Below are 72,089 nucleotides of genomic sequence, written 5' to 3'. Positions count from 1 at the left end.
GAACCTGTTTCAGTGCTCTGTCACCCTCACAGGAAAGAAGCTTTTCCTCATATTCAGACAGAATTTCCTGTGTTTCAGTCTGTTCCTCTTGTCCTGTCACTGGCCACCACTGAAAAGGGTCTGGCCTCATCCCCTTGACACTCTACCTTAAAATATTTGTGGACATGAATAAGACCCCCTCTCAGTCTTCTCTTCTCCAGGCTAAAGAGGCCCAGCTCTCACAGCCTTTCCTCAGAGGGCAGATGCTCCAGTCCCCTCATCATCTTTGTAGCCCTACGCTRGACTCTCTCCAGGAGCTCCATGTCTCTCTTGTACTGGGGAGCCCAGAACTGGACACAGAACTCCAGATGAGGCCTCCCCAGGGCTGAGGAGAGGGGCAGGATCACCTCCCTCGACCTGCTGGCAACACTCTTCCTAATGCACCCCAAGATACCACTGGCTTTCTTGGCCACAAGGGCACATTGCTGACTCATAGTCAGCTAGTTGTCCACCAGAACTCCTAGCTCCTTCCCCACAAAGCTACTTACCAGTCTGTGCTGGTGCACAGGGTTATTCCTCCCCAGGTGCAGGACCCTGCACTTGCCTTTGTTGAACTTCATGAGGTTCCTCTCCACTCAACTCTCCAACCTGTGATATCTCTCTTGCACTGCTCAAAAGCTGCTGGCAATACTTATAAAGAGCACAAGACAGACATTGGTGTCTGTTACTACGTGAAGGGTGCTAGAGATATCATGAATTGTGATCCCCAGGGAATGCTCTCCTTGGCGTTAATTATACAGGAATGCAGGATCACATTGCACTTGAAGAGAACAGCTAGAAATCATCTAATCCAGTCAACGTCTTTCTGCTGTGGTCCACCAGTATAGGAGCATGTCGCCTGCCCCATCAGTGTAGACCAATGCTTCAGTGGTGGTCTTACTGACTGARCACAAGACATAATCCATCAGCCTGCCTTGAGCAGTATCCAGGGCAGAATCCTTTGGGAGGAAAGACAGTACCACAGACAAATGTTGCTGATTAGCAACCATCTTCCAGCCTTACTCCTCAAGACTGCTGAAACATCCTATATCCCTAAGTAACTCCAGAGACTGATCATAGTGAGGCACAAGCAGAACATCTCTATGAAATTGTTAGCTGTCTGTTGCACATCAGACCTGGAGCTTTTAAGTATACTGTTGAACTAAATTTCCCTAAATAGYGTGATCCTTTTATCCCCATTGAATATGTTGCTTTCTAAGAAAAGTGATGTCCTGCTGCCCTTGCCCTGCTAGACAGGTGAGAAGAACTTAGTGTTGTCTGTTACATTTGTTATTTCGTGAATGATTCTGAATATACCTGGGGTGTTTTCTCCCCCTTCACTGGTCCCAGGCTTTGCAGGCTATGTTTGTAGACAGCTGTTCCCCCTCCAGCTGTGGTGTCACTACCAGTCTCACACTTCACAGGAYATTTTCTGTGCCTGTTTCATCATTTTTGAGCTGATAGAATTTATGTTGAATGGAAGAATGAGGACATACCATATAACAGCATCACGGTATTTTCTGGTTTATGGCCCAATAGGCTTTARTAGATTCTCACCCTTGACTCCTTTTTCCCTACCACTGTATGCTAAGCTGTCCAACTATCTTTACCAGTACTTCTGTCTGTTGTCATGAATCCTAGTAAAGCATCACCGGAGCTTTTCCCTGTAATACCCAATCTAGCTGAGTTACAGACTTACTCGACTTGGTTACATTGGTTACCTTCTTCTTTTGATTTGTTCTCCACTGAGAGCCAAATCAGATAACCATTAAGGGCCCAGTTTTTTTGAATTACACTATCACATGTCTATGGAGAATGGACCTGACCTGCTCCAGATGTTCTATTCCAATTAATCTAAATGATTTACTAAAACATAGACCATGCAAATGGCAAAGAAAATATGCAGAAAGAAAAATCCATGCTTCTATTGTGACTTTGTTTCCCCTTGGGTATTACATTCTGAGAGTAAATGAATTCTGAGGTAGAAATGTCCATGAAAACTAGAAATTTTTAGCAACCTTGCAGAGAGTAAGGAAAGTGAATTCWGAGCTGTGATCCAGACCCAGACCAAGTCATGCTCAGAAAGCCTGAGATCTATGTTTTTGGTAGGAATTACCTCTCTGTTCTGTGGGTAATGCCTTGCACACATAAAAGTGGACCACACTGGCTGGCTCCTTGATGCTTCTACAGTGTAAATCATGAAAGCCCAAATGCAGTATTCTAATGTCAACTGTGTTCAACTCTGATTCATGACAAAACACTCCTCTTGAGCAGAAATAATCTGCTTACTCAAGCTATACTGCACTAGAGATCTGTCTTCCATATTACTGACAGCCAACCAGAGTTCAGACACACAGGAAGTAAGGCACAGAAATATTTGCATAATCAAGTCTCAAATTAAATTCTTTAAATCACATATTCCTCATGACCTCCTTTGGCTCTGCTGCTAYGAACTGAGGGGAGGAAGGGAACAGACAGGATGAGACTTGGACCAGAACAAGGACTTTGGGCAGAATGAGGACTTGAACTAGAAACAGACATCAATGCAGCAGTGACTCCTTCCTAAGCTGGTTTAACTATCTGACAGAGCACTGGCCAGATACCAAGTCCTGAGGTCTCTCAGGACCTCTGGGACATGTAAAGGTATCAGGACTTTTTTCCTCCTTTGCCTCAGAATAATTTTTTGACACATCCTTCAGCCTGTGGTTTTCTAGCACCTCTGTCAGATTGGTTGAGTACCTGTCAAAAACCTTTAGAAGGACTAAACAAATTGCACTCCCTCCATCTCTCTAGGCCTTTCTGTAGTTTATTAGTGCTTGAAGAATTCAATCAGGCTAAATGAGCATCACTTACCTACAGATGAATTCATTTACTCCTGTCMTAGGGCTCTAGGTGCTTTTTATACACTGTAGTTAATCACTGCCTCAGTKGTTTTTAGTGATCCTCAGTGAAGGTTAGCAGATCTCTAATTCCTGAGATTGTTCTTAACGTCTTTTGAAGGAGCTGTTCAGCACCGGGCATGGTTCATCCCTGAGGACAACACAATGCTGTTTTTAATGCTACTGTCTGTATAGCAGAAACTTTAGAATTAAGGAGTCATTTCAGGGGAAGTATTTCCTTATCAGTCTGAGGTGAAAACATGCACAAAAATGTTTAGCATCTTTGAAATGTATTTTTTAAAAGACCAGACTCTCTTGTCTGAGAGCAGGAACTAAAGCTACTAAGACAGATTTAACTATAGGGTGGTCCTGATAAAATCTTGAAGACGTGTCAGCCTTTTGGTGTGTCAACACTTCCCTTGGCTATGCACTACAAATGTCACCTCCCCTTCTGTAACCATCCTCGATGAGGTCCTGCGTCTCAGTTTCYTGAGAGCAATATGTCCCCAGTTTGTTTTATTCGACCACAGCCCCTGGGAGAGACCTGACCTCTGACTGTGGCTGAGAATGATAAACCTCACTCCAGTGTGTGGAAGGCTTTACAAAGGCAGTTTTAAACTTCTGTGAGAAAGCTCCTATGATTTGTCAGTGTCTCCTTGCTCACCGTCTTTTCTCTACCCATTTTTCACTTCTGTCCCCACAGCCTTTTCTTTTTGATTTTATGGTTTCCCCTTCTTCCTGCTGGGAGAGACTTTTTTCTCTTTCTTCCTTTTTTAATCATTTATCTTCAGATGTCTCCAGATCTCTCTGAAGACTGGGAGGAAGCAATTCACRTACTATTAAAAAGCAGTGCACGGACAAAGGAGCCAAAATCATCCTCTTGTGTGTGTCAAATTGCCTGATGCCCAGTGTTAATATCATTGCTTTTTACGAGGTGCCTGCTCTGTGCTCCTTGTGTGCTCCAACAAGGATGATTACAACCTACAAAACTCAGACGATAGGGAATGGCAGACTGGAGGGGCCACAGGAGTCCTGGCCAGCTATCTTTGTCCCGAATACCAAGGGAGACAAGGRCTAACAAGTCCTTCCAGAGCTATGCAGTGCCTAGGATGCGAATTGGAAATGCAATGGCAGGCCACAGAACAATTTCTGACCRTTGTGTAGAGAGCAAGAACAATGATACTGCCAGGAAGTAAACATGTAATTTAAAGATTTACAAGGAAAAAATCATAATGATTCAATTCTGATTTTCATTCAGTTTTGGCACAGGAAAAGTATCTCCCTTTCCTAAATGAAATGTGTGCCCACTCTCCACTTTTCCTGGAATAGAATAGCTTTTTTTGCATCAGCGTAAATTTAGCTCAATTTGACTTYTGTACTCTGTGCTTTCTGGGAGTGTCAGCTTTCACATCGACCTCTCCGTAACTCCTATCATGTTCAAATTCTGTTCTATGATGTTCAAAAGGCAGAACTCTGGTGAAGCTGTCTCATCCTCTGCATATATAAAAAGTGACCATATAAGGACCTCCCTTTTTTTGCCCTGTATCTTTCTTYGCCTTATATAAGTTTTAACTTGAATATGACTTCACTGTATTAAAGGAAATTTAGAAAGGCATTGTTGTCCTGAAATAGATGTACGGTCAAAGATAGAGTCCTAACTGGTTTGTYTCACTCATACAATGAGAAGTATTTTATTAGTAGAATTGATTGCTCTCTGCTGGAATGTGCCTATACCTAAGATGGTAGAATGAATTGTCAAGAGTCAAGTAGAAAGTTACTTTCTTTTGGACAGCTGTGCATCATAAAAAGACTTATCTTTCATTATGAAAAAAAAACAATCAAATAAAAAAAACTTGAAGAGTTTCAGAATCCCCCAGGCTCTGGAGCACAGCCCRAAGCAGAGTCCTTTGCTCTGTACTGACTCTCCATCATGCTGTCATGGAGAATAGAGATGTCATCAGCAGTCACATATGGAAACTGAGTATTTCACTGTTCCAGCTGATGGAGGAATGTTCCTGCCRATTGTGCTACTGCTAATAATGATGACAATGCAAAAAAAAAGAAAGGGGGGGGGGAAATTTAGTGATATATGGGCTACAGCCCATTGTCCCAGTGAATTTTCCAGAGAGTACCTCACTTCCTTGCACAGAGCACTCTACTATTAGTGCGCCAGAAAGCATTATTGGATAGGTCTAATGTTGAAATGTCAACCAGAAACTCTATTTAGAGGAAAGACAAAAAACCCCATTCACTTTCTTTTATACATTTTTTCAGGTCTGTAGGGTTTTTATTTGCTTCTCTGGAAGAAAAACTGCAGCAGAACAACCCCCCTGGTGTTACATGACCAGACTCCACATTACATACTGTACCTTTGGCAACATGAGTAATGGGTTACTCCCTAGTGCAACACTGCTCTTGCATAGAAAGCTCCTGTTAGTTCTCTCTATTTACTTTGTCTTATCTTTCTCACCTTTTCATCACTTTCTTGTTATGTTTGCTCAGTTAAGTCATTAAAACTACTCGTTTTTTTCTCTTTCCACATTTAGCCCTAGGAAATCAGCTAAGCCTATGTAATCAATTTAGCATTTTGTTTCCCTAAAACCCTTATTTCCTAGTACATGTCTATGGTCCGAAGACAATTCCATTTCTGGGTTCATTGGCTGGTGTRAGAAGGAAATCTCCAAGCCAGCCCACAGCTAGGCAAGACAATAAGGAAGGTTTCTCCATCTACAGTGTAGATGCTCTCTGCTACTTGTAGTTGCACTGATGTCACTTGTTTCAGTGTTGCACAGGGCAGGATGGGGCAGTAAAATAGATAAGTATCTTGTATACAACTTCTGGTCTTCCAACAGTTCAGTTCTCAGCCACTGCAAACAGTATGAATAGATGGGTACTGTGTTGTTTCCATGCTACAAACTACATGAGAGGAAATAAAAAAAAAAAAATGAAAAAGAGGGAGAGAGAGAAAAAAAAGTAAGTATATCCAAGACATTTACTTTTTTAGTGTCTCATAGCCCTTTTTACCAGAGATCTCACACAGTTTCAACAAGAAGGTGCAAATGAGCACTCCAGTATTGATAGTGGACCTTCTACACATAAGATTGTCAGGCACCAAGGAACTTCYCATCTCTGCCCATCCCTTTTCCTGCAGGTTTCCACATTGCACAGTTCCTTACAGCAACCAGCTTTAAACAGGAACCAGCCTGCTTTAAAATGAAGTAGGCCCCACAATCCTAGTCTCACCTTATCACTGCYCCAAGGCTGAGAAACTGCCCTCCTATTCCATGACCAGTTTATAATCATCTGCTTGAGTCACTATAGTGCTTAAGTTTAAATGCCTTGTACACCTTCCTGATCATTTACTCCCTGACATATTCACAGAGGATTTTAGCATCTTCTCTATTAGATGAGAGAATACAAGTTTTGGGGGTCCTTTTTTAGGAGACAATTATGAGGATGTAACTTTGTGGGCTGCCTTGAAAACTGTGAGTCAGATTCTTAAATTCAGATTTCCGGTGTGACAGATGTTCCCTCAGAATCAGCTCACATGCCTTGCTCTCCTGCAGGCTYCTTCAGGGCTTCTAGGACAGCCAAGTACTTTCTTTGGGGAAGGAGATCTTCTCCCTTTGGAACATATAATCATTAAGATTTTGAGACAGGATGGCACAAGTAAAAGAAAAACACATTTCTCTCACACAGTTCTACATGACTGATGGTACTTGCACTGTACAACAGCTGCCTATGCATCTGTCTGGAAGCCTAGACTATTTGCCAGGCCCAGTTCATCCATAGCAGAGCCCATCAAAGGCCACTGGATTTATACTGGGATGGGATACAGCCCACTGAGATGACATCCTATCAGTCCAGTCCTGCAGCAGGGAGGTAGCAAGAGTCTGTGGCGCAAGTAAGCATGCTGGTGCTGAGGGATCAACAGGAGGTAGTAGCATGGACAGTAGCAGGCTGCTCATGCACTCAGAAGCGAATTTGTACCAAAGTCAGCTTTGTCTTGTACTTTTTCTTACCCAAACAAGCCAGATTAAATCAACAGCAGGTGATCTTTCCCTCATTACATCTCTGTTATGAAGTACCTCAGTGCCACAGTTAGATAAAACCTCAGGGTATGATCTTAAGCAAAATCTGGCACAGCACCTCCTGTCACCTTTACTCTGAGCAAAGCTCTGAGATCTCATGAGGCTTCAGTGGGTGAACAGAGACCTTCTCTGTCCCCCGGTGTCTTCTGTCTGTCTTTAGGCAGAGGGTCTCGAGTGAAAAGGGCTTTAAAGGGATTTTAAGTTGATAATATTTAAAATATAAAAAAAGAAATCTCAGCTGAGCTTATTACAAGTTAATGAGCTAAAAAACAAGATTTTATACAACCTGTAATTGGGTTTTAAATCACAGTTCTGAACAGCTTCTGATCTCTGGACAGTTTCAGAAAGACAGTGAAAGTCCTGCTAGCACTCCACCTGAGGAAAGGTCTATCATCGCAGAATCACAGAATGGTTGAGGTTGGAAGGGACTTCTGGAGGACCCTCTGCTCAAGCAGGGTCACCTAGAGCATGTTAGACAGGATCGTGTCCAGGTAGGTTTTGAATATCTCCAGAGAAGGAGACTCCACAGTCTCTCTGGACAACCTGTTTCAGTGCTCTGTCACCCTCACAGGGAGAAGCTTTTCCTCATATTCAGGTGGAACTTCCTGTGTTTCAGTCTGTGCTTCTTGTCCTGTCACTGGCCACCACTGAGAAGGGTCTGGCCTCATCCCCTTGACACTCTACCTTAAGATATTTGTGGACATGAATAAGACCCCCTCTATCAGGCCCAGCTCTCACAGCCTTTCCTCGGAGGGCAGATGCTCCAGTCCTCATCATCTTTGTAGCCCTACGCTAGACTCTCTCCAGGAGCTCCATGCCTCTCTTGTACTGGGGAGCCCAGAACACAGTACTCCAGATGAGGCCTCCCCAGGGCTGAGGAGAGGGGCAGGATCACCTCCCTCAACCTGTTGGCAACACTCTTCCTAATGCACCCCAAGATACCACTGGCTTTCTTGGCCACAAGGGCACATTGCTGGCTCATAGTCAGCTAGTTGTCCACCAGAACTCCTAGCTCCTTCTCCACAAAGCTACTTACCAGCAGGTCAGCCCCAGTCTGTGCTGGTGCATGGGGTTATTCCTCCCCAGGTACAGGACCCTGCACTTGCCTTTGTTGAACTTCATGAGGTTCCTCCCCACCCAACTCTCCAGCCTATCCTCATCTCTCTGAATGCCAGCACAGCCCTCAGGTGTATCAGCCACTCCTCCCAGCTTGGTATCATCAGCAAACTTTCTGAGGAAGCACTCTGTCCCTTCATCTAGGTCATTGATGAAAAAGTTGAAGAAGACTGGACCCAGTGATGACCCCTGAGGGACACTGCTAGCTACAGGCCTCCAACTAGACTCTGAGCGTTAATCAGAACCCTCTGAGCTCTGTCTTTCAGCCAGTTCTCAATTCACCTTACAATCCTCTCATCTAACCCACACTTCCTGAGCTTACCCAGGAGGATGTTATGGGACATCAGACAGTGTCGAAAGCCTTACTGAAGTCAAGGCAGACAACATCCACTGCTCTCCCCTCATCTATACAACCAGTCATTCCATCATAGAAGGCTATCAGATTGGTCAAGCAGGATTTCCCCTTGGTGAATCCCTGCTGACTTCTCCTGATCATCTTCTTTTCCCCTACATGCTTAGAGATGACATTCAGGATAAGGTGTTCCATCACTTTTCCAGGGATAGAGGTGTCACTGACTGACCTGTGGTTTCCTGAGTCTTCCTTATTGCCCTTTTTGAAGACTGGAGTGACACTGGCTTTCTTCCAGTCCTCAGGCACCTTTCCTGTTCTCCATGATCTTGCAAAGATGATAGAGATCAACCTAGTAATAACTTCTGCCAGCTCTCTCAGCACTTGTGGATGCATTCCATTGAGGCCCATGGATTTGTGGATGTCGAGTTTACCTAAGTGATCTCTAATTTGATCCTCCTCAACCAAGAAAAAGTCTTCCTTTCTCTAGACTTTCTGTCCAGGGCCTGGGACTCCTGAGGTATCCCTGTGGTAAAGTGGCCTTAGTGGTAAAGACTGAAGCAAAGAAGGCATTCAGTAATTCTGCCTTCTCTGTATCCTTTGTCACYAGGACCTCTACCCCATTCAGCAGAGGGCCCACATTTTCGCTAGAATTCCTTTGGCTACTGATATATTTGAAGAAGCCCTTTCTGCTGTCCTTGACACCCCTTGCCAGATTTAATTCCAAATGGGCCTTAGCCTTCCTTGTCACACCTCTTCATACTCTGACAGCCGTCCTACATTCCCCCCCCAAGGGGCCTGTCCCTTTTTTTTACATTCCGTATACTTCCTTCTGTTTCAGTTTTGCCAGGAGCTCCTTGCTCATTCATGCAGGTCTCCTGCCCTCTTCACTTGACTTCTTATTCATAGGGATTCACTGCTCTTGAGCTTGGAGGAAGTGATGCCTGAATACTAACCAGCTCTTTGGGGACCCCTTTTTCTTCTAGAGTCCTAACACATGGGATTCCTTCAAGCAGGTCCTTGAAGAGGTCATGTCCACTCTCCTGAAGTCCAGGGTTGCGATCCTACTTATTGTCCTGCTTTCTGCACAGAAGATCCTGAACTCCACCATCTCATGGTCACTGCAGCCAAGGCTGCCCCCAATCTTCACATCTCCAACCAGTCCCTCGTTGTTAGTACAAGGTCCAGCAGTACACTTCTCCTCATTGGCTCCTCTATCACCTGTGTCAGAAAGTTATCACTGATGCTCTGCAGGAGCCTCCTGGACTGTTTGTGCCTTGCTGTGTTGTCCTTCCAGCAGATATCAGGGTGGTTGAAGTCCCCCATGAGAACCAGAGCCTGCGATCATGAGGCTACTTCCAGCTGTTTGCAGAAGGCCTCATTGACTTCCTCTTCCTGAACAGGTAGCCTGTAGTAGACACCCACAACACTGTTCCCCATGTTAGCCTGCCCTTTGATCTTCACCCATAAGCTCTTGACTTGCTCTTCATCCACCCCTAGGCAGAGCTTAATACATTCCAGTTGCTCTCTCAAATAAAGAGCAGCTCCACTATCTTGCCTTCCTGGCCTGTCTTTCCTAAAAAGCACAAAACTATCCATGACAGTGTTCGAGTCATGTGAGCTATCCCACCATGTCCCTGTAATTGCAGTGAGACCATGGCCCTGTGACCGCACACAGATGTCCCATTACTCCTATTTGTTCCCAATGCTGTACGCATTGGTGTATCATACCATGAAAGAGAACATTTACGATGCAGATCTGAAGAAAGAATTTGCTGATTGTTTACCTCTGTTGACTAATAATGTTTTAACAAAGCCATCAAAGAGGGTTTGCTAGCTTTGATCAGAGACGACCGGACTTTAGCATGTTCCAAGTAGAGTTCTTTATCCAAGAAGACATTTGTGTAGAAAGTGCAATGGTTATTCTTAGCAATGTCAGATATGAATGGCCACATTTCTTGTTCCTGTTAAGTGTAAGTCCTGCTGCAGGTAAGAAGGTCAAAGGTTACAAGCTCAGCAAAGTTTGTCAGGAGAGATAATATCTTCAATTTGACTAACAACCATCATTAGAAAAATCAGAAAAATTTTAAGACACAGAAGCAGACCACAAGAAAGTCCTTGTGTCCAATAGCTGGTCAGTTTTATTTTCTGCCAGTTTACCACAGGAAAGATACTAAATCTGCCTAAAAGCTTTGTTTTGTTTAATTTAATTCACATCAAAAGTAGATTAAGCTAAAGAGAAACAAAGCAGTCTTGTTTCATAATGAGTAAGTCCACACAGTGAATTACTTAGTAATTTCTGAGTGAGATAGCCCTGCTTAATAAGAGTCTTCTGCTTTTATAAAAAACAAATTATTTGTGCTACAATTATTTCAGCTTTCATCTTTAAGTTTGACTGTTCTAGGGAGATATTACTGAATGATCCACTTACTGGGATATGGGTCCCTTTGAATATATAGGTGAGAAAGTCCGTCTTTAAAGACATTAGTTTGAAATAGGATTTCTAATGGTCTGAAATCCTAATTCTAACAGGAAAGGTAACATTTATAGGAGTGTTGAAATCTAGCATCTTTGGCTGAAGATCATTTTACTCCCAATTATCATCAAATAGCTGTGAGTAACAAATGGTTTCCTAGAAATTAGGATCAACTAGTGAATTTCAGTCAGTCTTCCAACAGGCTAAATACTTTGGCTACACTGTTCATAAGAAATAATAGGGCCAGATCCAGCTTCTAATAATTACAAAGGAGGATCAGACCTCTCCATTACGACACATTTAGATGGAACAGATTGTTCCTTCAAACTTTTGCTGTGTCAGCAAAACTAAAAGTTCACTGCTCTCTGCAATTCATTTACTCTCACACAAATACAGTAGATATGTTCTTCATTTTAAAACATAGCAGGCAGGTGGCTTCTACTCAAGGGTTATAGCTGTAATATAATTAAGAGCTAGATATTTTGGAGAGCAAAATAGAAGAGTAAAACATCAGTATGAACAGGTGATGTTTTGTACAGCATTTATAAGTATAAAAGCAGTTCATTAAAATAAATGAAGTTGCTAGAGGAAAATCAGATGTGTGAATTTGCACAGTGAAGTTTGTCTTTTGTTTCTCATAGCTTTCTCCAAAACTGGGATTTTAAAAACCAGAAAATACCAGTAGCCACGTATCAGCAGGTACTAAATCACTGAAAAAAATCAGTAGAGGGACTAAATTAGATTCACTGTAGGAATTCAGTATATTCAATATTCAAATTTTTAAGAGTTGTAACACCCAGCAAAGATTCTGGCCCAAGTCAGACACCCTGACAACAGGTGAGGGAGGTGGAAACACACCTGAGAGTAAGATTCAGAAACACTGTCATCCTGAATGTAGAATGACTTCTATAATACTTCAGGCATTGTAGAAAACTGGTAATAGGAATTTGCACGAATTATACCAGTCACAGTCAGAAATTTAGGTGCCTATCTCTACACAAAGTCACTGCCATCCTCCTTGAAAATCCCAGTGGTTAGGGTTTATCTTGGCTAAAGGTGAATTCAGACTTTCTCTCTGCTGAAGAGACATGGACTATGTGTCACACCTCAAGCCTCACCTGAACTCCTGGGCTAACATAGAAAAGTGTCTTTCTATTCTTTTTCTGAGGAAACTCCTCAGAAAAAACACTAAGACRTTCGCTGAGAAATAGGTTGGTATACAGTTCTCTATCCATCTACACAAATGTCCTAAAATTGGGCTGTAAATTCACATCCCAAACACAACAAACATCATTGCTTCCACACCACTGGACCACAGGTAGCCTGTTATCTCTGACACAGCCTTTTAGGCATACAAGTGAGCAGCACTTGCACATCCCCACTTCACCCACAGTGCTGGTGGGAGTGAGGAGARTGTGTGAAACGGTGCTCTGAACATGGCCCTCAGCACTGGCCTCCTCAAGCCACAGCAGCACAGCTTTCCTTTGCGCACAGGACAGGCATCGGTGGAACAGGGTGAAGTACTGCCAAATTGGACACCATACAAAACCAGCATCAGGGACGTGGCAAGGCGTTTCCCACTTAAAAAGCAAACAAGGAAGATCTCATGCCTTTACATCTATGTCAGCATGACAGGACTGCCCCCGGCTGAACAAGCTGCCAGTCCCTGACAATTATAGTGCTGGTAATCCACATCATCCAGGGAAGATGAAGCACTCAGGTAAAAATAGCAAGCAGGTCAGAGGAAGGTTATAGAAATACCAGAGGATTATTCATATTCCTTCAGGTAGCTATAAGGAACAGTTTAAACACAAGAATGACAGATTAAAGATGTCGCTGACAGAGAGAAATGACTGCTCTAAGGCCTAAGATACAGTCAACTCTCTTTCTTTGAATGTACAAGGCAAAAGGGAACTCATGTTTCTCTTTGGAGCAGAGTAGTGTCTGTTGGGGGCGGGGGGTGTGAGTGTGCACTTAAGAAATGATATCTCCCACATCCATCGCCCTCATAGAAGATAAGAGGTAGACACAGAAAATGTAGACTATATATGTAGAAATACCTGACAAAGTTTTCCACTCATTGTTTTGGCCTCAGTTTTTTAGACACTTTAATTTCATACTTAAAAAATAATCCTTTAGATGCTAAGTGTCAGAGGAAGATCTATCTGTAAAATTTACTTACTAGATTAAAGCCATTATAAGACAGATGAGGCCAGAAAACTGTTTCTCCTCTCCTAAGAATAAAAAAACCACATTTTTTAAAATAAATTTGCTTATTTGAAACCCTAAGAACACAGAAACATGAGAACAGAAGCTACTAGAGCTGCTTATTTGTAGGAGCAGTGACAGAGCCATCACTTGTCCTGAATGAGGCTGTGTATAGAGCACCTCGTCTCCCAGCGCTGCCAGTATCCCATTAACAGGGCAATCCTGGATGATTCAGTSTCAGTTCTGCTGTATACTGAAGCTTTGGGTTGCAGTGGTGGCTGGAAAGTTTGTGGCATCAAATAATCACCTCCTTGTGGTTGTTTGGAAACTCCCACGCTAGGAACAGCATCACTTGTGCATGAAGTAGCAAGGGTTGGCAGYCCCAAAGGGTCAGGGTGCTAGATGCAATAACACAGTTGTCAGGACAGGTGTCTTGCCAGCCAGGCCACAGCCCCTGAGAAGSGCAGATCCAGAGATTGTAGCTGAGGTCCACCAAGAGTCCAGATGATCAGGTAAGTCCAAGGTGATGAGGAAGGTTCAACATCAAGCTAGAATCATGAGTCAGAGTCAGGTCTGATGAGAGCAACAAGGGTCAGACACTATCCAGTGACTGCTGGAAAATCCATAGTGAGGAGTTAGATATAAGGTTGAGCCAGGAGGTCAGGTTGCACGTTCAGTTCAGTCGAGTCTATGGCATGATCATGGATATGGCTGCGGTTGTGATGGAGTCAAACATGCCTACAGTGTAGCACAGGAAGGGCCTGAAGGCCCCAGAACGAGATTAAATGGGATGCCTGGGCCCATGGGCTGAGAAGAGGGAGTGGGAGTGGGAAGCCTCAGGAGAGGCTGGTCAGGGCCATTAAGGTCTGTTAGACCCCTCAAGTCCCCCTGATATACTGRCTACCTGGACAAGACTCAAAACTGAGGCCCTGCCCACTTGGTGGTTACTAGAAACCACAATACACTTTTCACTGGGCTGTTTTATACTTGCAAAGTGCCATTCAGTCTCCCCTTAAGTTCCCCCTGTATTCACCTTACAGACTGTCTTTCTCTATTCCCTGTCATAAGCTGGTGCATGACATTTCCAACTGTGACTCATTGTAGCACTGGGGAAAGCGGTTTTCAGGGTGCTTGCTGGTTTGCTGAGRGTGGTCACTGATGACAGCTCTTGTTGGACAGTGAAGAGCTGATGAACAGCTTAGAGCTCCCAGAGGACATCAGAGGCCTTCCAGGGACAGTACCATCTGCCAGAAAGTGTTGAAAAGTAAGGGATGCTGACAGGCTAGACCAGGTCTCATTCGAATGCCRGCTAGGGGAGCATTTGGGGCATCTTTGGTAGTGAGAACTTTCAGTGCTTTTGTGTACGTGCAGCAGAAGGAAATTTATTATCTCTTTTAGTGTTGAGTAACATAAGCACAAGTGAGTAATATGTGTATGCACTAGATAAGGTTAACTTGCCAAATAGTATACCCCAGAGAGAAGACAGAAACTCCATCTTGGAGCATTTCCCCTCTATAGTAAAGAAATGACCTTTTAGGCCCTGGATGTCTCTCTAAAGGAGCTGAAATATCACAAAGACAGTAAGACAGCTGGCAAAGTAGTATCTCCTCAGTGGCAGCAGGAGAGAGGCAGTGAGCAGAAATTGCGACTTATAGGTTTGTTGGACACCAGTGGCAAAGCTGTCTGTCTATGGCACTGGAGTGGGCCTGATGCACCAGTACCCGTGTGTTGCTCCTTACCTAGTACAGAGCGGGATCACTTCATTTCTCTTCATCTGGGGCACGTAGTGTAGCCCCCAAAAATCCTGTGGATTCAGACCTCAGCTAAGGGGGAACATGATCAAGGTTCATGAAGTCATGAAGATACAGAGAAACTGAATGCTAAACCCATATCCTGAATCTACCTAAGACTGGATGGGCTGGTASGAAATTGGGCACTCGATGAAACTGGCTGGAGATATGTTTAAAAGAGATAACATTAAGCTTTAAGCTTTATTAACATTAAGCATTTCTTGAATCACTGGAGATCAAACTGCCAGAGCTTGCTGCCACACAAGGCTATGGAGGCAGCTAGTATCAGCAAGTTCAGACAGGCATAAGAGAAATTCACAGGCCGCAGTTGYGTGAACATATTTTAATGAGACTAGGGAGGGATGTCCCATCTGGTATCTCTAATAAAACAGTTGTGGGTACATGGGGAGGTAAGAGGGAATAGGCTGCAGAAAATGGCCACTTTCACATATACTCCTTAAGTAGCATCTATTAATTGATGCAGCTAGAAACAGAGCCCTGGGCTATATGAGCCACTGGTCTGACATAGAAGGATATTTCTTATGTTTAGTGAAATGAATGACATTCTCTTTTCTTCTCAGCTGAGGGAGATGTAAAATCAACTCTCTGTGATTCTGCAAAAATACGGTTCCCTGACACCCTTCATCTCCTGAGTGGGCAAATGACCTGGCAAAAGTATAAAAAACTGGCATTTGAGCAGCACCAAAACTAGATTTGAATTCAGTTTTAAGATGGCAAATTTTGTAGGATGGAAAAAAAAAAAGAAAGAAAATGAGGTATCAGAGGAAATAATTTCTGGAAAGTTAAAATATTTTGCCCAGCATTTGTCAATAAAATATTTTGATTGTTACACTTAGAATGATTTTTTTTTCTTTTCCTCACAGCTCATCTCCATTTCTCTCTGAAGGGAAAAGGCTTGTGTAACCTGAAGATAAAGGCTAGCACTCTGAACTGCACACAAGCAATTCTCGGAGATGCCTATTATTTGCACACCTCTGTCACTGGGCAGCATAAGGGGCTGAAGAAGAGTGCAGCCCCCAAAAAACTTACTCTGATGCAACTCATCAGGGGCCAGTAAAGTACACCTACTATGTAATCACTTCTTTGTCTGGAGCGGCATTTCAAATAAAAACTGTGGTTTAATTCTACGAACCATGTCAGCCTTTCCTTTCCCAAAGACTTTATTCACGTGGCAGAGTCCAGTGCAATGCAGAAAAGGGGTACCAACACTGGAAAGAGTTTAACTGTGGTCTTCCACTTCACATTGTACTCTAATTCTCCTAACCACAATGCAAAACAACGTGATCCTGAGCTCCAGGTGGCTGCAATATGTTGCTCACATTGCCTGAGTTTTCTCATTTTAATTTAGTTCAAGTGTCTCTAGCCATTCTACAGTCTGCAGAGAAGATGGACTCCAAAGGTGCCAAGATTTTAAAAGTGGGTTCATCTTGGGCTTTCCTTTCCTTGTTCCATACCAGTACAAAGCAAATCAAGCAGTACTCATATACTATGTATTTACTATGAAAATCCTTTGAACTCCATAGCAATAGAAAAGATATTAAATTACTTCCTTCATTTTTCTCATACTTATCATGTCTCAAGAGAGATTATTTATCTAGGAACCTAGTTTAAACAAAGGAGACACACTACAGTTCACCACCCAGCAGTCATACTGACTAGGGAATAGGTCTACATGCATCACCTGCAGCCATGCCTTGAAACAGGCATAGGGAGGCAAATCACAGAGAGTGCTGCTCAAAACACAAGACAGAATGATGGGAGGAGGTAACATCACCTTCTCGCAAGATAGTGGGAAATCACCAATGCTAGGTGCAGGATTCCAATGCATAGTCATCTTAAGCAGTGGAGATTAGCCACTGACTCTAGTACCAAATCCAGAACTGAGAGAGATTTCAGTGGCACCAAGGACAATGAACTGCAATGCACTTTCAAACATCCCTGGCACAAAGAACCAAAAGGTTTTCCATCTTTGGTCTTATATCTAAATGCTACCAAGATTTTAAAAATTGTATCATCTCTATATGGGTAAAAAAATCCTCTTAAGGAAGCATGGGATTATATCAATCTGAACTTGCAGAGAAAAGTGCATGGGTACTGTGTGCTGGTAGTCTCTGAGACCCAGATTAGTAGAACAGCCTTGAAATAAAGACAGCTGTGCACCTGCCACTGGGACTCCAGCAGGGGACGCTTAGAGGGAAAGTCAACAACCCAAATCTGAGCCATTATTTGGAGTTCCTTTATAAAGTGTCCTTAAGAGGTCAAAGGATTGTGTATGACAGTACGCTGCTAGAGTTGGAGTTCCAGTTGTGTTTCATGACCACTGATTGAATCTTGTGCTAAATATCCTGCCTAGCTCGCTAGCTCTTGCACCCCAGCTTGCTAAGTGATGAGGTGCCTATTAATATGAAAGCACCGTGGAAAGTACTCCCAGAACACTGCCGTATCCACTACTGAGATATTTAACCTGCTGGATGCTGCGATTCCATTTGGTTCCCAAATGAATTCCTGACCCCACCAGGAAAGGAATATATAAGAAATTCATCACTTCTCCAATATTTAGTGCCTTGCAGAGTATGCACATGATTCTTGCTGGCCCATGGAGATTTTACAGCATCAAAGGAGAGATCATTTGGGATGATCTCCAGAGGTCCCTTCCAACCTTACTCGTTCTGTGATTCTGTGAAAGTGGAGCTTTGTCCTGGTGGCACTGAACAATAGCCATTGCCATTGCTTCAGACAAGGTGTAATGGGTCTGAGCACAAGCACTAGACCCTCTTGTTGGGCTAGGAAAGAAGAACAATGTCATGCTTTTCCAGAGAAGAGAAAGGGAAGGTGGGAGACAAAGGGCACAAGCACCTTATCAGGGAGTAAGCTGGGGTGTGAACAGAAGGCACACCAGCCACTCTGTGGCAGCTGCTAATGTGCACAGTCTTATCTGGAGTGAAATTTGAGCTCAGCCCCTCCTGCTGAAGACAAAGCTGCCCTGAGGGGGTGTTCCCCATGTTTCCTCTCTTTTACCACAATGTAGGTAAAGGCACACATGGTGTACAGTTCGCCTGGGACAGACTCTCTACCTTGCCTGTGCCAGGGTATGTTGACATGCATATGCCCAACAGCTAACAGGATGTCCCTGTCATTTTGGAATATCTTCTGGGCATCTTGTCTTAAAACACAAAGCTGCTTATGTTGGAATGATGCATTTTGGGGCAACACTTAGACCTCCTCCACACTCCTCTTAGGCTCTGAAAGAGTCCCTGCAATGCAAGGGAAGCGAGGTTTCCACAATGATTTTGCATTAGGACTGCAGGTGCATGTTTTCCATCACAATTCTTCCAGAAGCTACAAAACAGAGAGGTGCCAGTAGGCACACACAACACTGCACCCTTTATCACTAGCAATGCTGGGAAATACGCAGCAAAACAGCTTGGCATGGTATGGACAAGATTGGTGTCCCAGCCAGCGATGCAGATGACAAATATATATATGCCTACGTGCCTGCCTGAGGAGGCATAGCTATTCTCTTCTGGTATGTCAGTTTGTGAAAAGTCTCTGCTCAGGACCATGGTGAATCCACACCAATGTCTGAGAGCCAATGTCTGCATTAGTGGTCTATGTGGAGAGGCATATGTGTCTGCTTGTGTGAAATGTACATGTCCATATGTATTAAACTGTGCATATAGGTGATGGATGCTTATTTGGTGAAATCTTTAAAGAACTTTTTAAAGAGTTCAATGCTTTCCTTTTTTAATTAAAATTAAGATTAAATTTAAAGATTGTTTCCTTCAATATTTTCCTTTTTTAAATTAAAATTAATTAAATAATTGATGTGTAAGTGTAATAACATACAGATGACTGTGTTTTAAGACAAGCCTAAGAAAATAAGGAATTTCATCCATAGAGGGGAAAAGCAGGAGTCTCTTCAGAAAGAAATTTTTAAGTGTTTCTAACTTTCAAATATTCTGTGGGAGTTCAGGCAGCAGATTCCAGTTCTTTACCTACTGATGGCAAATATGTATCTTTCAACAATGCTGGCTTCAGATTTCAAAATATCAATTGGCTATGCCATCTAAAATTATCTTATATTTGAATATATTGGTATTTTTAGTTACCTATTCACATGTGCTGCATCCAAAAGTGTGCTGAGGCCTCCTCAGGGCATTATCTAAAGAGCACACAGTACAGAGTTCAGTGCTGCTGGAGAATTGCATCACCCCAGTTGCTAAGTCAGGCACCTTATCACTGCTATACTAAGCAGAGACAAAGGTGGACAAAGGTAGAGCAGACCAGGAGACTTCCTCGGATCCTTGAACAATGCTGTAGAATAATCCTCTTTCGGTTACAAACTGCAAAGGGAGCACAGCACTGATCTTGCCCACTGGGATGACAGATTCTAGATCTGGTCAAAGACTCACAGTGAGATGCAAGTGGAGGAGAACATGAAGGGAGAAGTTTAGACTGGATATCAATGGGGTTAGTCCTAAATTCCAGCTCACAGCACTCCTCAGTTAACAAGAAGTGTATAAGTATCTGAAGGGAGGGCATCAAGGGGACAGGGACAAACTCTTTTCAGTTGTCCCATGTGACAGGACAAGAGGAAATGGCCAAAAACTGAATCACAGGAAGTTCCGCCTGAACGTGAGGGGGGAATTGCTTCACTGTGAGAGTGATGGAGCACTGGCACAGGTTGCCCAGAGAGGTTGTGGAGTCTCTTTCTCTGGAGATCTTCAAGGCCCGCCTGGATGCAACCCTGTCTAACATATTCTAGGTGACCCTGCTGAGCAGAGGTGTTGGACTAGGTAATCTCCAGAGGTCCCTTCCAACCTTACTGATTCTATGATTCTATGATTCTAAGAAGGGTCCTTCGAGAATATAAGAGAGTAGTCGATACATTATTCTCTTCTCAATGTCTCTTAGCATGAATCTCTTCTCTGTACACACCCAGCATTGGTTGGAGCACTGGGACAGGGTGCTTTCATAGCTCCCTCTTTATTGCTTAAGCTTTGGTTTTCCAGAACCTCTCTTTGAATGTCCTTTCCAGAGAAGCTTTAGAACAGCGAATGGAGCATGTTATAATCCAGATAGAGTTCTGACAGACAGGACTCTTGGGTCCAGATCTTGGCTTGACCAAAAGTTTACTTTATAACCTCACCTTTGAGCTCACCAAACAGAAGACTGGATCCCATCTATCTGGATTTTTGACACATCGAGATGCAGGGGTTGGTGCAATGCTAGTCATCTTGATGCTGAGATACAAAGGCTGAAGAGGAAGAGGATAAGTAGGGTGCACATGTGGTTTTAAAGCAAAGGCACTGGCACCAGCAATCCTTGATGGAGGCAGGACAGGAAAGGACCATGCTGTAGCTAGTGCTCTGTGTCCACCATTCTATTTGGAGGGGAGGCCCTAGATCCCTCATAAGAACCAGTAGCAATTGCCTGAACATAGTGCCTTTGAGTGACATGATGTACCCAGAGATCACTTCTCATGCAGTCCTCCCATAGCTCTGGATCCCTGCAGTCTGTTTTGCCATCTCCCTGCTTTCAAGGACCTGAGGAAGTCTCCCTGCCAAACCATTAGGAACCTGTTAGCCCAAGAGCAGCAGAAGGTGCCCAAGTTGCCTATGAAAGATATGTGCTTCCTGTGTGCCCCCATCTCCCACAGAAAGTTGAAAGCAAAGCTCTTTCAGACCCTCAGAGAATCACAGATGAAAGAGAAAAATGAGAACTGGCCCAGAGGCCTGGGATAGTGTACGTAGAAATCATTTGGTTTTGAACTAGGTCTTGCTTGTCTTTTTGCCTGGAGGCTCAGGAGTAGAGGCAGAATTCTAAGCAACAGACATAGCTTAAAAATAGCCTTTAAGGACTGTCTTTAAAGATGAGCCCTCCAACTTTCTATTTCCTTTAGTGGGAGAGGTGACTTGAATTATGTCTCCTGGCGCTAGGCATGTAGGTACCTGTATGTTTATAATCACAGACTTAAAGCAAAACACAGAATTATATCATTCTCTGTGTACTCACATTGTAAAGCTGCGGTTATTACCATCTCTTAACTCTATGCACCGGTCAAATGAAAATTTGAAGTAAGTTTGTGACTTCCCAGTTGACAAACTCATGTGCAATGGAAGATCTTCTCCATCACTGACATCAGACCTCCCTGCAGTTTAAAAGCATATTACTATGCTGCCCAAAGGCGCCAGGATCAGAACTGATGGATGGCATCAGCATGATTTTACTTGCTAGCAAAACAGAGTCAGCATGGTCTGGGGCATTGTCCCCTCCTTAGGACACTGCTGGACTGGTGAGGTGTTACCATGTTTCCCATAGAGGTGTCCCTCTGTGAAATGGAGGTAGGAATGAGGAGCCATATGGAACCAGGAAGGATTTTCAGCCAGCTGAAAATAAATACATCTACTTTGCTTTCACAGAGCAGTGCTCTGGTGCTGTGATTTTCATATTTTTCACATTACTCTTGGCCCTGCTGTGGTTTAACTGATTTCAGTGTAGTTACTTCTGATTTATATAGGTACATTAGAGAGTACAGGACATCAGGTCAGCCAGCCTCTCCTGCTCTCAACTTTTAGGAGGGTAAAACCCATCCAGCATCTGTAGATCTACTTTCTGTTTACATTAAATTGATTCTGGAGAAGAAGGCATGAAAGATGATTTCTCAGAGGGGGAGATATTTGTGGGCCAGGAGAGCTGATGTAAAGGAAAATAAAAGTCCATTAGTGACACAAATAGGTGTGAGGAGGGGGGGTTCTTGTTTGTACTCCTTCAACATCAGGTGCTCTGACAACCAAGCAGAAGTGAATATGTATGAGAATCACATATATGGGAACCAAAGCAGGGATGGTGTCTGAATGACTAAAAGAGATTCAGTTGTCTTGTTCTGAGATGCTCTGAAATAAGAAAAAGGAACTACCTCATCTTACTAAGAGTTTTATAGTTCTCAGGGAATCAAAACTACCTGAATTAATCATTTTCTTCAACTTCAGGCACAGAACTTGTGGCTACTGCATGAAATGTGACAGGAATGTAATGGATCTGCCTGTTTTGGTTCAGCACTGGTGAGGACAGGCAGGGGCCTCATGACCTCATAGGTGTTTTCCATCTTTCCTTTCTCTAACTCCGTGATAGAATGAGACAAGAGGTTTTAAAAAGACATCTGAGGGGAAAAAGCTTTCCCATTACATCAATAAAAAATACTAGCCCCAGCAGGAAGAGGCTGTCAAAGACGCCCAGCCTGAAAGCCTTAATAAAACCTGTCTTTCGAGCAGTTGATATTCCCCTTCCTACAGCATGTAAACCTGCAAAAATTGACAGGCAAGGCAGCAGTTGGAGACTTTGGTTTTGAAAGCAGAGGCTGCTTTGCTGTGGGCTTCAAGAGTTTCTATAGAACTTGAGATTCTTGAACTCTTCCTGTTCAAATAAAAATACTGAAAAGCTCCAGGTGAAAGGAATCTCTCTTATCTCCCCTTCTGTCTGCCAATTCTCCTCTGTCCTGCCTTAGCAAAAGGAAATGGCCCACCCAAGCCCAAACTGCTTATCAGTTGGAAGTAGCAAGCCAAACCACTTTCATGCACTGTCCTTCCTGCAACAGTCTCTAAGAATCACAGATATCACCTGACCCTTGGATATTATCTTCACATTGCAGCACAACCTCCCATTTTCTCAAATACCAGGCAGAAAAATCACTGCCCATGGAGAATAGCTGCAGTCTCAGCAATGGGAGATCAGCAAGATTGCACTTCCAGTGCCAGGCCTACAATAGTTGACACAGCTCATGGGATAACAGGATAATTCAGATTGGAAGGACACCATTACTTGTGGCAATCTATTTTATGATTAGAGGTTTCCAGATACCTAGCACAGAAGTATTTCTTTCTGGGACAAGGGAGGCATCATATTTGCATTTCCCAGCACTTCCTAACCTGGCAATTTGCTAGCCTGCTAGCCTTCACCACTGCATTCCAGGCCCTTTTTCCTCAAGTCTTATCATCTATTAGATGATTCTCCTCTTGTACTAGTCCTAGGCCAGCATTAGTTGTATCTCCCAGGCTTGTGATTGGGTCATCTGATCTCCCTTGTTCCCAGAACAAAAATTAGGTGAAGGAACTACCACAGAGATATGGACCTTTGCTGCAAGAGTCACCTCTCTTGAAGGAATCCTGGGCAAGAATCTCCTTCTTTTCCAAAACAACCTCCCCACATCTCAACACTTTATCAGTACTCCCATTTGCCTGGGACAGAGGGAATTTCAAGAGCAATAAATCTCTGCTGTTCCATGAGAGGGCAGTATAGTATGGAAGCACATCCTGCGCTGAGAAATGCAGGAGATGTCTGGGCAGAAGGAGGTGAGGGGAGATAGGGGCAATGCCCCAGAGAACTTAATAAAGATGAAGTCAGTCATACTCTCAGAAATTTGCTCTGAAAAAACCCGGGGATCATACTAGAGATAAGACTTTCTCTCTTTTTTTTTCTAAATCTGGAACAGAGCTACAAATCTCTGTGAACCTCAGTTGGATGTTTCAGGAAAGGAAAGGAGATTATTATCTACTAATTCTGTAGGATAATTTCCTATAAATCAAATTCTACTGGTGATCTTTAGAAATCCTGCCTCTTACTGAACTGCCTTTGCTTTGTCCTACAGGGGTCTAATTAGAGAGGAGACTCTGGTCTTCATGATTTTCACAAAACCTCACCTAGGTTTCTGGCATGTTGTCATGTCTCTGGAAGAGAACTCAATACAATGGTTACTAGGAGATGAAGGTGCAGAGGATCCTGGTGCAGGGACAAGCATCCTGAGAGGATTTCATTCTGGATACAACTAAGACAGAAAACAGCAGCTTAACTGGCTAATTTCTCTGTACGTGGACCCTCTTCCATGGAAGGTCATCTGGCGTTGCAGCACTTCATCTAATCTGCTCTGCAATGTCCTGTCTCCTATAAACATTTTTCACTGTATAAACAGGCCACCAATTGAGAAGTTGCTTCCGAAAGAGCATGCACCTCAAGTAGCAGTGGTCCTTCACCACAGGGCAGGCTTATCCTCAGTTAGTTTCTCTGCTTTACCTCCTCTACCAAGAAGCAGTGGGATAACATGAAGAGCATGGTTGAAGAGGTCAGAAACTGTGGCATTTTAATACCTTCCTTCAGAAATGATCCCAGACATGGGAGGAAAAGGGAGACTATTTCCACCGAGTTCATGTTCACAGTGGGATGCACAAGAAGAGGGGATTTGCCTTCATCCTGCAAGCACTCTTGCTGGAAAAGGGAGATATCCTCTTCTGTGGGAAGAAGGAAAGTTCTTCCCCCTCCTTCATCATGCCAAAGCAAAGGACAAACCATGAAAACCCTCTTTAACCACATACACCCACAACAAAACCATAAAGAGATCTCTATTACTTCAGGCTACTCTGTGGTGTAGCCTCCAACAACTGCAGCTCCTATTATCAGAGATCCATTCCTGGATACTGTCAGGTCTGCCTCATCATATAACTTAACACATATTGCTTCCTCAGGTTCACCATCTTAATGAAGAATCATTGATGCTGCCTCACATTTAAATAAAAGAATTGAGTCCTAGAGGAAAGTGGCACAGAAGGGATAAATATTACTACCATGTCTACGAGAGGACACTTTGGGCCCAAAAAGGGAGTGTTTCCCATGTAATCATCTACTAGATAAGGCTTCTGCTGACCACATGCCATCCATTGCTCAGCAGTAGCGTGCAGCACATGTTGTTGCATAACTTATTTGCCTCTCTTTTTAAAGAGGCCCTGAAGGCACCAGTACTAATGGAAAAAAACAGAACAAGCAGGAGGGCAGGGAGGGGCAGACAGACGATCATCTCTCCAGCAGTGAGGCATTTATTTGTCTAACTGTTATGAGATCATTCTAGGAAAAATAGTATCAACAAAACAAGGAATAACCTCAGGTTTTTGTAATTCTGTGAAGCTTGTTTTCAGTGACATACTCTTTACTTTTTCTTTTCCTTCTGTAAAGTTCTTTCTTTCAGTTATTATTATAGTCTACTCTACAAATTCACTTCAGGTCTTTGGAATACCTTTTGTGTAGGACCATACCTTCATGCAGTGATTTTACTGTGTATATATCCCTTGAGTTCTAGCACGAATTACATCTGCCAATGTAGATCTGTGTGCCAATGTGGAATCAGTGTGGACTGATTCTCAGGCCAGGGTGCTCACACATGAACATATCCTAGTTTTTATGATGTTATAGTGAATCAATCACCCAACAATGCTGGATGGATTCCAAGCCTATTAAGATCTTGTTTCATGGCTCTTTGAAAGTGCAACCAGCATCAGTTGCTTCAGATCAACACTGCCGGGGTAGATTTTCAAAAGTCTTTAAAAAGATTTATTTTTTTAAGTGACTATGAGGCATTTGCCAGTGACATCTTCTTCCATGTGAAGAGCTTCAGCTGCCAGCAAATTCCAGAGCTAGATCTGTTTGTGATGTTAGTTGGTGTGGGTGGTGACACATTAGAGCAGATGACTGTGTGATTCAGATTTCCAGTGGCTAGAAGTTGAAATAAAAGCTGGGAAACACTGGAAATAAGTACATTATGAACAGTAAGTGACCAACCATTGCCAGAATTCATAACTTTTAAGGACACAGTGACTGATTGCCCAATATAAAGGACCACAGACTGTCACAGGTGATTCCATCTCTCCTAGCTGAGCAAGACCATCTTGTAGAGACACCACCTAAACTTGCTTCTAACCTGTAGATTCACAGCACATTGCCCACAAGATCGTTTGCTGTTACGGATTCAAGATTGTGGGAACATACCAAATTTGTCACCACTTTCAACCCAGATTGGCAGGGAAAGCCAAGTACAGCTGGTCCCACAGCATGTTACTTGCCCAGTACTTTATCCCATGGGCCAGAGAAGACTGAGAGTCTTGCATTAAGTGATGAAAACTGGCCATATCTCTAGCTAAGGCACCTCATTAGTTAATCATTATAGTCATAACCACAAAAACAATGCTGGCAGTATGGTGGTATCATACAGCATATGAATATAGTGTAATTTCTCTTCAGTTCATGAAGAAAGGATAACATGCAGCTTAATGCCATTGCTGTGCCTTGCCGGTTATTCATGTGGACTACGAAATAATTTTTGTTTTCCAAAGTGGTTTCTAAAGAGAACCAGTACTGTGCCTAGAGTTACAGTTAAGATTATTGCTGAGCTCAGGTATTTTCCCAGACATATTGAACTCTTATATCTGTACTTTCTCTTGGCATATGAGCTTCAGTTCACCTTTCTTTCAAAATGGTAACACTCAGCTAGAGATCTGGGCTTCAGAGAGAGTGACTTTCTGTTTCTCACTCTGTTGGTTCAGATGCATTTCATTTGCAGTCATGACTCACTCCTCATGGGTATATTAATTTCTCATAAAGCTCAATGACTTAATCATACCTTCTCACTGAACTAATGCTACTGCGCCTTACCTCCTGGCTACATCAGCCAGCATACCTAGGTAATAATGCAGCTTCTAGCAACCTCCAGGCTTATGGGTGCAATTATCAAATGCAGCAAGATGCTGAACTGGGCCGCTTGGTGCTACTGTAGTAACATGCATACCTAGAGAGCCACATTCCTCTGTTCCTTGGAGGTGTCTCTGCTTGCTCTTTGGGGAAGCTGTCCCTCTCTAACAGACAGGTAGCAGGTTTGGAGATCCCAAACCCTGTCTCTAAGGAGGCATTCTTGCAGATTAGGCTCACTTCTGGACTCAGATCCCTGTGGTTCRCCAAGATTATACTTGGCTGTTCAGAGAAAGGTGCTTCAAGAAGTCAGTTTAATTCTGGAGGCTGTCCAGTCCACCTCAAACAGCAGCCGGCATGTGCCTCTTCACCTCTGAGGAAGTATCAGAATTCATCATGCTTCAGTCCACTCTCCAAGGCTGTGGCAGGAAGGCAGGCTAGCTCTGCTCTTGCTCAAAAGAACTTCTTTGAAGAACATCTCTCCAGCACAGGAGTGTGGTCTCCAAGTGGCATCAGGAAAGCTGAGCTAAAAGGCCTGGAGCTTATAACAGCTGACAAAACTACTCTCAGCAAAAACTCAAAGCAGTGTTGTTCACCAAGTGTGGCAGCCTCTTCTGAACACACTAGGATGCTTTAGAAGGGAGGTATTGAGTGGATATGAAAAACTGTCATGCTTGCCTCCACTGGCTCTACCAGTTTCAAACCCACTCTTCACCAGTCACTACTGTGCTTTTGCATATCTTCTTTTATGTCACAGTATATTTGTATTTTTAATTTACATAATGTTACAACAACAAGCACAGAGCAAATATACACATTCTTAAGCTATAAATATTGCTGGAAAATAATGACATTGCACAGACAAAAAGAATTGTTCTGATAATATATTACTGTCTTTCCTTTATTATGCACTGAAAATCTGTGGTGACTCACTGACAAGTGCATTGTTTGCCTAGAGAGCAATTAATGGACTAGGGAAGGTTTTTGCTTAAGCACCCCTCCAGCTCTCCTGCTGAGCTACTGAGCAATCAAGAATGCAAGAGTTGTGGAATGGAAAAGCCAAACACAGTGAGAAGTAGGTGCCATGTAAGAACAGGACTCTGGCATCCACAGGGRCTAAGTATCTCTGTGTCCTGCTCAGGAGAGCTTGTCTCGAATGCATTATTTGGTAGTGTAGAATGTCCAAGGATACCAGGGATAAAATGGTGCAGCTGATTTTAAATGGTTCAAAGGCCTAATTAAAGAAATATTTATCTGGTCTTTTTGACAGGGAGTTGGACATCTTATTCTGAAAGCACTAGTTTTAAAAATTTTGACTTTTTTTTCAGATGAACACATAATAATAAAGTGAGCATGAACACTGTGCATGGGGTCCAAATGCCACCTATCTTACAAGTTTCCCTTATAGATGATCCTGTAATGACAGAGAGAAACACTTGTTCTGTACTGAAAACAGATCAGTTTATTTCCCCACTGACCTCCCCGAATAGGACATCTTTGGGATTGAAAAATTTTCTTCCCGTCTTCACTCATACACACACAAATACACATAGATGCACAGTCACTTATAGTCAGACAAGAGCATTTACACACAACCATAGTTAGATAAAGAGTATAACTTCTTCCTATTTGGCAGTGAAGTTTCTTGATAGATGGGAAATCAAATGGAATGCAATTAGAAGGGTCTAAACAAAATTAAACTGATGCAGATCTACATGATAAAACTTCCCCTGCCCTTCCCAGTGAAGCAGTAAGGCCACCCAGCTCCCTGTAACGCCAACATTTGATGATGTTGTGCATGATCATACCACATGTATAACATTGTAATATGTGTCTCCAAAAATGTGTCTGCCCAGTTTCCCTAAAGAATTTGTTTTTCTCAACCTTCCCTGTCCACAGACACACACACACACACACATTCTTTTCTCTTTGATGTGTCTTTGTTAACAATACTAGATTTATTTGCACTTAGTCTGGCTTTACCTTGCACTGTATGTGCTGTCAAGTTTTCTCCTGGAATCTTCTAGATTACATATGCACAGAAGTTCATTAAAATTCACATCATCCAAGGTGTCTCTATATGCACAGTCAGTCTTCACTTCCACTCCACAGACTCTTGCTCATACTCCATGCAGGACTATTTTACCTAGGCCACGCAGTCCAGAGAGCAATTCATCTGACAAAAGTAAGAGCTAGGTTCAGGAAGAGAAGAACTGTCCTCTAGATTCCATCAACATTACTGTCTAGACCTCCATTGACTGTAATAGGAGCTTAGACGTCTGTGCACACAGGAACACCTGCTCTGTAGATATCTATCATAACAAGAGAGAAGTCTCATCACATTTACCATACTGGATCAACCTGTGCTATGCACAGAGACAAAATCTCGCCATTACTCTTTTCAGGTGCATCACTTTAGGAACAATCACATCTATTGTCCCAGCTATAACTAGCAGCCCCTCTCTCCCTAAACACCTTTGGTTGTATTAAAAATGCTTTCTTTTTGAATAGGTCCAATATATTCTCATTATGCAGTAGAAGGAATATAAGGTCTTTAGAGTTCTTTTACTGATAATGTATGTCCATGTATGGGATGAGAAATCCATTCATTAAGGTTCCAGGGAAGAAAATTGAGAACCAGACTAAAGTGAAGCTTGATGCTGCATTCAGGACAAAATTCATTTGAACGGCAGGATCTACATAAAATAAATTGCTATATGTTTTAAGAGTCTTGAAGAAACTAGAGTGTTATGTGTGATAGCAACGGCAATGTACAAAAGGAAAACTTAGAATTCTGTGAATTTGCTCATCTCTGAGTGTTTCTTATGAAAATCCCTTATAGTGTTAATTCTTCCTTTCTGTCACTGTTACTTAGTAATGCTGTAATGTATTTTATTAGACTAAAAACTGCACCTGAAAACTTTGGTATATTTTATGAAAATACAGTAATTAAAATTGGTTTGTTTTCTAGAAATTCTTTCAATCATCTAATGTCTTTTCATTCCTTTAGTTCTGAAGATGCTTTCAAAATCTGAATGTATTTCTCTTTCATCCTAAGCACTGTTACTTCACGTGATGTCTTTAGCTTCCCTTAGTAATTTTTTAAATTCTAAATCATGCAGTGGATATTTATTGCTATTTTTCCTTTATTAGTCAGTAATAAAGGTACTTTATCTCTAATTGCTTGCTTCTCTTTGCCACCAAGACGAGTTTCTCCAAAAAATATCCTCTTTCTTCATTGTGAATTTGTGAATTTGTGGCCCTTGGTGATTTTAATGAACTCTTCTTAGAGAACTTCCTAATTTCATTCTGAGCTTTCTATATCTATTTGTCTTTCTAATCAAAACACTTTCCAGTCAATTGCACCCAGTTTTGGGGAACATTTACCAAACAGCAAGGCTCAATACCAAGGAGAGGGAGAACCAGTGGTGCTTGGGAAAATTTCTCTGTGTCTTTTGTGCACAGCCTATTACCCAACCATGATTACTGACCCATTCTTTAGGGTGCCCACAAGCCTCTGTAAAGGACTGGCCCAAACTGTAGTATGTGATATGCAAAAAAAGGGGCAAAAAATCCCAGTGCCCCTGTGTGAGTTTATAGACTATTGCTAGACCCTAGACAACTGTGAAATGGTGATTAGGTTTTTTATGGCAGTCCAGGATTGCATTCCATAATCTTGGTGGCAATTTATTTTGTATTTTGTAGTGGATTATCATATATAATTTTTAAAATAATGATATTTTACTCTTTGCTACGTGAGCCCTTCATCATGATATTTTACTCTTTGCTACGTGAGCCCTTCATCATAAATCATTCCTTTGTAACCTAATCTATTCAGTGCAGCAAACGCCTCTGACATACTACACTTGAGTGGAAAAAGGTAGATCATCCAAAGAGATTGTTGGTACTAACACTACAATATTCTTGCCTATACTGATTTCTTTGATACGACCAAGGATTGTCATTAGGGCTGATGTACTGGATATAACTGTTTAACTCTGGGACAGGGAAGAACATTTCCATGCCCTTAATGTGAGATGCAATGTGATACATTGCCCATAATTCTTTAACGTTAACCATGAAATCATCAGAACTTGTGTTAATGGCTTTATCTTTCAAGTCTTAGATTGCAAAACACACACAAGTATGACAGCAAGGAGGTCTGAGCCTTTAATTTAAGAAATAATATATAAAGACCAGGTTGTTTGCTAAAAATAGAACGAGAGCAGATAATGCCTGAAGCTAAGGTCAAATTAAATAATATATCAATTAATTATCAATTAATCAATTAGATTAATAAATCTAATCCTAATATATCTGAAGGACAATAAAGTAGGGAAGGGGATAAACTATGTGTATAAAAGCAGCTCTTCCTTCCAGTTGTACCACCGTGAATGAGGAGTACCACTGAGATCAGAGCTCAAGTTTGTTTTCCACATAGTGACCTAGCCCAGCCATTTTGGAGAAAATGAATTTCAAGTGCTGAATGGATTTGATGAAAACACCCCTGAGTGTGCACGGGTGAACATGTCTGTGCATTCCTGAGATTGTCAGGATTCCATGCTTGTGCATAGTGCTGGGTGTTCATTCGCAAGCAGGTACATCAAGGACCATGCACTAACACTATAGGAGGTTTGGCCCTAGGTATTTCACAGTGTTTCCTTTTCAGGTACTTGAAATAGGCTGAAGCTGCAGATGAGATAAACTGGAACCACCTTCCTTTCCCATAGAGATGAATCTTTGTCTGTTTTAACAAATAAGCTCTCCCCTAAATCATGTGTACTCTGATCTTTACTGCATTTCTAGTTGCTGTGATATTTCCATGCACAATGGGAAACAGAAGCGGTAGTAATCTTATTAAAAAACCAGTCTGCATAAGGAATGTATTCTAATATTGTGACATGGAAAAGATCAGATAGCTCAAATCGTCTTTGAAGTATGGTGCGCACACACAGCTGACTCTGATGTATTACCAGGTTTCTCTGCCCTGGCTAACCTGCCCAGTGGAGAAGCAGATTAGCCCAATTACAGAGCTGGGTCAACGCAGACAACACTGTGTAGGTAGCTCATTCTCTGTAGGACTGCATTGTGCCATATAGATATATTGTTAAAGGGCTGGCGAAGACGGCTTGCTCTACCTCTGGCAAGGAAATTCTAACACTCCCTTCTGACATGCTTTTCTCTAGTGGATTGAGGTTAGTAAGATTTCTCTCTTCTGCATGCCGTTGTTTAAGAACCCTGGTCTACCTCTGCTCCCAAACTATGGCCCCAACAGTTGCTGGACATTCTTCACTGTTAAGCTCCGGCTTGCATAAACTGAGCTTTACATTGATCTCCAAAGGCTAGAATCCTGGCCCTCAGGCATACAGTCAATCTGGATCCACACCCAGAACTGAAATTTCCTAAAGTTTGTCTGTAGTTTGGGACCAAACCACTTCCCGTGGTCTAAAGCAGACATGCCATGATGTAGAGCACATATAGAAACTGTCGACAGCCTCAGGGGGACACAGCATGTCACAAATCCCATGTGATGCTCAGGGCACTGATGAAATCATTAATCACACTCTAGGCTGATACTTGTTTGACATAATTCTTTGTTTGAACAGATCACCATTTCTCACAGCCCTAAAAATCCAGGATCATATCTCATTCTCATCTCACTGTACCAAAATATTATCTGCAGCAGGATATAGAGTAGCAACATTTAAAGCCAGTAGTCCTACATTCTCTTCCACCTATTTGATGGGAACAAGAACTAAAGGTTAAAAGCTATTTCCTTCCAGGAAGCTTTAACAAGCAAATTGCCAAACTTTGAGAATCCACCAAGGAAATTTTCTATTTTGAACCCACCATCTACATGCTGGTAGACAAGTAATCATGGACCATTGTTATTAGCCCCTCTTGATGCAGAACAGAAAAGCCCAACACTGAGTAATGAAATTCATGTCAATGAATTGTCTTTCTTGATAGGAAAAAAAAAAAAGAAAAAAGTCTTTCTTGATAACAAATAAAAAAAAAGGAGCATCCTGATTTACAGGCTTCTGAGTATAAAGATGAAATGAAACTCCTGAACAGAAAGGAGAAAATCAGTCTTAAATCTGAATCTGTTTTCCTTCATTTTTTCTCCACACTTATTTCTTAATGCCAAAAGGCACTCTTTGAATTGTCCCATGTGTTTCAAAGAGTTCTTATTGCTCCCATCCAGGGAAATGTCTTATTCATCATGTTGGGCCTCAGAATAAATTAGATCCTTCCTTCCAGTTAACTGATTAGATTGACACAATGTGCAGAGCAGCTATTCCAGCCTTGTGAGCATTTTCAGCAGCAATGCCTCGGCCTCTTATTTTCTCCAATTTCTAATCCATCAGTTTATTAACATCAGTCAAGTGATTCTTTTTACGGTCCCAGAGAATGCTGTTCTCACTAAAGAAACTTCACTATGACTGAATACCAAGTATGTCTGCTGCAAACTACTTGTCAGTAGTTAAAGGTCACATGGGGCTTTATATTCTGCACAAAGCATGAAAACATTTTGCATTCAGAGTACTTTGTCTCAAAGGAATTTGCACAAAACCTCCTTTGTGACATGGGCCAAGCTATCTTGGAGACTCTGCTTGTGCACCACCCCAATAGCTAATATCATCAGGCAAATTTTGTCTAGCAACACCTAGAGGTTAGCTAAGACTTACACGCATGACTAGATAGTCTTGATGACTCTATTTTTGGTTGCCTGACCCSAGATTTTTCAGAGAAAACTTTGTTCCCACAGGCAGATGCACAGTGCTTCTCAGAAAGTAGGCATCTCAAGCCCCTCATGTCTGAAAAACTTGGCCATAAATGTGGGTGGCTGGAGCAGAGGATTTGCTCCAGGGGCAGCAGCTGTGGAATTCACTTCCTCTGCTGAGCTATGGAGCAGACACAAAAATCAGACAGGAATGCATTGGCTTTAAGGACACATTACAAGCCTATCTGTTTACTCAGGTTTTTGTTCGAGGTGTGGTTTGGGTGCAGTGACTGAGTTAATGATGTATTGTTGTTCAGCAGGCATGAGAAGTTTAATTTAAAGATTTCAGGAGGCTGACAGTGTGAGACTGCTGAACTATGTATAATGCCTAGCAGTGCTAACTCTAAGATCCCACAATTTGAAATGTTTGGAACTAYCATCAGGTCTCTCCTGGCCAGTGCGACTGGTTTAAAGCTGCCCATTAGTGCACATCCCATTAGTGATGAATAATGGAAAACTGTCGGCAATTGTGACCACTGGGGGGAAAAAAGGGGGCGGGGGGGATCACGGTCTGCTTCTTTACAGGAAGAACWCCCAACTACAAGAGGAAGAGACACAACTGGCTCTTGCTCCTCTCCATAGTCTCAGTTTATTCTCAGCTGCTCCAATTTGTCCTTGAAATTTGCTGGCCATGGCTTATTCACCCAGCTAAAGGTTCAGTCACTAGGAGTCACAGTGTCCTCTCACCATTAACACAGCGCTGCCTGGGGCACATTATGGTCTGTCAGACGGCCAGGCAGTCACTCAGCTCACGTGTTTGATACTTCGCGTTAGGTAGTCAATGGCTGAACAAAGCCCTTTATTTTGCCACTGCTCATCTACAAATGTAGCTGCCTATATTTAAGGCACTTTTTTGTTGGTTTTTTTTTTTTTTTTGTTTTGTTTTGTTTTGTTTTTTAAGAAGGGTAGAGTCAATATCACAGCTGTTTGAGTGACTGAGGAGCAAAATCAGTATGGCTGATGAATGGGTGAAATGGCAGAAAAGGGAACCAATATATAGTGTAGGCAAGGTGCGGAGTGTAATGATGACACAAGATATTGTCAAAGTGACACAGCAYGGCAGATGCAGATGGACTAGGCAACTTCTTGAACATTTTCCTCCAGATGAGTCACATTTTCCATGCATGAATGAGAATTTTCTCCAAAAAAAGTGAATATCAACTTAAATTCTGGTTTTAAGGAACAGTAGCTTATTTTCAATTCTACCTCTACTCTTTTGTTCTCAGAAGAATTGGACAGGTCCCTGGCACTTATGTCCGAAAGCATCCAGGCCGGCCTTATAACTGGAGAGGGTTCCTCATCTGGCCTGCACATCACATACTTACTTTATCTTTGACATGGAAACAGTGCTCAGCTGAAAGGATACCATTGTGCCTGGAACTGTATATACATACAGCAAAGAARTATCCATATAAAAGAAGGACAGAAAATAGGAAGTTTATTTTGGGGAAAAAAGACACACATACACCCCCCAACAAAGCAATAGAGTTTTGAAGGTTTGTGGGGTTTTTTTGTTTGTTTTTTGTTTTGTTTTAGTTCTGTATATTGAATATAACTGAGATCTAAACACAAGCCCTTTCCAGAATAACCTTGTGGTTAGATTCACCGGGCATGTGGGAGATCAAATTCCAGTTCCAACTGTAAATGAAGCTCAGCTGYGACTTGAACTCAACATCCCTCAGCCTTTGTAAATGCCTTGATCACTGGGATGACTAACCCCTTCCACATCCTACTAGAGACATCATCCTGGATTTAACAAACATTTTTCAACAAGCAAACACTTTTCAACAATGAGAATTTCTTCTCTGAAGAATCTCAGTTGCTTGTAGTCCACACCCAATCAACCAGACAGGCAAAGGAAATACCGCTCCCTTTGACAGACAGGACAAATAGATGTGGACAGAGCCGAGGAGGGAGTCCTGGGCTCCAGATGCTTGGCCAGTTGCTTAACCACAGGACTRCAATTCGTGTAGAATACTGGTAGGCCTCAAAGAATAAATGCTCATGCTGAACATTTATGAGATACTGAATTACCTTGTTTTTAACAATATGCAATGAGAACTTTGGCACTGGGAGAATTTTTATATTTTTCTGCCTGTATTGGCTACTCAACTCGCAGAACACTATTGCCTGTAACTCAGCCAGTCTGCCATAGTTGCAGCATGCTGGATATATTTATCTATGAGCCCCAGGGCTGATAAGATAGTACTAAAAAAAAAGATGTGGGTCGGGAACATATACAGCTCTGGCCTGCCACTCTTTTGGTCCAAAAATGCTTTGCTTACAATGCTTCTGTGCAGGGAGGTGATGTGGAGAGAACAGCATATTTCCTCTTTTGGAGCAGGAACACTCCAAAGAGTAGGATATGTCAGCTGCCAGGACTCCTGTTGCCAGTAGCAAGAGGGAAGAAAGGCTTGGTTACTGTGGGATTCGAATACAATGGTCCTCGGCACAGACGTGGCCTTTGACATAATGTGTCCTCTTTGCATTGTGTACCAGTTCCCAAGGGCTTTCTGTGCCCTTGTCAGGCTGTCAGACACTGYCAGCAAGCACCATCCCCATAGCTGCTGACCAGCTCTTCCAGACACTTATCTGATAGTGAGAGACAGATAATGAACATACTTGGCATCAACAAATTACCCAGAAGCTGTYGTCTTTGTCTGAGGTCTCACTCATCCTGGCAGGGTACATGGAGGTAACTCCTGTAAGAAAGGCACTGAATGACTCTGATCTAATTTTATTAGGAAGGTGCCACAGACAAATAAGAACTCTAGTGCTCCTGGTCACCATGTCACCACCACCACCACTCCACCTCCCAGCCAATCAGCCTGTTCTGTGGGAGAGAGGAACCAAAGAYCTGCAGACTGGAGAAAGCAAGCTCCAGCTCCTAGCTGTTGTTCTGCCACAGACACTCTTATGCYACTGGCCCAGGAGATGCTACTGGGAATTTCATGCTGTTGGATGAAGTTGCTGCAAGGTGGAAAAACCTCTGTCATTTCACCCGTGCATGCCTAGAAGCACATGGATTTAAAWCATTGATTTAAAACATGGAGATGAAAAAGTCATAGAGAGAGAGTGCAGATTAAAAGACTGGCTGCTACAGTGACTCATGAATCTTTACAGTTTGTTCCACAGGCCAGCCTGGGCCTCAGCAGGCCTATAAATAGGTGAAGAGAAATAGAGTCATCTTTGCCTACCTTTTCACTGTACTCAGAACAGCTAGTTATCCAGAYCTTAATGTCACCAAATCTCACAACGTGGCCACCAGACGCTGAACAGGTCCTACCACATCCCAAGCTAGTGTCTGTAAAGCCCTAAGCCCTAGTCTGTAGTAGGAGGGGCCTAATTTTCCTCTGGTTTTCTCAGAGACAACTCAGAAAATAAATCCATTTCCATATAGGAAACTGTAGGACCTTTTGAGCATGCTATGTACTTTATATCATGAAAATGCCTGTGAAGCACTCTCAGACAGCCTAAGAAACAATGGGAAAGCTGCAGAGGAGGGGAGAACTAGGCACTGTAAGTCCTTTCCCATTGCAGAGCAGTTGCTTCCTGAAACTTAGAGAGTTTGATACCAGATTTACTGTCACTCTTGAGGAGTTTCAGGGATGCACAAAAGAAGACCTTACCTTTATCACAGGAGGAGCAGTCAAACCCTGCAGTGATGTGAGTGTCACCATGAGCCATGGGAATGTACGCTGGTGTTAATGAGAACTTTTTTCACGTATCTACGATGTGTCTGCATATTCAGCAGTGCTCCAAGTTATGGCTGAATGCTCTGTGCAGGGAAAGAAAAGATTCTCAGGCAACCAGTTCTACTTACATTTAAATGTGCATGTTTGCATGTAAGACTGYTCCTCACACAGATGAACTATGACTGCCCAGGTAATGGCAGGAAACTGGAACAAATATCATAAATGTGGATAGAAATGAAGCTTATTTCAGGACTGAGATGGGAGGGAATGTCTCTCCCCAGTCTCTCCTACATCACTTAGAAAGAGTTTTATTTAGTACTGTGCTGCTTCTTTGCACTCTACAAGCCTCTGTTTGTAGGTGCTCAGAATTCCCACAGGCAAGGTCCTAGGGGCTGGAGAGACAGCTGCTGTCAGTCACTCAAGTGATTAAGAAAAAGTTGATACCTGCTCTTCATGGCTTCACTGCAGGGAGGAGGGGACTGGAGCCAGTTCTGCTGCCTGACTCCAGAGCTATCTRTGATTGTTTTAGGTTTGTAACACATGCAGACACTGTTTGATGGTGCCCCCGATGCCATCACATTTCAATAAACTACTATTCTAAAGTGACAAGTCCACAGGAAGACCCAAAACATATTGCAGGTTGGGAGTGATTTGAATGCAAATCTTTCTAATGGCTGCCAAGTTGTCTTTTCCCCTTATAGTTAAGAGCAAAAGTTCGGAAGGGACCTCTGGAGATCATCTAGTCCCACCTCCCAAAGATTTCCTGGTGCTGGTTCCACTGGGGCTTGATTCCAGGACACACTGGGGCTTGAACCCAGCATGTAAAGCAGATGTGATAACCACCACACTATCCCTCTACCTCAAAACTTGTGTCAGAAGTGGGATTCCAACCCACACCTCCATAGGAGACCAGAATACCCAGCCCTGCATGGGAATGCGCAGCGCACCTTGACTCTGGTACCTTAGACCACTAGACCATCCTGACACTAAGAGTTATTACATTAGATTATGTCCCAGAAGATTCACTCCCATGAATCATCATTGGCAAAGTGAGATTTGCAGGTTGAGAAGCAAAGCCCAGCCTCATCACAAAAATGCCTGTAAGGCTTTGTGTAGCAAACTCAAATCAGTCCAAACAACCTACACCCCAGATTATTACAGAAACTAGAAAACTAAGGAACAAACTTTGCAAACATCTGCTAGTRCAGAGAATAAGTTGGGGGCCCAGTGTTGTCAGAGGTTACATGAACTTCAGCAGGAGATGAAGGGCACCAGCACAACAGAGAACCAGGTTAGGCCAATGTGGAATCAGAGCTACATCTACAGCCTTCAAAACCAGGARACAAAACATGTCATTAAAAACTGGTGGATTCCCAAAGAATATATGGCTTAAGAGGAGAAGGAATAAAYAACACATCAACATCAGTTTGAAATTCAGCCTGTTTAAACAAATGAGTCAAATGATTGTACAGACAGTCAGGGAATCCCCATCCACAAGGGAATTATGTCTTCCTATCACCACAAGAAACCCATGAGCTCACTTCAAAACATAGTTTAAATGAAAAAGATTTCAGTTAGACAAAAATGTTAATTATAAAATGTCAGCTTTGACTCTATTACCTCAACATGAAAATTTTAATAAAATATCTTTTCCCAAAATGTAGAATTTTAATTGAAAAAAAATTACTGGGCATTATTAACATAACTTTTTAACTAAAGTATACTTTCRTAATTCAGATATTTTCCAGATTCTGGGTTTTTCTAGATTCTGTTTACAATTGTTCTCTAAAATAACTTTGAATTTTCCCCAAAATATTTCTCAACATTCACTTAAAGTGAGTTACCAAAGAACAGCCAGCTCTTTCCAAGAGCTAAAAGAACACTAAGACGAGCACCGAAAGGTACCAAACCACAAACATAAAAGATTCTAAATGGTAAATTATATTCAGAGAATTAAACTTCATTAATTAATGCTAGTTACTATGGGAAGAATAAGAAATTGGTGTGGGATAAAGAAATGACCCCTTCAGATCTCATCCTAGAATGACTCTCTCCTGGGAACAGTGATGATCTGTGATATTTKGGGGTTTAACCCATCTCTCTGTTTCTATCTGAGGAGCCATTCAYGGTTTCCCATGAATCCAGAAGAATCCTATGGCCTGACCTTGGAGGTAGGCAATTTTAGTTTTCTAGGACATCAACCCACTTTATTCCTTGTAACAGATGTAAAGACAGAACTCACCAGGAGCTAGCCTCCTTCAAGGAAGGCTGCATCCACATGGAGTCTGGAGTTACAGTCCATCATTGTGTGTTTGGGTTTGTCTGCATATGTGTATTTTAAACTTAATGGTGATAACTGAAGCACAGGCAGAATAGCTTAGTTAAGGGACAAGGTAACCTATGGAAAAGCAAGTGCTGTTGATTTAATGAGGCTGCCATGCCAAACACAGCTGAATATGGAGTCCAGGATCCTGAGTCCTGCTAGCCTTGATTTGACCCTTCCAAATAAAAAAAGTTTGGTGTGTGAATTAGTAGAGGCCAAATCCAAAGTGCACATACAGCGGAAATGAAACCGTGTACATGCAGATGAATCAGGCTTGACACAGGCAGGTAAACAACGGGCAAAGACACTAGCAAAGACTTACTGGGTCAGCTCTCACAAAGAATTTCTGCATGGCCACAGGAAAGTAATGAAACATTTTATCGGAGGACCAGTATGTTCTGCATGAGAGGTGGATGCAGGTAGAACTGCCCTAGGGGATAAAAGCATTAACCTATCTAGCACCCATTCTTGAGGACAGAAACCAGGAGGGCTCCTCAAGGTATTGAGGGATTAGATCTTGGTTGAAATTGGTTGAAACCTTTCAGTAAAATATTTTTTCTGTCTCCAGCCAGGAGTATTTTGCTAAAATTTTTGAAGATTTCACTCTGTTTCCTGGAAATTAAGGAAAACCCAATACCCTATATTAAAAAGGACTTGTGTTTCCCAACCCCTTATTCCAGCCCTTTCCTTCATCATACTAATTAACTAATGAGCTTTCTCATCCTTTCAGACTCTGTCCTACAGTTAATTCTCTCAAACCCTTGCTTGCCTACCAGCCTCCATTCTTCCCTCTGTATAACTATTAAGGGAGAGAATGAAATCCCACTGGAATGACTTTCTTCACTTTTGATCTTTTACTGTACTGTARGAGTCTTGTCTTCTCCCTAGTATCTTTCTAATGTTCACAGTTCTTCTGGAAGAAGAAATTCAGGATGCACTAGGACCTTGAAGCTGAGGACCCCTCAGCTGGCTGGAGCACAAGGTTAMTCTATGGAGCTTTGACACTGCTCAATGTATTGCTCAGGAACCCTTGTTAGTGAGCAACACAGCCCTCTGGTTACTGTTACAGGAGTGATGGGTTTTTCCACTTGCAGTCTGAAACATGGCATCTTAGTCCTGGTGTCATTTAATCACATTTTTATTTCTCTTACCTTCTCAAAGTCTCTTTTAAGGTATTAGTTAATTTGTATTCCATATATTACATGCTTGTTCTGAAGGCCAGGTCATGCTACGCCTGCAGTTATTTCCTATGGATAAGTGTCCTAAAGCACACTTAACAAGCCTATCGCATGCTATATAGTTAACACTTACAGCTAAGACTAATGTCTTTTWAAAACTGAAATGTAGCAGCTAGTTTATGGGACAGAAATTAGTGAAGCAACTCTGATTCACAGACATTCACTTGCTGTTTGCTGGTCAATGTTGCCACAGGTGYAAAACTGTAAGGAGATTCAGAAGTCTCTTGAAATAATCATCCTCTTTGCCATGCTTCAGCAACAATGCTGGGAATTGGCACCCATCTGGGTATGTGCTGGGCACTATCTTCTTGGATTTAGAAGAAATTTCCACAGTTTTACTGTACAGTCCCTACCTAAATGCTTTTTATGAGATTTATAACGTTTAATATTACTGATTATAAAAAACTCCAACTGACATAGACAGATGATAGACATGAAATGGGAAGCCCCTGTCATTACTGTGGGTTTTGCAAAACTGGAAAAATGTGTTTAAGATTAGCATTGTTCCAAAGTTCCCACTTTTATGTTTAATTTATTATTATTATTATTATTATTATTATTATTATTATGTGCTGGATAGGTGAAGCCATGAATGTGAGAGCTTCAGCTACAATGCAGTCTGGAAGCTTCTCTGATGAGCTCTGCCCTCACCTTGAGGCAAGCTGTCTATCTCTCTCAGCATAAACAAGACATGTTAGGCAGAGAGATTCAGCAGGAATTAAGTACTTTTGCAGCCTCAAGGAAGTGTCTGGACAAATAGCTAGACTGCTGTCCAGGTGCAGGCCTGGTGTGCTAGGACTGATTATCAACAAGGCCAACTTGGTAGAAGACGCTTCCCAAATAATTTCTGCAGACCTCAGACAGTGTTTTAGTTTTCTTTATGTTTCTGTAGGAGAAAAGCTCAGCCATTATATGCATAGAAACCAATATAAAATTGCCATTGTTCAGCAGCATGGAGGTGGTCCGTGGAAGGTTGTCATCATGCAGGTTGCAAAACCCTTTCGTGAGAATACAAAGGAACAGCRCAATTCGTCTTAGACGACATGTGATATCAGGACATCATGATAATGCTTTCAGCTATAAGCCTCACTTGCTACAGAAACTTAAACAAGCCATTCTCCCTCACCATTTACATCTTTCCCTTGTACATTCAGATTTTGTAGTCACTAGAGCGGAGATTTTCATTCACCATGCATATGTATGGTGTCTGGCTCGTTGGATCCAGATCTCAGCTARGACCTTAAAGTATTTACCAGACTATCACTCACTGTCACCGTTGCTCAACAGAAGAGATAATTGAAGTGTCAAACCACCACAAATAACCCAGAAGACAGTGACATTTTGCATGCCCAGTACAGTCATTTCTATTGTCATAGACAATGTTCCTTTGGTCTGAGCAAATTTCTCTTAGAAGCACTTCCAAAGAAAATAAATCATCATCCTGAGTTTCTGATATGTCTATAGCTGAAGAAGTCATTCCACATGGAAGAACTTCTCAGGGAACCAAGGAAGTACTCCAGAGAAAGCTACTGTGCATAGGGAATCTATAGCATTTTTTCTCCATCTTTACTGTTCAGGCTGCTAAGGAATCCAGTCTCTGAGTCCACATTGTATGAATTATACCYTGCAAGTGCATACACACATTTATGTTCCTTCCCTCATTTCTCTTGCAGAATAGTACCCTTCCTAAAAAGGAGGATGTCTATAAAAAGCAGCAGTGAGGACGGAAAAAAACTCCCTTGTAGCTTTTAGCAGCAGCACCTGCTAGTTTGTCAAATCATGAAAATGGGGCATTGCCAAGGAGTGGGAAAGGAATGAACAGAATCTGTTGATGTATCTAGGTTCTGTCCTTACATACATCCTTCGTGATCMCTCCATGTCACCATTCAGCAGAATAGCTCTTGGGCTTGGTAGAACCATCTTCTCCAATAGCACAGTAAAGCAGGAGTTCAGATTTCCTAAAGCCATTGAGACCCAACTTATGCTGCAGCCAAGCAAAGCCTCAGCATTTCCTCTACTATCTGGTGGGGAGCAACAAGGCTAGTTTTGAGCAGTCAGGCTTCAGCAACATGGGCTGCACCCACAGACTAAGTGCAACCACTGGAAGTATGTGGCTTCTTAGTTCCAGGCAGTTCCAAGCTGCTACTAAGATGTTTGAAATGATGAGACACCTCAGTTGTCCCAGTAACCTGAAATAGGCTCTTGGCAGTATTGTGGTATTCCAATTCCATGTGGTATTCCAGCTTAATCTCCCATGCCATGGCACTTCCTTCCCCTCAGACTTATAACTATACGAAAGGAGTCCTAGATCCAGGTTTCTGCTAGATATTGCTCCAAGCTTCTGCTTCTTTGGAAACAGCCTTCCTTCTTTCAACCCTGAGAAGTCTTTCATGGCTGGCAGACACCTTCAGCCAGCCCCTCTCACACTCTTCTTCCTGTCAGGGCACGTCAAGAGGAGGTTCTGATAACACCTATTGCTCTTAGAGTGTATATAAAAAAAAGGAGAGTTAAGAACCAGTTCTGCCTAGGACCTATTTGTCCGCCTCTCTCCTCCTCCTCTGCCCTACATGTAGATTTTGGGGTCATTACATCTAACACTAGTATGGAAGGCTGAAGACCTAGACGGAGGCTGGAGCACAATCTCCAACCCATGCAACCAGCCAGTCTTGGTAGGGCTTTCCTTAGAGATTGCTTCTTTCTGCAGAGGGTTGTGATTCCTTACGATCTAAGCAAGATCAGCTGAACTTTCTACCACCACAAGCAGTCTCCTTTGGTAAGCAAGTCATCTTCTTCTTCAGGAACCTCAAAGAGTCGTCCTTGCATGGACATGACCTGGACCTCATTTCTCTTTCATGCTGATGTGGACATGAAGCAGCTGCACTGATGCCCACAGAGCCAAATCAGTGTAAGTGAGCATCCCAGGGCTGCAATACACTACGCCTCACTACAGTTCAGTTTGACCAGCTCAGCAGTTGAGGAAGAAAGCCTGAGAAACAGAGTTTACCAACTGTTTTTACAATGTATCATGTCTGCCCTTGATAATACTGATGAGAAGGGATCCAGCACATTCCTACGTTTCTCTCACCTCCATAAGGACACTACAAATGCTCCCTGCTGCATGTCTGTCAACTCAGGAACATCATAAACCCAGTCAGCTAGCTGGAGGAGGGTTTGTAGAAACCCCAAGCAACCATCAGAGACTTCTTGGAAGAATGATCCAGAACCTTATGTGGAAAGTGCAGTCCATGTTAAACACATCTGCAAGCCAGGACAAAATAAGTGTATTGGTGCCAGGCAGAGGGCTGAAGTAAGAAACAGAATTGTCTGTTCACCCTTTAGGGGATGGTCAGTCTTCCTAGAGGGATAACATCTTCTGGGGTCACAGAGGCAACCTCAGTGAACGCAGAAAATGATTGCTGAGCTCCTTGAGCTGCTTTAATGCTGGGAGGTGTATATGCTGGTCTCAGTGCTGATCTAAAGGATAACGGTGTTTCTATGCTGTTGTGCAGGTGCAGCCCAGAGTGCTGGTCCCTCCTAGCTAGCATACACAGATGTCCTTTCAAAGGGAAGCAGGGTACAGAAAGAATAGTGGCGTGCACACACATACATGGACTGTAACCAAGAGCAGAGCTTTAAAGACTTATTCTGGACTCTAGGCCCCAGAGTGGCTGTGGCCTTAGCGGTAGCTGTTGTACCCTTTGGAAAGTGCCTATTCCTTAGGGAGCTCTACATTTCCCATTAATAATCATGAGAGTTTGCAATGTGCAATCCATACTGAGGTATTTCCACTGAAATACTCCTTATCTACCCTCGTGCAAATTCACCCAGCATTAGAAACATATTTTTACACCTGAGTCCTCTTTAGACCATGTTATCACAGAAAAGAGATTTGCTTTCACCGTATTGCTGTGATCATTCCACTCAGGCCAACAGTGACACTGGGAAAGGTGTCTGACCCCCTCAATCTCTTCATTCCACAGTGCTATTTTTCTCCAATAAACAAATAGAGGTACAAGGCAGAGCTACACCTACACTGTGATAGCAGCCTGAGGCATAAACTCCCCAAGTGTTCACCCCACCTACAAATTGGCTTGCTGTGGGCAGTGCCTGTGACCTTTAAGCTTTAGGCCTTAAAGTAGGGTAGGTTAAATGTAAGTTAGCTATATATAGGGCAGATGCTCATAAATGTATTAGCATTATATATGCCAATAGTGTAGGCTGCATCTTAGCTTGAATTAGACTAAGTAACGCTAACAGGAAAGAGAATAGCAAGGGAAATGTCAGATATGTTAAAAGAGAAAAATAAGTTAGACTTTCCAAAAATACAGACAGTAAATTAACTTTAACTGCAGATTACATTAGGTATTACATCTGCTTGCCATGTGCGAGATAGTTTTACACCAGTGATAAGAAAATAAAAGTGGAGCTCCTGTCAGAAACAGTGGTCTTCTTTCACTGGACTGCAAATGTTCTCATCTGCTCCAAGTCCTTATTAAAAGAATTAGTGACATAACACAGGTGAAATTTAGCCTTGGGTAGGCCAGTCTTTTCTTGGTGATAGCAATAGGAGAGCTCTTGATTCTTTCTGTCATTTGTATCTCATAAATGATATCATTTGTACTCATTAACTAATGAGTACAAATTCCTTGTTCACTTAGCGTAAACATAACCAGATTTTAACTTAAATAATTTCAATATGTTTCTGTAGAGGTGTCACTTCTGTGAAAGACTTACAGTTAGCTTGGCTCTGAGAACGTAAGCTCAGGCCAAATGCAGGTCCAAATCAAGAAAATGTCCAAGAAGACTGGGAACAATTGCAAAGTGTATTTTGGATAATTAAATTTAACCTCAAAAATTACCTGCCCTGGTATGGCACCCTGGGGCATTTTATGATCCCAAGATTCCCAATAAAATTACTTTCCTGGGTATTTAAGATAAACTGACACCATGGAGTTTATTTTGGGATCCTGCAACTCCCTCAGGAAAGAGAACATCTGGATTACAGGCTCATCTTAGTCTCAAGGTGTTTGGACCCAAAACTTCACCCAAGCAGTGATCCTACAGTAAGGTTATAGGCCAGATCATTCTTAGAAACTGATCTGTTCAACAGCTAGCCACACACCAAACACACACAGGCTAATGCCTGGTGGTCACGGGCCCAGCCAGAAAGCTTAAGCCAGCAGGAACTCTTTCCATCCCCACATGACACAGCCCAGTCCTTTTGCTGTCAAGACTCATGGGGCTGATTTCCCCATGCTAGTAGATGAATGAATGTAATGAATTGGAGCATCTCAAAATAAGTATTGACTTTGGGTATTTATTCTCATATGCTACCCTGAACACACCAAACTCTTGACCTCCACTGAGAATGAAACATGTTCTTGTGGCCTATCTTTCAATTTTCTCCTGCACCTCTATGAGTGGGTGAGCTCCAAATCCCACTGAGATGATGGAATGTCAAATCTGCAGAAATATTTTCTCACATTCTCATTTGCTTTATTTGCTACCTTTAACTGCAGCCAGTCCTGAACTGTGGAAGAGATAGCAGGGTCTTATTGTATGTAGGCTTGTATAGCTATTTCTAGACCCACATGGCATCTCGTGTATGTACTCCCATTCAGAATAAAAGTGGCCTTTTTCAAATTTAACTGAAATTAATGAAAAATGCTGAATAAATGTTGACCTCTAATGAAGGCTGAGGAAAAAGAAATCATCTCCAAGCGGGTGTTTCACTCTCACATAGTGAAGCTGTAACTTATTCATTAAAACATAGAGCTCCTATGTACTTTTCCAGATAACACCTTTTTCTGTCTCCACACAGGCCAGGAATAGTGATAAAAATACCAGAAGCTCCCACAGGAATCTCAGGGTCCATGTATGCTCTCCCAGCCGATGACAAACAGCTTTCCTGACTCACAGTAGTATCGGACACCCTTTCCACCAGACCCCAGCATTGCCAGCATTGAATGGCCCAAGGAACATAAGTGCAAACTCACTGTTACCCTTAGACTTTCCAGTAGAGCATTGCTGAGACACTGATGACTACAAGAGCCTTCTAGTAACCAAGGTTTAAGGCTCACCACACCCTCAGAAGTACAATGCTTGCTTACAGGAAAGTATATCAGCTTTATCACTAGCAAAGATTTGAAGACTGAAAAATATGTTTACTTAAAACATAGAATTACAATAATGGAGTAAAAATATAGAAATATAAAACAATAAAAAAATTATGATTGCATATAAAAGAAAGGAATTTCCCTAACAACTCTAGTATCTCAACTGGTCTATGACAGTGGCTGATGTCTGTACCACACATTGCTGTGCTGCTAAGCCCTGGAGAGCTCTTACAGCCACATATTTCCTGCTATAATTGATAAGACAGTGACAGGTGTCAGTCAGAGCAGTCACAAAAGGCAGCCTACACTACCCCAAAAGGAATAGCCTGTTTCTCGCTGTCTTCCTTTTCAATTGCCCCTCTCTCCCTGTGCCTGGGCATTGGATATCCTGCAGCACTGTATGTGCATGCAGACATTACTGTGGTGTATTTTTAACTAGCATATTCTTTCCTTCAGACTTCTTTTCCTGTGCTCTGCCTCCTTATAGCATCATAGTGCAACTTTACAAATGATATATCCTGTCATAGCCTTTTATTGCATCACATGAATATCCAAAGAATGTAGCATCCAGACCGGCAGACAAGCTCCAAAGTCAGCTTGGCTCAGTAATACTTTATGGTATTTTAAGATAGGGAGGCAGCCAAACTTTTCAGCACCTGTTAAAGAGAGAGATCTCACCAGCACTTGGCACTTCTGCAAAAGTAGATTTCAGGTGTTTTACACTCAAAAAATCTATCCATCTCTGCATAGCAGTATGTCCACTGAGGAACATTTGTCATGCTGTGCTTTATACGGACTTTTCTCTGAACTCCATGAAGTGGTAATTACTCAGCAGGCAACATAAGAAGGAAAATTCCTGAATCAACATCTGAAGTTCCTCATAGTGTTGGCTGCCTGGTCTCTCCCAGCACCAAGTCCAAACCCGATGACACATGCAAAGTAGGATTGGTCCTGGGCCCTTCTTAGTAAGTTCAGGTTCACTAGGGCACCTAGTTTGTCCATAGGAGCAGCATGGCTCCCAGCTTCAATACTTTGCAAAAGTTCATCCTGCACAGTATTTGTTCTCCATTTCTGCTCAGCCCTTTTATGCCTTGTTATCTCAAGGTGAGGCACTCCAACAGCACCCTTGTTAATGCCTATGCAAAGCAATAGTGACCTGGCAGGTAGATAAGGGTAAAGAAAAATACTTTCTCATTCCAACAAGCCTCTGTGTGCCAAGCTTATACACTTTAGGGCAGGCCAAGCAAAGTAGGGCACTCTGATGCAAGAACAAGTGCAGCCACAAAATGATCTATTGATACTAAACTATTTATTTAGTGATAATTAAAGCAAAGGACCTGATAGACCAGATGTACATGGCTAGCAAGTATCCTATAAGTGCTCCCTGTATATCTCAATCCACACAGGCCTCAGTCCTCCCTTTGCAGACAGTCTTATCAGACTGATAACTTCCACCACTTTCCCAGTCTTAGTCTCATCACAGCAGAGGCTACTCAGGTTGGCTTTGGGGAAGGTGATGTTGCAGCTCCACATTCTCCTGTGACTCTGCACAATGGGTAAAACTGCTCACATTGAGAACCTCTGAGGCCCTCTGACTTTCCTTCTTTGCAGTTTTGGTGACAAAAAAAAGAGATACAGCTTCGTGCTTCAGGAAGAAGTCCAATAGATGGTTAACTTGCTACTGAGAGGAAAGCACAGAGTATGGTTTGTCATTTTGCATCTGTATTAAAAGTCACACAAGACTTCACAGTTACGTAGAGATCTATATCAGAAAAGTTTCAATTGCTCTGAATGAAGCATAAATGAAACTGTGTCACCAGAGGAAATGCTGCAACAAGGATTAAAGGAATAGCATTTATTCATAAACAAGGGCATGATAAACAGCAATCAAATTGGTAAACACTGAGGAATGTGTCATTTGCATAAAAATCACAGCACAAATGAGTCACCATCTGAAGGCTTGCAAGGTGATAACTGAAGAATGGTAACAAGGTACAGCATGTTGCATGTGCCATTAATCTGTCTATTATCCCAACAGGAGGACAGTCTGTAGCCACAAGGTTGCAGGAAATGCAAACAGTGGGCAGAAAGCCTGCCTAAGTTTTAAGTAGGGTAAATTACACAGGTTGAGAGGCAAAAAGACTGTCTAATAATAACTACTAAATGATATAAAAGATCTGTTCAAAAGCCACTTTGTTGTCATCAGTCAAGAGGACCCAAGAGACACTGAAAACTCGACAGCAACATCCTCATTCTCTATGTCATATTCTGGTGATCCTCACCAGACCTCTTGAACACAGGTGGCTTGGTGCTGTTGAGAGTGGGAGTGAAAAAAAAATCATTTCTGTTTAAAATAAATATCATCTTCCTCTTCCCTACGGTCTTATACTGAGCTTTGTTATATGAATTTTCCGCAAGGAGAATAAAAAGTCTCCCTGAGGCAAAATGAGCATTAGCCAATCAGAAATTGGCTATGTCTGTGTTTAGTCTCTCCACTGCCCTTTCCCTCTCCCCATCAACATGATATAGCCTCCTGGAGAAGAGGGACTGGCAGCATGTTTAGCCCATCCCAAACTTTTGGAAATTAGGAATTTGCATTCATAAAAACAAAACAACAGTCTTTTGAGGGTGAGCCCTACCAAGACTCTACTCCCCAAACATGTTCTTCCAACTACACAGGGTGTCTCTGCATTTGTGTACATTTCCTTTAGATTTGTGTGCCTTTTCTATTCAGGAAGATTAACGGTATCTTATTTCTCCTGAAATTAATTCTTAACTGAATTAAAAACATGAAACATGCCTAATAAGCATGCCAATGAGAACTGGTTTGTTAATTCATTTTTTCAAAAGATGCCAATCAAGAGATACTGTCTCCTGGAGCCCTACTCTAGTAGCAGTTCAGGTTGGCCTATATTTCCGTGTAGAAGGAAGATTCAACAGCAAGCTGTATATTTCAGATATATCGGGACAGTGCAATATGTATGCAAAGGAAAAATTCAAGGCCAGGATTTCTAAAACCAGAAGTCCAATAACATCAGGGTGAAATGGAGAACACAAATCCAGTCCAAAGACAACATTTAAGCACGTATTAAGGTTGTAACATCGCTCATCTTCTCTAGGGACCACAGAAGATAAAGGTCTTCTAAGGTCAGAAGAGGTCTTTAGAATTTAGCAGCACTGCAAATTAGTCTATAGAGTTTWGTCAAGACTGTGATGTGAATCACATTTTTGTTGCTTCCTGAGAAAGGAGGAAACCAGAAAAAAAGAGACCCTGCAAGATGTAAGTCTCTCGGAAAAGAGAGTAGAGCATGAGTTTCCAGAACAACCACATCACTAGACATTTCATTACTGGCAAATTTAGATCTCTACTCCTAAGACAAAAGAAATCTCTAGCATGAGAAGGAGAAAGGGTTTAATTATGCTCATATTAAAGTACTACTCAATTTCCTCTTCCTACTCATTCCAGAACAGCTAAATCGTCATTAAGTCTGCACCAAGAGTACATCCAGGACTCAGGCTGACCTGAGTGCCTGTTTGACACCTGTGGAGGGAGATTATGTACTGTGTATCTGTGCTGTCGTCTCATGGTCAGTAAGCTCCTCCGTGTCCCCACTCCCCAGACCAGGTGTTCAGAGCAAAAGGAGAATGGGAGCAGATAGGTCTGTCCAGCCTAGGGATGGACAGAGGTGAATGCTGCTACAGAGGACAGGAACTTGAGCTGGAGTCTGTACTGTCTTCCTTAAAGTCCTTTCTCCACCTCATGTRACATCAGCCACCCAATGCGTGAACAAATAGCTTCCCAGCAGCAGTTTCTGCTGCATCTCAATAGCTGAGGATGATGTAGTTTTTTTCAGGCTCACTGAGCCTTTGAGCCCTTGGCAGCTCAGATGAGTATGGGCTATAGCTGGGGTTCATGATGAATAAGGAAAGAACTGGAATGAGGCCTCAGCAGTACCTCCAGCAGGTAAGCAGCAGTACTCAGGCTCCTGAAAATGGAGAACTCACCTACAAACTATGAGGTATAAAGATATGTGTGTGCATGCTATTTTTGTYTGCTATCTGAATCCTAAGCCATTAGCATTTCCATCCCATTGTTTTATGTTCCTGGGCAGATAGAGAAGGCTGGAAATGTCCATTTCTCCTGAACTGTGACAGCTCAGCAATGCAATGTTGCAATGTCAGCTCGGCAACTGGGGCCCTTATGAAGGACCCTGAATATCAGACAGCTTAATGCAATTGAGGACAATCAGGAAAGCTCACCACACTCCCCCACAGTTCAAGTCAGCCCAGCAACTGCTCAGTGTAGCCACATTTATTTCATCCTGCTGTATTAGTTGCAGCTACAATGTGATTTTTAGAGCTGTAGAACTTTAGTTCAAATAGAAGCAAATCATCTTTTGTCATTGATGGGACAAGTAAGAATGTGTTTTACCAGTTCTTCCTGTGCTCAGTGCTGATTGCTTACATTTGTCCTGAAGAGCATTTCCAGCATCTCCACCCMTAAGAGGGCAGGCAAAGGAAATGTTGTGATCTTTCTGAAAGAGCAGTCTCAGATCTGCTGTGCTACCTCTTTTGCCATGTCCAAATTGTTGGTCAGGACACAGACAATGAATTAATCCACATCACATTTTCAGGCACTAAGATCCTGTCTGGGCACAATCAGGACTGAGCCTGCAGGCCCATTGGGTGGTGGAATATGAATTTGTCCCTAAGAATAGCCTGCCCACAGGGCAGGGATACTGTGTCCCAGGAGACTCTTCATGATGAACCTTCTTTCCATCATTCCYTGAATGAGAAATGTCTACTGGTTTGGGAGATACAGTCATTACAAATCCCATGGATTTCTTGGGATAAGAGATTATGAACATTTCAATAGTTCAGAGAAGAGCTCAGGCATGACCCCAAAGCTCAGCAAACCCTAGACTCACTAAATTTTAACCTGTTGTGATTTTCAAGGTAGCTCCTGACTTGTACGTTCTAAAGAATGGCAGTACTAGGTTAGAGATATGACAGAGATGTTTTTCTCCCTTCATTGTATGGAGATAGCCAAGTCTTGGTCCAGTGAGGACAAGTGAAAGATGAATAGAAGGATCAGGATCTGGCTTAGGGCTGAGATCATCTAATTCCAGTGATGTGAGGGCAGATGGTTTCTTGGTATCTTCAAGGATGCARTAAGAGAGTGCTTTCTGCCTAAGTCCTGTTTTACACGTGACATCAGAACATCAGCAGGAGGGTCACTGCTCAGTAGAAGCATTTGAAAGAGGATCTGACATCCACAGCATTACTGACTGCACTCTTGAGGGTATATGATGGAAAATTCAGCTTTTTGAAGAGTTCATCCTTTAGACTAAGAATATTGGCATTCTCACTCACTTCCATCTTCCAGAGACAAAATGTCTTGTCCTCACCAGGAATCTAATCATTTTTCCAGATATGYAGAAATGACTTTACTCTTCCACATTCATCCTTTTCCAGGACTTCATTTATTACTTTCCAGACACTCGGTTTGCTATACAAAACAAATTTCATTCCTTTTCCTTCCTTACTGAGCATGAGACAAAGTGATTTATCTGTGGCTAATGCACAGGAGCATACATCCCACAGGAGGCAGACAGAATCTCCACTGCATGAAAGAATGATTTTATAGTGCCCAGGGACTGCATAAGTGTGATCAAGTTACCATGGCTTGACAAGACACAGTGCATGCACTGAGCTGTGAAAAGTGTTTGTGTGTATTCTTAGCCCACAGCAAATCTGAGGCAATGTGACTTAGCTTAACCCGCCACGAAAGAAGGTGCATTCCTTTMATTTGCCACAGACTAGGAGCATATCCATAGACAGCTACTGTCATCCACTGGCACGCTGTAAGTCATTCAGGGACTGGAACATGATCAGTCCTACTGATTCTCAGTAATCCTGGGATCCTAAGTACTGATGTCACTTCTGAAAATAGAGCTTGGGTATATAGGTGACTGGAGGAAGGTAAATTGTAATCCCCTAAATCACTAGGAAATGTTTTAAGTTGAAAAAGGTTGGAGATGACTGATCCAGGGACTTGCAGTCATGGTAATGAAGGGGAACTAGATCCAGATTTGGGACACTCCTATGGGCCAGTCCCTATTCCCCCATGGCCACTGCTTATTCCTATCACTGCTATAGCCAAATACAACTTTCCACAGAGGCAGCTGCTGTCTTTGGAGATGACACATGGAAGGGATTAAGCCGACTGTTTCTTTCCAGTGTGGAAATTTGGCTGTTACAATTCCTGTTATTAGGCAAGCAAAAAGGCCTAGCTTTTGTTGAGGGAAGAGCTCCCAACTTCCCATCATCTTGAGAGGGCCTACCCTGAAAGTACCTGTTCTTAGAATCAGATTATGTCAGGCAAATAGAGGAATTCATCTAGCTAGAGGAACAAGGCCCAGGTCTGCCTCACACCCTCCTTGCTGACCCTCTCTGAGGTGCTTAGCCAAAGTTTTAAGCCCTGTGTCTACCATAAGAGATGACCTGCAAGTCCTTGGTGGTGTTTCTAGCTTGTCTACTGGGTTGCAGAAGAGAATAAGTCCCTGTGGTGACTTAAAATAAATCTGTGTGAAACCCAGTCACTCCGTCCTTGTGAGTAAGGAGCTGTCAGAGGAACYTCTGGACTGTGTGCAGCTGCAGATACTCAGGCAGAGTTGACATATAGCAGAAGGTTAGTTTGAGACAAATAGTGAGCTTCAGGTAAAAGCAAGTAACCRGCTGCCCAGGAAGTACAGTTAATGAAAAATTAGCTGATGGAGATTGGGTTAAATGAGGGTGATGACTGAAAGACTTGYAGGGACAGAGTGCAAAAGCTATGAAGAAGCTCTATCAGTAAAAGAAGAAGAAGTTAATCTGACAGAAGCATTCACTGAATGCAAACAAAGGAAGCAATGGGAACAACTGCCTTTGCAGAATGCAGTTGTGCTTCCCAAGGATAATGAGCTTAAGAGATATAATCAGATACATCAGATCATTCTTACCTAAGGGATGTTCTTGTCAGGCAACCTTTACTCCACATTTCTCTGGTGTATCAGTGGAATGAAACTTTAATAATCTGCTTGCAGGTGACTGGGACATCATCTGCTTACATCGTGTGGGTATTTCCAAATGGAATTGTAGCATAATTTCATGGAGACTTGAGACTACACGTGTTACTGCATGAGAATCAGTAGTTATTTGCCTGAAGTCCCCACACTGTCAATGGAGAGAAAGAGAAACAGAAGCACTGAGGGCATCCTGCAGCAGAGATCTAAAATAGGTCAGATGGATGAAGGCTTGAAAGTGCCATTTTTTCTCATCTAAGTGTAATTACAGCCCATGGGGACAAATCCAGAAACAGATATCTACAGCGTATGCATCTGAAGTTATGAGTTCCAGTCTTGAAGAGCTGCTTCTCCTCTGTATAGTATACACTTGAATAATTTGTRAGGAGCAAAATAGTATGGTCATTTTTATTTGGTGTCTAATTCCCCTSAATTAGACCCCTGAAAGTAAGAATCAGGGACTGTCTTTGTACAAATGGCTGACAGATCCAAATAGAGCAACTAAAATAGCAAATGCACCTAGAAAACTTCCAGGCTCATCATTACCAGCACATAGCTTCTTTACCTTGTCTCTTCACCCCAAAGGTCGTGTAAGCACCAGGCTCTCTCCTCACATAGTCATCCTGAAAAGAGTAGGAGGGGCAACTATGACCCACCACTGCTCCTGCTACCCAGCCAAGAAACATCCAGTGATTCTCAGGTATCCTTAACTAGTCAAATGCAGTGTCACAGACCAGATTGCTTCATAACTCTCTTGAAATCTTCAACCTTAGTGGAAAGGCCTGCTATAGCCTTGTCATTGTGCCAAGTACCCATGAGATTCATTCATGGACTGTGAACATTACTTGGTGACCTCACATACAGTTTGGTATCTGCAGATACCATGAGTGTATTTGCTTCTGTAAGACATGGAAGAAACATTCAGATGGAAGAGAAAGGTTCCTGTCTTTGTAAGGATCCAGGATTTAAACAGATGGTGGCATGTAATGGATCACATCATCTTCCTAGAACACATTTTACTCTATATGCCCTCCAGCAAAGAATGCATTAAAGCTCTGCAACCTAAAAGGAGTACAGTGGCTTGTACACTTCTGCAAACTCTATAGAAAATAGATGYAACATTTTGGTGGAAATTGGCTATGATTGCATCAAGAGTCACACTGCTAGGACAGATTAATATTAAAAGCAAAAAAAAAGCACTTGGGCAAAGGTAGGAAGAGCTCTACAGAATGCTATGCGTAAACTTCTAGATCCATTCAAAATATCTAGCCAACTGTGTACTTACTGTGGTTGCTGCTGGATTTTCACCAAGGTATATTGCTAAATTTGTAAGGCACAGAAGTGGAATAGCAAAAAAGAGGGGAATAAGGCATTTGGCTCATTTTCTAGTACAGAATCTGAAGGATCCAGTTTATGTCTTGTTACTGCAAGTAGTGCTCCAGTAAAGATTCTCCATTCATAGGAAYTGCAATTTTCTCAGCTATCCCCGTATGCTGTGAATTGACTTATTTTGGCCATATAGAAGCACCAGACTCATTTCAAGCATCAGTCAAGACAGGAAATTATTTTGCTTGGGGCTGCGTCTTTAAGGTTTGCTCCTGAAGTGACGGACTAGTACCCCACAATCCCATTCAAAGAGCTACTGTACCTCTGTTGAGGGTATTCCTGCATCTCCCAGCAGCATCACACAAACTCTGCTGCTGTGAAACTGCAGTGAGGACCAAAATTATGTCCAGGATGTGCTCCAAATGATAAAAAGCAAATGTAAGCAATTCCCAGTGCCTGTTCTGTAGGTCACCCTCCTTGTGTGCCAGGAGAGTGCAATGGGGATTGCGAAGTACAGCTGACAGAGGAGAGTGRAGGCAGGCTTCTCAGAGCTGTCTATATTTAGTTTCATGCAGATTGGAACAAGAATGCAGGGGGTCTCCTTCTTGTTTCCACTTCCATGTGAGTTTGCCTGGCAGCGTTGTCTATCGTGCCTGACCTCATTTCATAGTTCCATTTAAATCTCTCCAGCCTTGCAAGGTGACAGTGCATTCTCATGAGGTATCTCAGAGGGATATCAAATATCTGCTGATGAAAGCACTGTCTATGTGCTGCTGAATCACTGAGACAAGCTGCCCATTTTGCTTCAGGTGTGGTACTTCAGCCTGCATCTTTGAGCTACAGATTGCTCATTAGTCCATCTCATCGAGCACCCTATTTTTGGCACTGGCCAGGGCCACAGCAAGATCCCACGATCTTTAATGGGCCGCTGTCAGTGGTACCAGGGAAAGAGATCTTTCTGCCCTAATCCTGCACTGATCACCTTCTCACCAGATCAAAAGGTGACATTCCCTCAGACGATCACCTATGCCATTATCTTAGCTCTCTTGCCTGTAGATATTTCAGAAGCTGCAGTTCTGTATTTACCTAGCCCTCTGAAATGAGCCCCAGTCAGTGGTTCAGTGATCTTTGGCTGAAGAAATCGATCTCACACTGCATAGAACTGAATATTCTCTCTTCCAGCTGCTCTTTAACTGCTCTCTAACAGGTATTTTTGCTAAAGATCTTACATCTCTCTCCTCCATCTCTTGTTCCTGTCAGACTAGTTTCATTAGGTTATATGACAGCAATCCCACCACTCCTCCTTACCATTGTGTCTGAGCACCCTCCATGCTATTGGTGGCTACCTCATTGCCTTTGCTGCAGTGTATGATTCATAAACCTCAGTATACAACTCTGTCTCAGTCATCTGCCACATTGGTACTCATCTCGTTAGATATTGTAGGATCTTCAGGGTAGAGGTCAACACATTAATCCATCTCTAAAGCAACAGCAGCATGAGACTAATCATATTCCATTTCTCTTCACACTTCATAATAAAACTTAATTTTCTCTCTAATTTGCCTTTCTTCTCATTTGAAACATCACTAATTTGTTCCTACTTTGTCCATCTCTGTCTTCCTCCTCTGTTTATTTCTCCCTCCATCCTATTTTTATGGCAGTGAGATAATAAAATATGAATACAGTTCTCTGAGAAATAACACTAACATTTTTGCAAATGATAACTTCAGGTGCGGTACAAAGACAGTCCCTGATTCTTACTTCAGGTATGTGGCATTASTGTCACCACTTCATCTTTTAATCATACTTCCTAGTTTTTCCCAGATTTACTTTACACATTAGGGATCACCAAGGTCATTCTTGGAGCTTATAATAAAACCTAGAAAATTCTAAATGCAGAACAAATATTGTTTGGCAGTAAAAGATCCACACTGAAAAGAGTTTCTGACCAACTACGTCTCCCTTGACCCTKATATGATAAATTCAGAAGTTCAGTACACAAGAATATCTTGTTTTTGGCTCTAGAATTGCATAGGAATGAAATCTCTCAACACTTCTTGTCCTTTGAGCTGCTCCGGATGAAGATACACTGGAATATGATCAGTCTAAGTCATAACTCTCTATTGTGGAAACTGAAGAGAAATGAAGGACATTTCATTTAAGGCTCCCCATGACCTACCATGTCCTCACTTAGCAAAGATTTGGAAAGTTTACATTGTTGCTCATTGCTCTACTTACCTGGGATATTTCTCCAGCTCTCATCCCCAGGTATATTGGAGATCCCAACCTCACAGTGCCTTATGGAGCATTAACGTATTACTGTGGCAGGAGTTCCCGGTTATTCAAGCAAATTGGAGGAACATCAAGGCTGTAAATTCAGTCAAGTAAAAAAAGTCATTGGTTTCATGACCAGCCACAGCTGAGTCCCTAGACAACAATATCATGAGAAAGCCTTTTCCATCTCATCACACACAGGTATTTTCCCCAACATACCAAGCTCAATTCTTTTAAGATAATTTTCTATTAGTCTTCTATTGCTCTTGTCTAGTTTTTTTTTTTTTTTTTTCAGGTGACAGTCCATTTTTTTGTAATCACCTTTCCAGTTCATACAGATATAGCTGGAGCAGTCTTATACACCAAACCATCAAATCAGATAGTAGGAGAGTCAAGTCACATTGTAGGAAAGTACTGCTACTTGGGATCTGAAGAACAGCCTCTCAGAGGATTCGTTAACATGCCATGTGCTCATAGCTATTGCAACACTAAGACTGTCATCTCCAGGCCAGGTCTAGGGTGCTGTGTGCTGACTGGCACATAGCTCAGTCCTTGCTCTCTCTGGGGCTTCTTCTACCTGCCTTTTTTCTTCCTTTGAGAAGAGACATAACCTCTTCCAAGAGGATGCTCTGCCTTTTCATCCCTCATGCTAGAATCTGAAGAAAAAACAGATTTCTCATTCCCTATCTGCCTGGTTCCCAGACATGAAAGCATCTCTCTATCAGTCCACTTTTCTTTTAGTATATTTTTTGTTATTGTACACAAAGTTTCTTTACTGTCTTGCGTGCAGTGAACTCAAGTCCCAGACTGATCTTCTGATTCTCCCGCCCTTAAAAGTAAACTGTTAATTATAATTACTTTTCAGAATACACCCAGCACTGTGAGTCCTGCCTCTGCCAAGGGCACCCTAATTATGCCATTTCTCTGTGGAGTGCAGTTCACTCCCCTTTGGCACGCAATATATGATTACAGCTAATTTGCTCTTTTCCAAACTGCATGAGAAATAGAACTTCCATGAAAAGAAATTCAAATTCTATTCCCAGTATCCTGAGCAAGACAAATGCTGAAAAAATGTTAATATCACAAGGAAATCCTCTGGTATCTCTTAGATCCTCTTATCCTCTGGTAACTGATCTCTTCTGCAGTAGCTTTGTCGGTGTTTTCAGCCCGTATAGCACAAGCCCTTGCTGATCCAACATATTACTTAAACTGCCTCTTCCACTTGGGATACTGAAAGCTGTGGGTGAGAACAGGTGGCACTGTGGTCACATAGGTGCATTAGCTAGGCTGCACACAGCTGAAGCTGGAGCAACATAAGCTGCAAACCTTATGCAAGTTGCCCAGATGCAGAATACATTTGCTAATGAGCAGGGCACAGATAACCTATACAGTGAAACAGTCAAACGTGCAACCTGGCCCTGGCTCCCAATGGAGTCTTGAGGCAGAATTGTCAGACAGATATAGCAACTTCTGATGGAATTCAGGATAATATTAATTTAGTACACTTCTTACATAAATGTACACACACACATATATATATATATACCAGGGATCTTTAGAGGCCATAGGCCATCACAGTCTCTTTTCATATCTGAAAGACATTGACTTACTTCTGGCTCACAAACAAACATGCCAGAACAAAGCATCTCATTCTGCAGCATTGCAGCTTCCCTTAGGGGTCTCCCAGGTAGTCCTGCCTAGCTTGTGGGAGCTGTCACACAGCTGGTTATAGCATCAAAACCTCTCCCATGCATGTCTCTGGTGTTCTCTGAAGCTTCCCTGTATGACCCTCRATCCTCCCTTGTATAGTGTAAGCTTACTCAAGCCTAGCAAGATGTGGCCCCAGTCAGTCCTCTTGCATCCACAGTGGTCTTGGCATGAAACACCTTCTGTGCTGATCTTAYACAATTGCTTTCTTTCAAATTACTGTCACCAGGTAAAGTACCACGCAGTGACAGAAGCAAGACAAAGCTCTCTCCTTCAGATGCTGTCTGGCCCTAATGTAGATCTCTGCAGACACAGTTTCCRCAGGTGGCTCAGGAACATCTATGCAACTGGCTTTCTCAGTGCATCACGTATTAGGGCAGAGAATTCCACCTATCCCTTCCTGTGAATCTCAAAACATCCCAGGTTTATGTATGTATAGAGAACACAGCATGTTGTGGGACARGAAGTAGACTATAGTTACTGGTTTTAAATATTCCTGTGTTTGTCAATTTTGGGGTGGTTCTTGCGCTGATGTAATTACCACAGTAAGGATTTGTAGGGTGATTCAATAAGCTGTCACAGCTCTCAGGGGTTACCTCAGCCTGGGTTTTCCTATCTTTTGCACAGATGCAGTAAGAGCAAAATATTTCTCAAAATAACAGAAGAAGGGAAAAGGTGACCCACAGGCAGCATGATGTAACAGATAACTGGACATTTCCTGGGTTCCATGTAGAAAAGTATTTAACCTTACCAACCAGACTGGTGAACCACACTGCACACTTCTGCCTTCTTGTAGAAAAATCTGTGAAAAAAATGGAGAAATGCTTGGAGTTCATGTTGTTTTGCAAAACTGGCCACTTTTTTGAGTTGGTTAGTGTTGTAGAAAGGAGTAAATCTTACAGGAAGAGATATAAGGGCATGGTGCAAGGTAGGCAAGGTGATAATACACCTATTTATTACATGATTCCTACACGATAAACAGCATTTATCTCCCACTTTTTTTCTGCACTTTGTACTGCAAGCCTTCTTCTCCAGGCAAAGTTTCATTCAAGGTCCCAGAGCAGCTTCACTCTGTTTTGTGTTTGTTTGTTTGTTTTGTTTTGTTTTGTTTTGTTTTTAAATCAAAGATCACGTTTCTCTCCCGCCTGAAGACATTATTTCTCAGGGTGAATGACATTTGTCTGGTAGACTGTTATTTTTCAATAGTAGAAACAGGAACCTGAAGAGGGAGTTGTGGCACTTCACTGATCATGAGTCTGTATTTCCGTTGTGAATATTACATATGTGAGGACTTCATATAGTCTTGTCACCTATCACATCTCAGTAACTGCCCATTTTTGCAATTAATGAAGTACATCTTAGCCCTTTATTAACTTTGACTTGCTACAGAGACCCAAAGTTTCCCATATCCCAGTAATTAGGCATCTAATTCATGCTTAGGTTCCTGACTCTGAAATCAGTTGATTTACTTGAGGCCACAAAGAAAGTTAGTGTCAGAAGAAGGAAAAAAAAAAAATGACTCTCTCATAAGAACCTTACTGATTTCTGGGACCTTTCCTTATTGGGGGAGGATTWTTCCCCCAAAGATACAGCCCAAAGATGGAGTGATCTGTCGTGTGGGGCAGCTGTGTTAATTATTACTGCCACCAGTTGGCATAACCTGTGCAGTAACTGAGGGCATGCCTGACTCATCACAAATCTTGGGGCACTGAAAGAGCAGGGATGGGAGAAAAGAATCATAGGAAGATGCATAATGTCATCAAGTCAGGTTTCATATTCTGAACTTAGAAGATTCACTGTGGTGACATGAGTAGTCTATGAAGCTGAGGGAGACACCAGGGAGGAATCACAGAGAGGCTACAGAGAAAGCTCCTTCTCATAGGGCCTTTTTCCCTTGTCCTGTGCTAATGAAAGAGGGCATATGTACCTTCAAGACAGTAGGGGCAAGTTCAGGGACTCTATACYGGAGAGGGAAACTCAGTGTTATGAAGATCAAACTCCCTTTTCATGCTCTGCTGTGGCAAGAGATGTCAGGACAAGGAGGATGATCTTGGGAGTGTGGCAAAGTCTCTGATAGTACCATCAAAACACTCTTTGTTCAGCCACACACTGAACCCAGGACATAAAGTTTGTATACACCAGGTTACATATATAGTTTAGCAGCCAGTGAGAGGGACAACAGTCATGACATCTAACATTCATCCTGCATTGGTCCTCTGAGGATCAGCAGTCTGGGGCCTAGCAAGAGGCCTGAAAGGATGCTCAGAGGAATAACTCRACCTTTTTCTGTAGGGAGATTGGCTCAGGCTTCAAAAGCAGATGATGTCGCTGTAAAATGATATTGGACCTACCACAGTGTGGTAATAGAGGGTCCATGCTGGCAGGAAAGCCTGTTCTCTGTCAAAAATGGACAGCTAGGTTCTACTGATAGACTATATAGTTCTACTGATAACAATTAGCCCCAGTACCTTGGAAAAGTATGATAAACTGCAAATTTCTACCCTGAATCTTCAGGCTTATTCAGAGGGTGCATTATCCTCTCTCCTCGTGTCATAAGTCCTAGCAATCTGTGCTCTATTTTCCATCCAGTGGCATGTGCATGTTTCTGTGGATAAAAAGAWCCCTAGATACGAAAAGGTTGATGCTTCAGAGGACTGGAGCACCTCCCCTTTGAGGAAAGGCTGCAACAGCTGGGCCTGTTTAGCCTGGAGAAGAGAAGACTGAGGGGGGCTCTTGTCAATGTATACAAATACCTTGGRCATGAGGGGGTGTCAAGTGGATGGGGCCAGACTCTTTTCAGTGGTTCCACACAACAGGACAAGAGGCAATAGGCACAAACTGAAACACAGGAAGTTCTGTCTGAATATAAGGAAGAACTTCTTTACTGTGAGARTGACRGAGCACTGAAACRGGTTGCCCAGAGAGGTTGTGGAGCCTCCTTCTCTGGAGATATTCAAAACCTGCCTGGACATGATCCTGTGCAATATRCTTTAGGWGACCCTACTTGAATAGAAAGGTTGGACTAGATAATCTCCAGAGGTCCTTTCCAACCTCAAACATTCTATGATTCTGTGATATTTAAACTTGAGAAAAGCAATTAGACCTCCAGGTCTCATGGATTGGTTGAAGCTATATATTTAGATATCCCAGGCAGTTTTACTGATTTCAGTCCCAAGAGGTAAGAGCTATGAAGTACAAGYTTTGTGGAAAGCTCAGAGTTGTAGAATAGCCACAATCATGAGGTTCAACAAGGGCAAGTGCAGGGTCCTGCACCTACGGAGAAATAACCCCAGGCACCAGTACAGGCTGAGAGCTGACCTGCTGGAAAGCAGCTCTGCAGAGAAGGACTTGGGAGTGCTGGTGGATGACAAATTGACCATGAGCCAGCAATGTGCCCTTGTGGCCAGGAAGGCCAATGGTATTCTGGGGTGCATTGGGAAGAGTGTTGCCAGCAGGTCGAGGTCGAGGGAGGTGATCCTGCCCCTCTCTCAGCCCTGGGGAGGTCTCATCTTGAGTACTGTGCCCAGTTCTGGGCTCCCCAGTACAAGAGAGACATGGAGCTACTGGAGAGAGTYCAGCATACAGCTACAAAGATGATCAGAGGGCTGGAGCAYCTGTCCTATGAGGAACRGCTGCGAGAGCTGGGCCTGTTTAGCCTGGAGAAGAGAAGACTGAGGGGGGATCTTATCAATGTCTGTAAGTACCTGAAGGGAGGGTRTCAAGGGAGCGGGGATAAACTCTTTTCAGTTGTCCCATGTGACAGGACAAGAGGAAATGGGCAAAAACTGAACCACAGGAAGTTCTACTTGAATGTGAGGGGGAATTTCTTCCCTGTGAGAGTGACAGAGCAGTGGAAGAGGYTGCCCAGAGAGGTTGTGKAGTCTCCTTCTCTGGAGATATTCAAAGCCTGTYTGRATGSAACCCTGTCTAACATGCTCTAGGTGACCCTGCTTGAGCATAGGGGTTGGAGTAGATGGTCTCCAGAGGTCCCTGCCAACCTTACTGATTCTATGATTCTATGAAATACAACTCCATCATGTTTTTTAGCAAGATTCTCTTTCCTCACAGCCTAATTCTTTTCCAGTTCACACCTGAAAACATAAAAAAAACTGTGAGACTAAGTCAGAAAGGTATTTAGCATCTGAATCCTGCTCCTCAGTTCACGGATAGTGTTGACTGATGATTTGAAAGGCAGCTTGGACAYTTATATCCACATAAAACCTGTCCCTTTGGCACTCCTGAACAAGCCATGCACTGGCCCCTGGAAGGAAGACCCATTCTTCTGCTTCGATTTCCTCCASTCTGCACTGGGTTTGCTCTTTATCTCCATCTTCTTTCATCTTGGTCTCTTTGTATCTTTTTCTCCTCTGAGGTAACACACAAGGTYGACAAATTCAGCCTGGCCCTAAAACCTAAACATGTGCTGCTTCAGTGGTTCACTTGACTTCAGACTGATAAAACTGCCCACATTTCATGGGAGCATGTGTGGGCCTCTGAGTCATGTTTTTACCTGTGCTCCCAACACTGGAGCAATCAGTACTATGAGACCTAACAGATCCTGATCAGCTRTGAAATGAACAGGCCATCATGATTCACGTGTTCACTAAAGATGTTGTGTTTCCTAACAGCAGAGGTAGCAGATTCTACTTTGGACAGCTTATTTCCTACTTACAAGCCTGTCAATTTGTTAGTCTGGTAATAACACCATTTCCTTTGCCCAGCCTATTTCACAATCTTGTTGCATGCTGTTATCATAGAATCAGTAAGGTTGGAAGGGACTTCTGGAAAACATCTAGTCCAGCCCTCAAAAAAGTGGCCCATACAGGGACTGAACCCATGACCTTGGCATTATTAGCACCATRTTCCAACCAACTGAGCTAAACCTAACCCCAAATTAAATCTGCTCTAATTATAGAATCATATAATCAGTAAGGTGGGAAGATCTGAGATCTCATGAGGCTTCAGTGGGTGAACAGAGGCCTTCCCTGTCCCCCAGCATCTTCTGTCTGTCTTTAGGCAGAGGGTCTCGAATGAAAAGGGCTTTAAAGGGATTTTAAATTGATGATATTAAAAAAAAGAAAAAAGAAAAAAGAAATCTCAGCTGAGCTTATTACAAGTTAATGAGCTAAATAGGATAGATTTTATACAACCTGTAATCGATTTTAAATCACAGTTCTGAACAGCTTCTGATCTCTGGACAGTTTCAGAAAGACAGTGAAAGTCCTGCTAGCACTCCACCTGAGGAAAGGTCTATCATCACAGAATCATGGAATGGTTGAGGTTGGAAGGCACTTCTGAAGATCATCTAGTCCATCCCCCCCGCCCCCGCTCAAGTACGGTCACCTAGAGCATGTTAGACAGGGTTCCATCCAGGTGGGCTTTGGCTCTCTCTAGAGAAGGAGCAATAAGGACTCCGCTTGGTGAAGCCCAGGCTTGAACCAGGGACCTTTAGATCTTCAGTCTAACGATCTCCCAGCTGAGCTACTTATCCACCCGCTGTCCTCTCCCAAGAGAACTTCCTTTCAGATATTCAAAAAATTGATCATGAATTTGCCTTCACAAGAGTGGTTTGATATTTAATTTACAAAGATCTATGCAGTTGTTGGGAACAGGTTACCTGGAAAGAAGGTAGAAAGAATTGGCCAGAAGACCGATTACAAAATTAACTAATGTGCTAAGCCAAAATCTTGCTGACCTTCAGTAAGATAGAATTCCTCAGTGTAAGTATTTTGAAGTACCTTGGGCAGCTAACTCCACAGGAACTAGACATGTACATACTTCTGAAATTCTGTACCACAGACCCTAAGTCACTGTAGAAGATGAGATCCTTGCTCCTTTGTTTCTCATCCACCTTTGAAAGTGTTAATTTTCAATTTTCAAAATTCATTAAAATATTCTGAGCTATTAAGAGTTTTCTGTTCATATTCTGTGTTTTTCTCCTCCACATAATGTTGAAAAGAGATATGCCAAACRCTCAACGTGGGTGCCAGCAGTTTCACCTGTGTTTTGAAACAGATCATTTTGTAATGAGGAAGTTAAGAATTTTCTTATATAACTGGGTCATTCTTCAAGGAAACCTCTCCCAGTATTAAAAATAAATGCATAGTAGAATAGTGAGAAAAAAACTCATTTATGTGTCTGGTGCTGTGCTCAGCCACTTGAATGTATACACTTTCTTCTGCAGTTTTCCAGCTGGCATATGGGCATGCACATGCAAACACCACATGTGCCTGCAKCAGGCTGTCAGCCACTCTGCACTCTGTTGGTAGGAGCCATTGGAAGTGCAGCTTTTTACAAATCTTCTTTTTACCTTCCTATCTAGTACTGCTGTCTTAGGAGCTGATGCCACGTCCACGACCTCTGCTYTACCTATGAGCTCCTTATGGTCGTATGGACAGAGAAGGGTTACATGGATTGAAGAGTTTAACTGTGACAAATTATGAAGATTGAGCTGTGGTATAAAATATTTTTAATTGTCATGCTGTCAAACAGCTTTTATTATTCATATGAGGGGAAATGAGAACAATGCAAAGTGTGTTTGTGTGCACAGAATAAAGGCACTGATTCTTGGCCTTGGCAGCTCTTGTGTCTCCTATGCAGTCTCTGCCTTCCAACATGGAAAAGTAACTAATGAAGCAGCAAGGGGTTCGAGGCAGCATGCAGTACCCTGGTGCTGAATCAAAGATTGCCTGCTCATTTCCCTTTCCCCTCTTCACGGGTGGAATTCGGAACTATTGGTGATTAACCTTGGATTAAGCCAAAAACAGGAGCAAGAAAAACAAGGGCAACCCAGGAGAAAGGCTGGCGTTCATCCTCCTGTTGTGTTTATTTTTTGGTGTTAGATTTCCTGCTCTCTCTGAAGTAGATCTGTAGGTCAGGATGTTGGAGGATCAGAGGGAACTGAAGTTTGCCGAAGAAAGCACTAGGTACCTGCAATGAATCATAGCAATTAAACCTGGCATCTGCTCTTAGTGAGCTCAGCACTGGACCAAAAGCATTATTTTCTTAGACCAACAAATTCCTAATTTTTCCTGAAATACAGAAGAGACTTATTCCTAATTTGAAAGCACTGAGGAAGAGGAGGTACTCATACATATACACAGGCAGGCAGGAYGATAACAGAGGTTCCCTCTGCTGTTTCGCATTGAAGCATGAAGYATGAAATGCTGGCGATTTCCTCCAAGGGATCTGACACCAATTCCAGACTTTATGGAATACATCAAAACATCACTCAAACCAACTTTGTCTACCCTTCAGCTGGCTATGTGGGTTTTTCCTCAGAATCCAGGAGCTGACTGGTTTCCAATACCAGTCCACACTGTGTGTGAGAACAGAGAGGGTGAAGGATAGATAAGGGAGCTTCCTTAAAGAAAGCTTGTGCGAGGAAGCTGCTTCCTGCTGTTCCATTTCATAAAAGGCTAGRGCAGGTTTGAAACTTTGTGGAGATGATTCTTCTGTGGTTGATCTCTATTGCTAAACAGGGGAAGAAAAACAGTCACTCTTCATCCTGCAGGTACAACACTGGCAGGAGAGTGTGAGGTGAGGTTGCCTATCTCATGGTTATAAGATGCCATATCTTGTCTTACAAGACATCCTGATAAGCAAGCCAGAGAAWAATGTTACAGTTTTTTGATGGCAAATCTTTTTTTCTGCCATTACATACCAATGTTCATCTATCAAAATGAAAGGATTTACCAAGCAGTGATCCCAAGGGCTTTATCCTAGCTCTACCGCTGTCCAAAATCTTCATAAGTATCCTCAGTGACGGAATAGAAGACATGAAAACCTGAGGATGACATGAAATTGTGAGGGATTGAAAAYGGTTAGAAGACTAAATTAGAATTCAAAATAGTCAAGAAATATTTTGAATAAACAAATAAACAAAAAATCAGGATGCTAATCTACAGGGGATAGACAGAGATTTGTCTTTAGACACCTCTCTTGGATAAGATGTACTTGATTCTTGAGGCACTTTTATCTCCCCACTCCTTGGAGGGCCCCAAAGAGTGGCTGATGTAGAATCACATCTCACAGATGGATATCTAAGTGAGACTCCTATGTACACTCCGAGGCGAAGCAGSTTCAGTCATATTGAAAAGCTCTGGGGTCTGTGGCAGATCACAGACTTGGAGTGAGGTACCGGTGTCAGAGAGCTATGATAAAGGCAAATGATCTACTGGTACCTGCATAAATTAAAATAGAGCRGAAAGACATGCAGGGAGTGGCAACCTCATTCCTCTGTGAATCAATGATTTTATGATTCCTTGTACTGAGAAAGGATGCTCTTTACATAATGGAGGAGGAGGAAGGGAGCMGTCCACATGAGCAGACAAAGCCATCCATTGCCCCAGAGAAATCCTTTCTTAGGCAGCCAAGGCACACAAACGAAGGACGACAACCTTATTTTGCAAATGACAAGTCAGATGCAGGGGAAATAAAGGACTTTATTCAAAGTCACCTGCAGAGTCCCAAGGGAGAGGAAGGAACTGAAATCAGGTCGTGTGAGACAGTGAGGGCTGCTTTTAAATTAATTGAACTCCAAGCCTGAGGACCACTGTGAATACTATGAACCTCTTTTAATTTGAATATTCTGAACCTCTCTATAAATTTTTGCAAAGAGCAATGGCTGCTTAGTAAAAAACATTAAAATGAGGAGAGGGCTGAGTTGTTAATGCCAAATCAGGTAGACAATGGGAAGTGTCCATAAATATTTGCATTTTCACAGAAATTTCACATGCATTTCAGAAACACCCAAACATGGTCTGAAAATCTTCCAGAAAAGGGAAGTCTAACAGATTTAAAATGACTTGTGACAAAGGTAGACTTTTGCGACCTGTTTCCTGATTTTAATCTTGAGGAGGGAAATAGTTATATCATCTACTTCAAAACTTCTTGTGGTAACTGCCCTGCGGCTTCTTAGCAAGGTAATTAATTTCAGAAGGAATTACCCAACCCTTAATTTTTCTGAGCAATTATCAGCTCAAGTACCAGCCAGGAATCAAAACGTTCTTTGCTCCGATGATGGCTGGGTACAAGTAGCTGCAGACTCCTCTGCGATGCTGCAATTTACCAGGAAGTCTCCTGTGGTATCTGTCTTGAGATGCCTGCACCTGACGAGCGTGCCCAGATAGCAATCGCAACCTCTCCCATGTATTTAAACGGACAGTTTTGATGAATGCTCTAAATTTTGCTGTCTCCCAACTTGCCATTTGGGGAAGTAGTGCAAAGAACTTGGGCTGCAGCATGAGCTCAGCCCTCCTTCTCACCAGGTACAGCCAGAAGAAGCAAAATTTTGGCCAAGAAGACTGTATGTCTGGACTCTTGGGATCTAGACTAGGGTTTGTTTCCCTCTCTTTGCAGGAACCACTGAAAGGTGTTGCTGTTGTTCTGTGCCTTCGTTTCTGCACCTGTATACAGATATGCCTATTGTGCTTCACAATACAATTTTCTTAATCRGCAAGGATATTTTCACCCCACAAGGTTAGATACTGAAATTGCTGGCTAAATTCTGTTTAGGAACCTTCTAAGTTGAGTATTTGAAGACAGGTGGCTGGTCCTTCCAAGTATGTGTGGTGTTTGTGTACCTCTAGTAAATGAGCAGTAAAAAACAGTTATGTTATCCCCATAGCACAGATCAGCTCTTCACATACGAAGGAGACTGACTATTCGGCATTACTGCTGGCATCCCCTTTCCCCGCCGAGCTGCAGCTCTTTCTGCAAAAACCTCCAGCTCACCCTCAGCCCATCTGCACCCCAGTCCTTTCTTCCCATTCCAGCCAGAGGAGGCTCCTTGGACATTGCTGGCTAAAGTATCTGATCCATCTGCTGCACCAGCTCCCCTCCTCTCTGATGGTTAATGCAGTTTATCAATCTGTTTTGTATGAGGGACCTTTACTCTCACATCCAAGGCGCTAGCATAGCCTATAGGGGTGCTGCCAGCAAGTGCTGGCCGGTGTCTATCTGAAAGTCCCTGAGACTTGTTTGCCATTAGCACCTCTCAGCAAAGACTCACCTGCTGGTTTTACATTGATGCAATAAATTGCAACTAGACTTTGGGTTCTTCAGGGCAGGGTTGTGTCTCTAATTGGGTTTTAAGGCACTGTGTACACTTACAATGCTCTATAAATGATTTGCTATTATAAGGAAGGATGTTTGTGAGAATTGGTGAAGGTGACAAAGTATTTCCTTATACTACCATTAGGCGTTCCCTGCCATGACTTGTCTGCCGCCCTGGAGCACATGTCAGAGAACTGTGCTTGGTCCCAGCCCCAAGGTGAACGTTCACAGAAAGCTAAGGTAAACCTTGCAGTCATTTCTCAAATTGCAAGTGTGAGTGGGATTCTCTGCAGTGGGAAGTGGGCTGCAAATCCAGTCCTTAACCAGGCTCTCCACACAGGACTCTCTTTGCTGCGTGCAGCTGCATATTGACTCAGCTGAACTGCACAGAACTGCGGTGAACTCAGGACTGTAGTGAACAGCTTGCTCACTCCAGAAACGGTTCAGGAGACAGCCAGGAGGCTGTAACATTGCTAAGAGAATTTTATTTTGTTTTCTGCAGGCTGACAGGGAGAACAGAGAAGGCTGTCACTTGCTATATTACCTGCTCAGTATCATTGCACACAGACTACCAAAACTCACTGCTCTAGAGGCACAGGAAAAATCTGGGTCTGTCATGGACACAGGGCTCCCCTTGTACCGGTGCCTCCAGTGACTCTGGGAGAGACACCTCAATTTACGCTAGCTGAGAACATCATTGCTGCAAACTGAGTTGTTTCAAAATAGCATACTCAGAGATTACTGGTTTCCTTAGTGTCTCTCAGCAGATTTACATGACAGAGCAATGTGAATGGAAAATGAGCTGCTATCCATCAGCCTGGGATAAGATACCTTTACGTTTTGCAGCTCCTGACTGAACAGGCATATGTGGTAGTCACTTGTAAATGTAATGCTAGTGATGGGCAAATAGAAGAGAAATAGCTCTCGGGCTTGGGAACACAGTAAATACATGTATTAGGTCTAGCAACTAGAATTAGGTATATAGTTTATCTGTATATGCTTGTTTCTGAGACTAACATAAACACAATGTAGCTGAGAAATGCTCTTGCATAGGATGTGAATTTTGATTATTTTTACCCCTCACTGGCCTGGCTGAAGGTGCCAGAAGTCTTGTAATGAGAGTTAGCTCAGTGCTCCTGGGGGCCAGTCTGATCCTAAGCTATAAGAACACTAGGTATTTTTACATTTGGATGCCAAAATTTCAAGGTGCTTTTTTGGAGTATGAGGGCAGATTAAAATTCTGGTGTAGACACAAACATTGTTATCACCAGGTGCCAGTTACATGATTGACTTCTGCAAAAGCAACATGGGCCTTGCTTGCTTTCCTTGGCTGTCATTCAGAGATGATGGAAAGATGATGGAAAGGCTTGAACCAAAGCCCACTGAAGAAGAGGTTGTGTCTGAGAATGCATTCTTTTGATAATTAGGGACCCCCATGGTCTCAGCATACCCTGTCCTATCTGCTTGGGAAAGAAGCTTTCCAAATGTTCCTCAGCCTCAGGATGGATCCCTCACTTATGCAGTTTGGATGAACATTCCTTCATATTTTGAAAATACTGAGGAGTCTTCCACTGGAGAAAATTATATGTGGATCCCAGTCTACCCAAACACAATGGGTGGATTCATCACACTTGCCATGGAGATATAAGGAGTAGATGCCTGCATTTGAACAGATGTCTCACATCATGGCAGCAGATTAAGAGTCAGGTAACACTAAGTGATCTGCAGTGAAGCTCGCATATGGTGAGTTATGCTTATGTTTGAGTTTCATTGCAAGACAGGATGTTCAACATACTTGCTCCATGTACTTGATGCCACTGAGATCCAGATGGCAAACTCTCAGATGTGCAAAGCCCTATTTCACAGTGGATTTGAATCATCTTTCAAGGTATAAACAAGAATCCTGTCCTAAGCCTATGTTTTTATATAAAAGTAATAATCAAGAACAAGAGTGGTGTCTAAGTTTCTGACATTAACTAGTATAAATTATCAAAGACTTTGGTTTTCATTTTTTTCCTAAAGAGATTGTGAAAAAGAAAATGACATTTTCAAAGAAACGGAAAATTTCCTCCAAAAAATAAATATATTTTAGTAGCAAGGCCTCTCCTTCCTTGTAGACAAATCCTGTTGCGTAGGCAGAAAGAGCTCCAGGAACACTTCAAAATAGAGATGTTTACTTCCCAAAAGGTCTGTCCATATTAACTGTTCATATTTAATTAGCAGTTGGAGACTGCTGGCCTCAGTTTACCTTGAGCTCCAAGAAAAGCATATAAAGTTTTAACTGTCCCTGGAGCCCCACAGTGCCAGTTACTCACATTTGAAGTCAACTAGTTCTCTGCTGACAGTGTCTGGTGAGTTACTGGAATTTTGACAGCTGACTACAGTGATTAATTTGACTTTACACCAATGATTCCCATGTTACTCAGAAACTGTTTGAGTGATTTCTGTCCCACTCTTCAGATACAGGAATCTCCCCACTACAACGAGCTCATCACTTTTTGAGCCCTTGTACTAGTAGCTCATGAGACAAATCACACTCTGTGAGGATATAACTTATTTCTCCACAGGCAAAGCAGCCCTGGGGGCAATATGAGATGCTAGTGCCAGCCTGCATCTCTGAGTGCCCCCCTTCTTCTCAACACACCCCAGYCCACTGCCTACAATGAGCACTGTAACAGATGTTTTTGATACCACTGGAGGAAGTGTGTGTGCTGTGTGTAAAGGCAGGACTGAGGAACTGTTGGGCAACCAGTTCCCTTTCCGCAGCATGCTTGAAATGGATTTGAAGCATTGGATTATGCCTAGACATACACAGTTTGTAAAAGAGAGGTTGATGTGGCATCTTACCTGTCTTCTGGAATAACAGAGGCCATAAGACTGTAGGACATTAATTGCTGAGTGGTCAGAGACTATGTTGTAAAAAATATGTCATACTGGCTTCAAAAATGCCAGTGGTGGAGGATCTACATCCCTKGCAAGCCATCCGCATAGGCAGTTTACCTTCTGTTTAAAAATCCATCCCTTCTTGCTCATGTGAAGCTGCAYAGTTT

The sequence above is a fragment of the Rhea americana genome, unplaced genomic scaffold (assembly GCF_003343005.1).
Source record: "Rhea americana isolate MKP2758 unplaced genomic scaffold, rheAme1 scaffold_195, whole genome shotgun sequence".
In the NCBI taxonomy this organism is placed as follows: Eukaryota; Metazoa; Chordata; class Aves; order Rheiformes; family Rheidae; genus Rhea; species Rhea americana.
This window is presented reverse-complemented; position numbering follows the sequence as displayed.